Here is a 65026-nt window from a genome sequence, read left to right as displayed (position 1 = left end):
CACCTGGGTGGCTCAGTCGGTTAAGTCGGTTAAGCATCCAACTTTGGCTCAGGTCATGATCTTGCGGTTTGTGGGTTTGAGCCCCATGTTGGGCTCTGTGCTGACAGCTTGGAGCCTGGAGCCTGCTTTGGAATGTGTGACTCCCCACCCCCATCTCTGTCCCTCCCCCACTAGTGCTCTGTCTCTCAAAAAATAAACATTAATTTTTTTTTTTTAAATTAAAGGGGTGCTTGGGTGGCTCAGCTGGTTGAGCGACCGACTTCGGCTGAGGTCATGATCTCCTGGTTTGTGGGTTCAAGCCCACGTCAGGCTCTGTGCTGACAGATTAGAGCCTGGAGCCTGCTTTGGATCCTGTGTCTCCCTCTCTCTCTGCCCCTCCCCTGCTTGCGCTGTGTCTCTCTTCATCTCACAACAACAAATGAAAATGTTTAAAAAAAGTTAAAATTAGACAGAAATTAGAAAAAAAAGAAAAAGATCTTTTGTTGGGAACTATCTGAAGAGATACCTTCTTTCAGTTGGTTGTTAGGAGAGTAGCAGGGAAGCCTGGAACCGATGGAGGCTTTGGCCTGTCTGAGAGAGAGGTCAACATGGAGAAAAGCAGAGCTGAAAGACAAAAAAAAAAAATCCTGGTGACATAACTTAGGTTCCTGGATGTAACTTGTGCCTGAGGCTGGTATACGCAGGGCTTTCCAGTTAGAGTCTAACAGATTCTCCTTTTCTCCTTGGACTCGTTTGGGTTCGCTTTTTGTTATCTGCCGCTGGGAAATCTAATAGGTAATTCTAGGAACAAAGAAAATATTAACTGCTAACCACCCAGTCTAAACCTGTTCTCTAGCACCTTGTGTAGAAGCCAAGGCTGACTCATACATACAAATCCAAACATTCTATACTTAAACCACTCTAACTGACATCAATCAATTAAGAGAGTTTTGTTCTGAATCAAAGGGAAGGAAAGCATCTAAGACCCTACACTCAGATCCCATACTGATCTGGCCACTGTCAACATCAATCTACATTCATCAACTGGTTTGAAAAAAATAAGGCAGTTGGATTTCTTTCCCCGAGTACCTACCATGCTTCCAGACTGAACCTACTGGCAATCGCCTAAGCATACCCTCTCCATAGCTGGGGAACTTGAAGTTGAGAGTGGTTAAATTATGCTCCGTAACTCAGGAAATACAGGTCGTGGCAAAATTCCAAACTCTAAAATCTATGCTCTCTCTCCCAATTTCAAGCTGTGTAAGGACTTTGGCTTATTCGTTAGCAAAAGAGATCATGAAGTAAGACCATTTCAACTACAGGAAACTGTCAATCAACTGTTATTAAGAATCACCAATAGTATGGTGATTCACAGTGGCATCTGATAAAAATAAAGGTAACAATGACAGCTATTCCTTACTAAATACCTACTATGTGCTAAGCACTTTTACGCAGATGACTCCATCTGCGTAACTCTCCTAATGGTCTGCAGGGGAAGCGCTCTTCATTTAACACTGTGGAAACAGGAATCTTGGAGAAATCAGTGACTTTACTGAGGCAACAAAGTAATAAGTGGCCTTGGGGGGATTCAAATCCAGATCTGATTCTATGACTTAAGCATTAAGGCTCAAACAGTCCTTAGTATGATCTCAACACCCCAAACCTATAGGTTCAATGTTCAACAAACTAGCTTCCCCTCCACAGATACAATGATCACAAATCCTGAAGTGATGCATAGTGGGTATTTTTTCCCAATGCAGGTGATATATGATTCTATATGAGATTCATTTTTAAAGCCTTTGTAAGACTCTTTGTACACAAATTCAGAGATGAGGTTGCAAAGGCCTGACTTACTACACACCCCCATTTCCGGCTCCGGGAAGATGGTCACTAAAACTATGGATTGTAATGGACCTACTCACTGAGAACAGGGTGCCTCGTGGCTGGGCCAGGTATTTATAAAACACACACCGTGGTTTACCAAAACACTTCTTGTTTTTTTTTAAGATTTTTTTAAGTTTATTTATTTAAGCAATCTCTACACCCAGCGTGGGGCTCGAACTCATGACCCTGAGATCGAGAGTCACACGCTCCACTGACTGAGCCAGCCAGGTGCCCCTACAAAACGCTTTCAAGGCGCTGCTTTAGATCCTGAACAGCCAGCCCCTGTGAAACAGCGATACCACACAGCAACCGCAGTAACCAACCCCACTGTCCCCATCCCAAGCAAGCACAGACTTTCATGCTCCAGGTCCTTTGACCCCTCCCCTACTTCTCCTTGGGCCTCAAATTTGCTCATCTTTCAGGTGCTAATCAAATGGCAGTCAAGTTAACACTTCCGCAGCAGTACCTGCCAACAGGTTTCACACCACAGCACGTGCAGAACGTAGTATTTATGATGTTATTTGTATCCTTGTGTGAAATGACAAAGCTGCTTGCGGCCAGAAAAGAATGGCAGGGGGACCGTCACTATTGGGTGTCTAAGTGTAGACACAGGCCCCACTCATCTGCCCTGATGCCAAGGGCAATCAAAATTTCCAAAGCACAGTACACAAATCTTTGTTCTTGCACCTGTCACATACATGAGATGGTTTCATTTACTTGTTTCTCCTGCAGACCACGAGCTCTTACAAGACAGAGTAGCAGGCGTATTCATCTCTATATTCCCAACAACTAGCCCAGGGCTTGGTACCTACTAAGTCTTCGAAATACATCACGGGAGCTGAATCTTCTTAAGACAGTCTTAGAAACAGGTACCAATTCCAAAGCTGGGTTAGTCAATACCTTTTCTCCAATCCCAGAAAAAAAAATTAGTTGCTTTGACATACTCTAAGAAAGACAATCTACTCCCACTTATGGAGAAGAGATACTTCCTCTCTATAAATTAATTCACTCAGTAATCTGTCAAATACCCACTCTGTGCTAGGTTTGAGGAACATACAGCAGTGAATGAGGCAAAGAGTCCCTGCCTTGCTTTATAAAACTTACAGTCGAGAAAGGAACACAGACATTAAACAAATAGTTCCATATACTTATTTGTAGGTGAAATTTAAAAGGGACATAAAGATGGGGCGCCTGGGTGGTTCAGATGGTTAAGCAACGACTATTGATATTGGCTCGGGTCATGATCTCATGGTTCGTGGGATTGAACCCCATGTCCGGCTCTATGCTGACAGTCTAGAGCCTGCTTGGGATTCTCTCTCTCTGTCCCTCCCCCGCTTTCATGCACATGCGCACTCTCTCAAAAATAAATAAACATTAAAAATAAATAAGAGACATAGAGGACAGAGTAGATACACAGATAAATTTGAATAAACAATGACAGAGAATGTCGAAGAACTGAAAACACAAATTATCAGGCAAAAAGGACCAAGTGCCAAAGAGAATATCTACACTTAGACACCCAATAGTGAAACTTCAAAGCCTCAAGGGCAAATACATGCTAATACACTGGAGAAGAAAAGGGAGGGAGGCAAAATACACCAAGAATAACTCAGTGCTTGGCATGAGCAACTAGAAGAATGGGAAGACAGGTTAAGGTATGTGAAGGGTAAAATTTAAATTTTCAGGTCTGGACATGTGTGAGATGCCAATTTGACATTTTAAGCGATGTCATTTGAGAGCTGAATAGAAGAATCTGGAGTTCAAGGTAGAGCACTGGGTTGCAGAGAGAAATTTGAGAGCACAACAGACAGTATTTATATTTAAAGCCTTGAAATTGATAGCTCCTAGGAAGTGAACACGGAGAAGAGATCCAGGATGAGACCTGGGGGCAGTATAACCATTAAAGATAAAGAGGAACAAGAAATCAGCAGAGAAGCCGGAGAGTTGAGACTAAAGAAGAGCATATTCCACAACATCAAATGAAGAACGTGCTTCAATAAAGGGCAGTGATGAACTGCAACAAAAACTGCCACGGGAGTGAGAAGGAACTTAAAACTGAATCTGGAGACCTTGAGATCATTGACAAAGTGCTATTTCAGGGAAACGGTGGGGGGCTGGACTGGAGTGGGTTCAAGAGAGACCTGGAGATGTCAGCTAGACACTGAAGCCTTAGGCTGTAAACGGGCACAGAGGAATGAGGAGGCAACTGTAAGTCTCTGGAGGACGAAGTTATCTCCTTAAGAGGGGCGCATCCTCAGCAGCCGTCCTCCCGCGCCTGGGCTGAGCACCCGACCGCCGCCTCAGCGCCCCGCACCGCGCGCGCCAGCTTCCGGCGAGCGCACGCGCAAACCCCAAAGACCGCCGGCCCTCCCTCTTCGAGCCCCGCCTCTCCCCGCCCAGGGCGCGTGCGCACCGCCCCGCGAGAGCCGCCGCGGCAAGGCCCGGGAATGTGGACGCACAGGGGACCCTAGCCCTCCGCTCCCGCCGTTCCCCGGGAGCCCCAGACCGCGACCCATCCCCACCTGCCAAGCCACGAGCGGAATAAGCACGTCGCGCTGGAAATTACGACGGCAGGAGCGGGCGCGTCCCTCGAATGCTTTTCAAAGCCTGAGGACCATAACGCGCTTACGTTCGAAGATTCGCGGCACGTCGAGAGCCACACACGCTTTTTTCCTTTTATGAGCCAGTCGCAGCCCGAACCCCTCCACGCATGCGCCGTCCTTCCTGTGTGACGTGCCGCGCTACTCCTTGGGAAATGTAGTTTTTACTTTGTCACCCTAGTCCGGAGTCCGCAGCTGTACCTTATTTTAACAAACTAGGGTCTTTGTGTGTTTTCAGTAGCCTCTTATTTCCCAAAGCCTCTATAAGATAATAAAATTTTTTTGTGAAACCCCACGTTTCTCCAAAAGATAAATTCTATTTTTAAAAAGTTTTAATAAACATCTGTGGACGCAGAAATAGCACTTTTAAGGAGTCTTCTCAGGACCATATTAAGGACGTAAGTAAATATTTAACTATTAGTTTACATAATAGTTTACATTTACATAAAGTTTACATTAAATGTTAGTTTACATCCCAGTATCTTATAATTTCATACATCCCTACCAAGAAGTACATTTTATTTCATTTGATTATTTGATACACTTGCCAGCTCAATAAGGTTATTAGTACCATCTGATTTGTTCACCTATGTATTCCCAGTATCTAGCACATTCCTAGTACCTATGAGGGCGCATAATAGACCCTCAATATTTTTGTGTGCACTTAGAAGGATTGCAGACTTCAACACAAAGTTGAAGTCCAAAGTTATCAGTCCAAAGTTAACGCATCCTTTCTTTCCCCATCAAGCTTCTTTTTCATTTTGTGATGTCTATCTCAGTGATGATGGCATGACCATCTATCCAGCGTCAGCTCTATATCCCGCATTTTATGAAGCTTGTACTGGCAAGGATTTCTCAAATTTTGCATTTGTGGAGGTCTCAGGAGCTATTTCTCCTGAATGTCAAATATCGCCCTTAATTTCTCCTCAGGAGCGATTTGGAGCTCACAATTGTTTGTTTGAATTTATCTTTAATCTCTCATATTCCTACTGTTAAACAACAGAAATTCAACTGAGTCGCTCTTGCTTTATTGAAGGTCAAATTGGCTTTATTGAATAATTCATGAATCTGGCAGCATCCCATCCACCGAGCTGAAGAAAATGAAAGGTTTTAAAAATTTTTTTAATGTTTTATTTATTTCTGGGGGAGAGAGAGAGAGAGCGTGAGCAGGGGAGATTCAGAGAAGGAGATACAGAATCTGAAACAGGCTCCAGGCTCTGAGCTAGCTGTCAGTACAGAGCCCAATGCGGGGCTCAAACCCACGAACCGCGAGACCATGACCTGAGCCTGAAGCTGGACGCTTAACCAACTGAGACACCCAGGCGCCCCCAAAATGAAAGATTTTTAAAGTGGAGAGGGAGCAGAAAAAGGGATATTAGCAAAGAATACATCGTTTTGGGCAAGGTTATCCCTCCTACAGGGAATGGAAGAGATCAGTAAATTTTCTAGAGCTGACCAAGAAATTTCATGTAGATTGGTTAAATAATAAATAATGACACGCGGGGCCTTGGTGGTTCAGTCGGTTAAGCGTCCGACTTCGGCTCAGGGCATGATCTCATGGTTCATGGGTTCAAGCCCCATGTTGGGCTCTGTGCTGACAGCTCAGAGCCTGGCACCTGTTTTGGATTCTGTATCTCATTCTCTCTCTGCCCCTCTTCCACTTGTGCTCTGCCTGTCTCTGTTTCTCAAAAGTAAATAAGTGTAAAAAAAAATTTTTTTTTAAATAAATAATAAAAGCTCACATTTGTTGGGCACTTACTATGTACCAGGGGCTGTTAAATATGCTTTATGTTTCATTCATAGAACATACTCTATACACTTATCAACTCCACCACATCCACCCCTCACCTGAGGGGTCTCCGCTCTTGACTCACAATGGCAAGAGCTTTTTATTTGCTTATTCCCAGATGTGCTGGTTGGGTTACTCATTACTCACTTTATGACAGACCACAATCATTGGGCTGAGTACACCCTCTCTCTTTCTGTCTCTGTTTATGGCCTTTATCTCTCTTCTCTACCCCTCCTCCCTTCCCCAGTGTGTGTGTGTGTCTTTATAAAACACACGTGCTGTTTAGTGTGCATGTATATTTAAGTCACTTAAGTGGTATTGTGCTATAAACCTCATTCAGTTTCTTATTTTTTCCACTCTGCACTCTACTTTTAAGACTTGTGCTTGTTGTTGTATGTGCCTGTTATTTAGAATAACTGTGCGATCTTTCTTAACAGACACCCACATTGTAATTATTTGGATTGTGGTGATGGACATTTAAATCGCCTCCAACTACTGGCTACAAGAGATAACAGCACAGTGAACAGTCTCATGCCTGCCCTCTTGTGGCCAATGTGAGGATTTTTCTGGGAAGTATAACTAACCCAGTGAGACTGGTCATAGCCCCTTAAATTGCCTGCCCTCACACATTCTGGCCAGAGCACTCTTCCTAAAACACGAAGGTATTCGTGAACTGGCACCTGGGTCTCCTCCCCCCTCCCCCATCACCTCCTCTCCCAACCCTCTCCACCTCCCTCGCCCCTTCAGTGCCTCCACTTCTTTAGGTTTTTCATACATGCCACGTCCCTCCTCCCTCCTCCGGAGCACATTTCCCTTCCCTATTTCCCTCCAAATCTACTTATCTTCCGATCTCCCTGACTGGGTCAAATCCCTCAAGAGCACCATGTAGTAGACCTGTAATTGTGACCCTAACACAATGTCACAATTGTACAGTTGTTTGTGGCATAATTTGATTTATGTCTGTCCTACCCCTCACTCCTTAGATTATAAACTCCATGAAGTCTGGGCTCATGCCTGTTTATGTTCATCACTGCATCTTTAGCACACAGCCTTGTGCCTGGCAGATAACAAAAGTACGTGTTAGGTGAGAGAGAAAATGAAGGTGTTCTCTCTGCTTCAGGAAGGGCCATTGAGGGGGCAGCATCTTGGTGGGGAGACTGCTATAGAATTTGGTCCTCAGCTCTGCAGGACCAGAAATTCCATTTTGTGAGCAACCTCTCAGGGTAGTCTCACACTGATGCAGCTCAAAAGAGACTGATGGACAAACCAGAACTCACGAAGTCACATGTGGAGATTTAGAAATGTGGTGCTGACCAGAACACTCCTTTCGCCTGGACAGCACCGGTCCTTCCTGTGAGAAAGACACAGCGTGGCAGAGAAAACTGGGCCTTTCTGGTCTTTTAGTCTCATTGTGTCGGAGCATCACATCTGAAATCTTTTCCAAAAAGCCTTGAAAAGTCACAAGGTCTCTTTAGGACGTGCGGAAGGAGTTATGTAGCATGACTTCCTAACAATCCCTTTACAAATCCCTCTTTTCACAGAGTTCCATTGCTGAGGACAATCAGTGCTCACACCTCTCCCTCCTCTTTGCTTTCTTCCTGCTCAGAACTGACTCTGTGCATGGGGGCTTCTGGCACCTTCTATGGAAAGTAAGCTACCCATCTCTCACCTTGTCCCTAGCCATCACCCACTTGAACAGAACAAAAAAGGCTTGAATCCCACACCCATCTTCTTAGTGCAGATGGTAGTACTAACTATAGGTTATATCATCTCCAGGCATGGCTGGACTGGCCAGGGAATGACATATAGATCCAGGCCCAAGAGATAGGAGTACTTGCTTACGATTTAAAGGAACCTGTAGGAATACAGCCCAATGAGCTTATGCACATATAAATAGCCTGAGCACAGCCAGGCAGCTTACCAGCACTATCCTGAACACATAGGCACCAGGTGCATATCGTGAAATCTATGACATACAGAACAAAAATATTTTTCAGATTCCAAGTCTCTCAAAGGACGGAACAAACTTTTGACCTCTCTGGGAGCAGACAAAGCAACAGCAGAACAACCTAAGGAACATCTGTTGACATGACTTCATGGGCTTGTAATCAACAGCATCCACCTTCTCAGAAGGTCCCTGACCCAAATTTTGCCCTTAAAAACCCTCACTTGTAGGCCATTGGGGAGTTTGGGACGTTTGAGCACTAGCTCCCCGTTCTCCTGGATCGCACCACACCAGTAAATAACCTACCTTCCTTCCCCGCAAAAATTTGTTGTCAGTTTTTATTGGCTTGCTGTGCATTGAGTGGAGGCACTCTTTGGGTTTGGTTACAGACTCTTCCTTTGGATCTGACCTCCCATGGCAGGCAGGTGGGGCCAATTTTAACTCTTCACACTTAACTGCTTTTCCTCCCCAACACATACAAAGGAAGCCATAGCATGACCAGAAGGTGGCATAGTGTGTATGGAACCCAAGGTGGGGAGGGGATACAGTACATTAAGTCTTAAAAATTGCCATTATCTCCTCCCCTACCCCACCACTGATTCTTTTTTTTTTTTTTTTTTTTTTTTATTTCTAGAAGAGAGAGAGAGAGCGTGAGCAGGGAGGGTCAGAGAGAGAGGGAGATACAGACTCTGAAATAGGCTCCAGGCTCTGAGCTGGCAGTCAGCACAGAGCCCGACGCGGGGCTCGAACCCACGAACCGCGAGATCATGACCTAAGCGAAAGTCGGACGCTCAACCGACTAAGCCACCCAGGCGCCCCCCCCCCACTGATTCTAAAATAGGTATATATTGCGTGAAGTATTACTCAGCAATCAAAAAGAATGAAATCTTGCCATTTGCAACAACATGGATGGAACTAGAGGGTGTTATGCGAAGCAAAATTAGTCAGAGAAAGACAAGTATCATATGACTTCACTCATGTGTGGGATTTAAGATGAACATTAAGGAGGACACTTGTTGGGATGAGCACTGGATGTTATAGGTAGGGGATGAATGACTGGATTCTGCTCCTGAAATCATTATTGCACAAGATGCCAACTAACTTGGATGTAAATTTTAAAAAATAAATTAAATTAAAAGAATAAAGTAAAATAAATAGGTATACATTGGAGAAAGTCAAACATTGCAGAGTTCTAGAATCTGGAATGGAAAAAGTATAAATTCGCCATGATCCCAGTCTAGGGTCTGACCACTCTGAAGAGTGTGGTGACATCCTATCCCCTAGCCTCTCTGCCTTTCTTTTTTCAATAACTACAATAATTTTGCTTACAAAAATAAGATTGGCCTGGGGCTCTCTCTCTGGGGGGTGGGGGCACAGCTGCTCCTGAAGGCACAGGAACTCCTGTAACCTGGGACAGCTGAAAGCAGGGCACGGGGGGTGGGGGGTTGGGGGGAGGGGGCCCGGTTCTGCCCCCGAAGAGCACTGGGTTCCACAGACATTCCCCACCCTTCACCACCCATTCAACCTGCAAGGCAATGGCCTTTACTATTTGAATAGATTTTCCTCGGGGTGCCTGGGTGGCTTAGTCGGTTAGGCGTCCGACTTTCGCTTAGGTCATGATCTTGCAGTTCGTGGGTTCGAGCCCCGCATTGGGCTCTGTGCTGACTGCCAGCTCAGAGCCTGGAGTCTGTTTCAAAGTCTGTGACTCCCTCTCTCTCTGACCATCCCTGCTATGCTCTCTCTCTCTCTCTCTCCTAGAAATAAATAAAACATTAAAAAATTTTTTTAAAAATGTGTTTTGAATAGATTTTCCTCTGCCGGTATGGAATGATGTATCAGATTGAACAAGCCAACAAACAAATGCTGAAAGATCTCCCTGCTGGACCCCCAGTATATCCTTGACATTCCTCAGGCAGGATGCCACCTTGAAAGACCAGTACTTCTATAGGGGATCCCCAGAGCACCTTACCATCCAGGAGTGGTTACACAGAAAATCAGCTAGATCACATGATGCCTAGATTGGAATTTATACAGTCAAGGATCACTATCCCATCCAGGAAACCTTCACCAGAAATTACAAGGTGATATTGTCCGCCCAGTTTTTTGACATACAGCTGCATGTTAAAGACCTCAGTTTACCCCACCGAGAATGAGCCAGAGGACCAAGCAGAGAAGGTAAGCCTGTGAACATGGAAGTGACAGCACCGGACGTCGGACGCCACGGCCTCAGTGGGAAATGGATTTGAGACCTGAAGAGACAAGGCTCTTCACTAGAGGTAAATATCATCATTTTGCAAAAATAAACATTGTTGTGAGTTCTGTGTACGTATGTAATTTTGACTACTCAAGCTATGTTTACCAAATGAAATTGAATGGAGAATATATGGTGATATGAGATGAATAGACAGCGAATATGGATACTTGAGATAGTTTTGATATCCACTTGGTCCCGTTTTTCACGCATACATATTTGCATACTAGGTGCCCTGGCATACTAAGGGCTACATTGTTGGCTGTGACAGACATATTGTACGACTGACATTGTTGAGAAGTGATGGTGATAATAAAAAAGTAGATGATTTTGGTCAGTGTACAGACAACGACCCCTTTAGCGTCAGACTGCTGACATTGCCCCCCTCCCAAACTGACATTGCCCCCCTCCCACTGACAAAGTGACCACTTAAAATCTCTTCCAGATCTGAGGTGCCTGGGTGGCTCAGTTGGTTGAATGTCCGACTTCAGCTCAGGTCATGATCTTGTGGTTCGTGAGTTCGAGCCCCACGTCGGGCTCTGTGCTGACATCTCAGAGCCTAGAGCCTGCTTTCTGTGTCTCCCTGTCTACGGCCATACCACCCTGAATGCACCTGATCTCCTCTGATCTTGGAAGCTAAGCAGGGTCGGGAGTGGTTAGTACTTGGATGGGAGACGGATTCTGTGTCGCCCTCTCTCTCCTCCTTCCCCACTTGCACTCTGTCTCTGTCTCAAAAATAAATAAGCATTAAAAAATTAAAAAAAAAAACAATAAATACTTGGTTGCATTACAAAAAATCCCTTCCAGATTTAAGAATTCTATGACATGACCCAATTCACATAGAAATTTTGGCTTAACTAGAAGTCTGTACTATTCCTTTAAAGAGAAGATATTAGTTAGAAGTCTGTACTATTCCTCTAAAGAGATATTTTAAGCCATCGGACTTGGAAAATCTTAATGTCTACACTTGGGTAAGCAGAAGCCGGATACACTTCCTTTTTTCTACGCCAGAGTATTGATATATGTGCTGAAACATGATGTACTTGTCAATAGAACTACAGGGACAGGTAGTATTTTAAAAATTGCACTGGGGGCACCTGTCCAACTTCAGCTCAGGTCATGATTCACAGTTCGTGAGTTCAAGCCCTGCAGCGGGCTCTGTGCTGAGCACAGGACTTGCTTGGGATTCTCTCTCTCCCTCTCTCTCTGTTCCTCCCCTGCTCTCTCACTCTCTCTCCCTCTGTCAACATAAATAAAAAATAAACATAAAAAAATAGCATTGAACTAGGTATGCCTGTCTGGCTCAGTCAGAAGAGCATACAACTCTTGATCTCGGGGTCATGAGCTGGAGTCCCCATCAGGTGTAGAGATTACTTAAATAAATAAAACTTAAAAAATAAAAAATAAAAAAGAGCACTGAACTATGAAACAGCAGACCATTGTCTAATAAATCCAGGACTAGAATTCCCTTGCACTCCAACTCCTTTGGTTAACAAAATGCGCCGTGCTTTCCTTCACTTTGGCCTTCCTGGGACACTGACCTCCCGATCTCTCTGACTTCCTAGGTTAGCTCACACATGAGTTTTTCTGGGAGCTGCTCACGAGCCTGGATTAGGTGCACTGTGCAGCTTGAATGTGCTCTTGTCACACTTACTACGCTGGGTGGTAACATCCTGTTTATCGGACACTATCATCCACCAGCCTATGAGCCCCTCGCGTACGGGTAGCACGTTCCATTTACTTCTGTATCCCAGCTCCAAGCAAGTGCCTGGCGTATGATTGGTGCTCTAGACGTTTGTAGAGTGCTGAACGCTAGCCTGTCTTATCCTTCCTTCCTCCTCTGGTAAAGGGGCTGCGTTTGCTGAGCTCTAAGGAGAGTTCCAGGAATAGAATTTATCACTCTAGGCTCTTCTGTGATTGTTTTATCTGACCATCCATCTTCTGTACTTATCAGAAGAGATGTGACACTTATTTTATGCTGAAAACAATGTATTACACACAATTACCTATGTTATTTCAAAAATGTAATGTAAAGGATGCCTGGGTGGCTCAGTCGGTCGAGTGCCTGACTTTATCTCAGGTCGTGATCTTGCAGTTCAAGAATTTGAGCCCCGTGTCGGATTCTGTGCTGACAGCTTCGGAGCCTGGAGCCTGCTTCAGAGTCTCCCTCTCTCTCTGCCCCTCCCCCACTCACGCTCTGTCTTTCTCTCTTAGAAATAAGAACATTAAAAAATGTAATGTAAAAATTAGGATTATAGTACACATAATGTTCTGCAAGTTGTTTGTTTGTTTGTTTGTTTTTCATTCATGAGGACTTTCTGATCAGAGCCAGAGACACAGCTTATTGTTTTTAATGGCTCTGGAGTATTTCACAAAAAGATACTGATCAGTCACCTCCTGTTGGACGCTTAGCTTGTTTCCAGTTTTTCATAATTACAAACAGGGCTAGGAGCATTTCCCCAGGAGACTCTGTAAGTAGAACTACAATATCAGGGCATATTTAACATTCCGATCAGTGTTGCCAAACTGCCCACTGAGAGAATGCATCCATTTATCTCCAAGGTGATGATATCAAACAGCCAAGAATAATTGCGAGTCACCTGACGGGTTTGGGGGCATCTCCGGACAGCTGCTCTAAAGTCAGGCAGACACATTTCACCACATTTTGGCTTCTTGCATCTCCTTGGGACAGAGTGATGCCACCAGCCCAGATTGATTACATAACCTGCCTTCAGCCTGGGAACCCCCAGATCCTTTGAGCTAAAAACATCTGTACATCCTTCAGGCTATCCATGTTTTTATGACTTGGACAGTTTAACTCGTGGAATTGGGTATGTCTTGGTGTCTTTCTCATTCTTTTTTCTTTTTTTTTTCTTAATTTTGGCAGAGAGAATAAAAAGGAGAGGGCCAGAAAGAGAAAGGGAGAGAGAAAATCCGAAGCATGCTCCACAGTGTCAGTGCAGAACCCGATGCTGGACTCGATCCTACGAACCGTGAGATCATGACCTGCACAGAAACCAAAAGTTGGATGCTTAACTGACCTAAGCCACCCAGGCTCCTCTGTTTCTCAGCCATCTTTGTTCAGGCTTCACTGCCTCTAGGAAACCTGATGTGATCCTCTCCCAACCATGCCCCCACCCTCCTCACCCCTGATTGGGGTGGGTACCCTCCTGAGAGCTCCCCAGCACCCTGGGTTCACTCCAGGCTGATCATGCTGGGTTGTAATAGGTGTGCCTGGACATCTCCTAGAATGTCACGGAGGTACAGTCATACATAGAAAGAAAATAAACTTCCTCTTGGCTGATTACACATATTCACCTGGAGGCTAGAAGTTGGGAAAACACACTTCAACTTTTCCCACTGAGTCACCTTCTGGGCCCTACAGGTCCATGCCATGGGTTCCCAAAAGTCCCTTCTCTCTTGGCCACCCTCCCTCTGTCTGCCCGGCTCCCCTGGGATCTAGGCTTTCTTCTTCCCGCACCTGCAGGATCAAGGCCAGGGAGACCTTTCCTGGCTCCACGGAGGACGGTCACACTGTCTTCACAATCTTCCGCAGGACTAGGACTGGGGTTCTCTGGGTTCCCCTAGAGCCCAGCACCTGGAAGCTGAAAACCCCACCAATTTTAAAGAGTTTTGCGGATCCAGCTGATCATTTATTGAGCACTGACTGTGTGCCAGGGCCCGGGCACACCATAAGACAGACAAGATTCCTGCCTTGGTGAATGGTAATAGTAATCAGCTAACATTATTGACCACTTACTCTGTTCTAGGCACTGTGCTGAGCCTTGACAAGAATTGGCCTTTTAATCCTCACAACAATCCCACCAGGAAGGTATTATCATTAATCTCGTTTTACAGATGAGGAAACCGAGACACAGAGAGGCTCAATAACTTATCTAAGGGCACAAAACTAACAGGCCCAGGAACCGAGCTTTGGACCTAAGCAGAGGCTACTCCTTGAACCACAAACTAAACCAAACCAGGATTGCATTCGAGTGGGGACATAGTGTGTAGAAGGAAACAAAGAAAAAAGATACTTCCATCAGTGATCACTGAATGCTATGGAGAAAGTATAATAAAATGAGGCTCGTGGGGTACTAAGCCTGGTCCAAAGCAGGTACTAATTAATCATTTGGGGGAAGGAGGCAGGATGGGCAGGGGGGGGGGGTGGCGGAAGGAAGGAATCCCTGACAAGTGCCTCCCTACACACAGCTGCCAAAACTTTGCCAGTGTTTGCCCAGATGTGTCGACCTAGAACCAGGCTGGAACTGGGGTCAGGGAGACCTCGGGAGGAATCCTGCACCACTCACCAGCCGTGTGACCTTGAGCAAGTTGCTCTCTGAGCTTCAATTTCCCTTCTCTGAAGATCAGCGGAAATAGCAGTCCATGCTGTGCTGGCTCAGGACAAAGGCCTGTCACACCTCGTGGTCTTGTCACCACCTCCCCTTTACAGCTGAGCAGACAGAAAGTCAGAAGTGAGCCTAAGATCTCGCAGTGCGTTACAGGGGCCTGGGCAGCTCGGGAATTTTGGGGGGTGGGGGTGGGGGGTTCATAGTAGTGATCGTGACAGGGAGGCCGTGTGGGAGGGTCACCTGCAGGATTGTCTCACATCCTGCAGACGTTTGACTGTCCTGCTAGGCAGTCACGAAGCTAAAACACTCATTTACAAAGACATAACACTAGAACGCACCCCATCGCATGCAGCGATGGAGCCCTACTGCCTAGGAAGAACCGCATATTTCCTCATTGTCTCCACCTTTATTTGTCTGGGTGTGTCATCTGGGTTTCAGGTTACTTTCCTCTTTCCCTGACCATCTGCTCTGCTATGATTAGTGGAGAGGGGAAGATTCTTCTGTCCTTCCTTATCTTCCAGTTGGACTAAGAATTAAGTTGACACAAGACAGATTAATAACAGGGAAAGTGAAGTTTTATTATGTGCACGTGGAGGCCCAGTCGGGGAAATTGAGACCTAACGAAATGACCAAAGCTGGCAGTTTTTATCCTTTTAGATAAAGCGACAGTAAATCCACGAGGAATTGAAAGGAGAAAGAAATTTAACTTTGGGAGCTTTAATTATTAAGCAATTTTAAATAGATTTTGGGCTGGGCTAGTAAGTTAGTAAAAAAGTCACAGACCTCTTGGCTCTGAATTTCCTGTGTCTGGCAATCGGGGTGTCTCCTTACTTCCCAGTACAGGGAGGGTAACTTTCACCCAGGAGATTTATTTCCTGTTCTCAGGTAAACAGAGGAGGGTCTGCCCTTCTCACACAGGCTGTCTCTTAAGTAACTTTTATTTAAAATAACCAATATTCCAGGGGCACCTGGGTGGCTCAGTTGGTTCAGCATCCGACTCTTGGTTTCAGCTCAGGTCATGATCTTACCGTTTGTGGGTTCGAGCCCTGTGTCAGGCTCTGCACTGACCATGCGGTACCTTCTGGGGATTCTCTTTCCCCCTTTCTCTCTGCCTCTCTGCCTCTCTCTCGCTCTCTCTCAGAAAGAAATAAACATTTAAAAATTTAAATAAAAGAACCAGTATGCTGACGCAGCACATTGTGGGACGGCCTGCCCTTGGCCCCTGAGTGATTGTCCCAAACTCTCTTTGATTCAGGTGATCTCACTTTCATTTCCTAGATGTTCAAGAATTCGCACATCAACGAAACCTGAAAAACAAAAACTAAATTTAATTCTGGCTCAGGCTAGGGAGAAACGCGAGCAGAAGTGCCTCTTCGTGTTAAACAGAGAACAAGACTGGGTTATTACGAGGTTTGGGGGAAGGTAGAATTTCGGCAACAGTGAGAGGGAACGGTGGCTGGATGGGCTCACAGCAGAGTGGGAAAGTGAGCAGAGAATGAACACCTGGCTAAGCCAGAGAAGGTCCTATTGTGCTGGAAACCGAGAAGGTCCTATAGTGCTGAATTTAAACAAAAAACAAAAAAACCCAACAACACGGGGAAGGTTGCATCTGCCTCCTTCCCAGTCCCTGCCGTGGGATTTGGCACAAAAACCTCAGGGAAAACATGAGAGGGCAACCCAGGGTGTGGGCTCTCCGGGTCAATTCAACCCACATGGGCAGATCCCTTAAGGCAAGCATGGAAAATTTCATGTTCACGCGTTTCTTATCTGAATCCCTTCCTTGCGTTCATATTAAATAGGTACAAATGCCTGTTTGCTTCATAATGTCTTCTACCTCAGCATTTCCGTGTTTTGAAAGACATCATTTCATTATAAGTGGGTTTCCTTTCATGTCTCCTTTACATTACAGTGAGTTTTTCGGAAATCATCATTGAGTTTTTCGGAAAGGAGGCAAATTATTCTATGCTCACATAGTGCAATTTAGACAGCACGACTGTACCAGGCACTGTCGTGAGTGTCCTTCCCTGTAGTGTCTCATTTGAGTGTCTCACCAACCCTATGAAGTCAGTGCAATTATCATCATCTTCGTTTGTGCAGAGGAGAACACCGAGGCACGGAGAGGTCAAGTGACTTGCCTGGGATCACCCAGGAAGTAGCACACCAGAGGTTTGAACCCAGGGCAGCCGGCTCCAGAATGTGCACTCTTAACTATTCCGCTAGCCTCCCTGTTGGGTGAGGGAAACTACCTAGGGGCCCACTCTGCCCCCCCACCCCCACCCCCGGCTCCAGATATGAAGGGGGCTTTCCAGATTTTTCTTATCAAAAAGGGGTATTGGGTGTGTTAGGGGTGAGAACGGCTGACCTATTTCGTGGCGTGGTCTTGGCTTCATAATCTGCCACCAGGGTCCCAAGTCTGAGCCAGAATTGGGATGGGGGTCAGCCGTGTGGCAGGGGGCAGGAGACAGACAGAAAGGACTCAGCCAGGTGCGGCCCTCCATCCCCACTGGCCTTGATCCCAAGGAATGTTTATGCTCAGATTCTGCCTCTTGCCTCCTCCTCCCCAGGGGCGGGGATCTCCTCTGTGGAAAAATACCCAGCTGGGCGAGCCCCAGTGAGAGGGAGGAGGCGAGGGGAAGGGGCTGGACTCACAGCACGACTCTCTCCCCCCCCTCGTGATTGCTGTTTACTGGGTCGGGTTCTGGGAAAGGGCCAGATTGCATCAGACAGGGCCTGAGGAGGACACGTGGCCTTATAAGTTGGGGCCAGTGAACAGGGGGGTGTCCGGAAACCAGACACAAACAAAGCTTTGGGAGACGACAGAGAGACAGCAAGGGAAAGTCAAGTATGACGGCCACCTTCCCGCAAGCAGCCAGCCCTGCGCAGCAGCCCCTGGGCCCGGAGGATGAAGACTTCAGCCTGGATGAGTACGACCTCTATGGCCTGGCTCCTTCTTACCTGGGTAAGGTCTGGCCCTGTCACCTTCCTGGTCCCTTGCCTTCTACCTCCAGCCTGCAACTAGGATTCCTCCTGGGGCTTCTCCCCACACCCCCACCCTTCTCCAACCTGTTCCCTTGACCCCTCGAGTCACCCCTTCCAACCCCCCTTCCCCTGAGTGCTGTCCTGCTCAGCTCTGGGACCTCACATGCCCCTAGAATATTGGGGCAACAGCAGATCACGGGGTCCCCTCATTCCACAGATGGGGAGACGGGGGCTACAACTGCCCCAAAGCTATGTGGTGACCACTCTTCGGTCTGCCACCCATGCTCTTTCCAACCCCTACTCCCGACACCCTGCCTCTCCTTGGATGTATCAGGCCTCCAACCACCTCATCACAGCCTCTTTCCTGGTTCCCAGGAGCGGGAGGCCGGAAAGGTCGCAGCAAGAGAGAGGCTGCTGCCAACACCAACCGCCCCAGCCCCGGCGGCCACGAGAGGAAGCTGGTGACCAAGCTTCAGAACACGGAGCGGAAAAAACGAGGGGCACGGTCTTGAGGCAGAGCTGGAGGTAAAGAGTCAGGGGACCTAGAAGGCTCTCTGCCTCAGAAGGACAGGCCCGAATGTGTGTGGTCAGGTGGAGAGAAGGGTTCCGAGAACCGTTGTCGTGGGGCGCCTGGGTGGCTCAGTCAGTTGGGCGTCCGACTTCAGCTCAGGTCATGATCTCGCAGTTCTCGAGTTTGAGCCCCACATCGGGCTCTGTGCTGACAGCTCGGAGCCTGGAGCCTGCTTCGATTCTGTGTCTCCCTCTCTCTGCCCCTCCCCTGCTCACACTCTGTCTCTCTCCCTCCCTCAAAAATAAATAAACATTAAAAAAAAATTTTTTAAAGAACCATTGTCTCAACATAGAACAAAATGAGACACACATCAGACTCTGAGTTTCCTAGTGACCAGAGCAAAAAGGGAAACACAGAACCTTGCCAATTGGAGGGAAGTTTGGTTTACGAAGAGGGTAGCAGAGGCCCAGAGAGGGTAGGGTCCTTCTCTGGAGACCAAGAGCAAGTGACCAGCAGAGGAAGAGATAGAACCCCAGAATTAGAACTGTCTCTCTCTTTCCTTGCCCCAGATGAGGCCAGAGCACGGACACCACACAGCGATGGAGACAGGACTTCGGAGAATCGGCACCTGGGGGAGGGATGCAGGACTGCTTGCCCTCCCACTCCACCCCAGGACTTACCCCACCTGACTGAGGCTCTGAGGGGCCACACAGGAAGCACCCCCAGCCCCAGGAAAAGGACAAGCTAGGGGTGGGGAGCAAGAGGCAGGGAATGGAGACGCAGAGTCAAGAAAGGTAACCCCCCACCCCCCAAAGGAAAGACCTCCAAAGAAACTGGAACCTCCTAAGGGCGGAAAGGACAATAAACAAAATTCAGCAGTTGCCGCTTGTGTGTGGAATTTTGTCCCCTCTCTCTGCGTGGTTTTATTTGTGTCTTGTCTCTGCCTGCATGTGTCTGCTTCTGCATGAACCAACGAGCGCGGTTTTTGTTAATGTTTGTCCTTGGTTATGTGTCTGGGAGAGGGCGTCCCGATTTGGTAGGGACCAGTAGAGGCCAGCCAGCCTGGTTGCTTTCATTTTATTTTGGTCCCCAGAGGCTTTGGCAAATGCGCCTCTGTGGTCTCTTAGGAAAGGCATGGAAATTTCCTGTTTCCTTGTCATCCTGCCTGTAAAAGAAGTCCCCTCCGCAGCTCCTCTCCCCTTTCAGAATAAACCATCTTACATGTCTTTTTAATATAAAGCCCCCTTTTTAAAATGTATTTAAACGTTATTTTAACATTATTTATTGGTGCCGTCTGCAAAATGGAGAACGCTGAGATTTAGAGCATTAAGAGACTCAGCCCAGATTACTGGCTCAAGTTCAAGGATTCTCGCTGTCCTATAAGGTGAGTCCCTCTACCAAGGGGGCTGCCAGCAGAGGGTTCTGGGAGGTCAGCTGAGGGAGGAAGATTCTTACCTATTATAGACCCTGAGCCTTGGGACCAGAGTTTAGGAAGAACATAGGGCAAGTGAGATGATCTATTGATCAAGGTACAGGTTTGGGCTGCTGTAATGAAGACTCAAAACGGGATAGAAGGCTCTCTGTCACATAGCAGCTCCGACGGTCAGTACTCTCGGGCTTAAAGGATAACTTGACTGTCAGGGATTCCAGCTACTTTGAGTTTGTTGTTCTGCCATGTTCAAAACATGGCTTCCACCATGGGGTCCAAACTCACTGCTTCGATATCTGCCATCACACTTGCATCTCAGCCCATGGAAAGGGATGGGGGAAGGGACCAGGGAAAGCCACACCTTCATTTTGAAGACCATGATCTAAAAGTAGACTACGTTACATCTGGTCCGAATTTAAACGCACGGCCACACCTAACTACAAGAGAGGTTGGGAAATGTAATATTTAGGTGCTTAACCACGTGTTAGCTCAAACTTGGGGAGGGCAGGAGAGCGGATACTGGAAAAAACTAGCAAGAAACATTTTCCACTGGCGGACTCAACCCAAGGCGGGGAGAAAAGCCCTAAGTCTGGCCCTGGGCAAAACATTTTTCCTATTCTCCTGCCCTTCCCTATAAGCTCTAGGCTGCAAAACTTGGAGCCAATTGTTAAGGACAAAGGAATGAGGCATCTGTTGGGTACACAGCCCTCGAAGACCAGCTTGAACCTCTGGGGACTCTCTGTCCATCTCTGGGGAATCTCTGTCCTTTGGCCTCCCCTGAGTCCGACCCATCAACAGTCACAGAATTTTCTGGCTGGGAAGAGGAGTAAAGGTCATTGAGTCCAAACCCACCCCACTCCAGAGTGGGATCACCTCTGCTTGCTTGAATACCAGTAGTTTACACTAACCCAACAGGCATATTAATATTTGATCCTATGTTACAGACCAGAAAACTGACGTTAAGAGAAGTTAAGTAATTTGCCCAAAGTCACACAGCCACAGTTTGGAGGACCTGGGATTTTGAACTTAGGTCCATCTAATTTTTGAAGCCTGGGATTTTCCCCTTTTTACTATACGCCTGAGAATACACTGCACTGACAATGTGGAATCCTAGATGTTAGTTCATTTCTGGTTAATTACTACTCCTTCTCTGCCTATTTCTTTTCCTGTCAAAAGGTCTACTTGAATAGAGAAAACAAAGGCTGCGAAGTGCTGTGTCTGTGGCTGAACCGTGGCCACTCCCTGTGTTCTGGGCCCTTTGACACTTTGCCAGGAGGCCCTATATGCCACCCTCACTCCTGGCCTGTGATTGGCCTTCCCTGGCCTCGCCCTACCTTGGCACAAACTCTGCCTGGGAGACCTTTATGTGGCTGTTCCAGGAACCAGACAATTCTTGGAATTACTGAATGTTTGGATCTGAAAGGATCCTGGATGTTAGAGCCCCACTCTGCCCTTCGCAGAAGGGGAAATCAAGGTCTGGTGGGGCGGGGGCAGGAAGCAGCTACAACACCAAGACAGGGACCCAGTCAGGACAAGAACCTGTGCTTGACTCTACGCACCCAGAACATCCCTCTTCTGTTCCACCCACTTTTTACTCTCCTTTTTTTTTTTTTTTTGGTCCCCTAATTGCACGTAATGTCTGTCTCCTTAGTTTCTAGGGGTCCTCCTGAGAACAGAGGGATGACTGGCCTCTATTTCCCCTCGGGAGCTTATGGAAGTTTCCCCACCAGGTTCCCACCATTCTAAGGATTCCCAGCTTCTTGCCGAGAATCCGGAAACTCACCAAGGGGTTTGCTTCACAAACACCTAGTCCTCTTCTGCCCACGCAGCGCTCAGGGCTGTGCAGTTTTTTCAAATTTCAAAAGCACCCAGAGCTGATTTTAACTGGCACTCCTTAAAGGTAACACCAGTGATAGCAATAGTCATGGCCACCATTGTTGATGGTCAGCCTCAGGGCTTTCCCCGCCTCATCTTTCACACAGCTTCCATTGTTTACCTAGAACTTTTTAAATTGCCTCCCCACCTTTTCCACCCAAATGCACTTTAAAAGGAGACTACATAACCACCCAAAACAGAAAAGCCACAATCATTTGTCATAACTCGAAGACTATAGAAAGGAACATCTAATATAACTTTTTTAAGTCCACCTGGGCACACCTCGGATGACCTTGTGTGCTAACGGTCACGGGCGTTCACACTCGGAGAAACTCCGGCTGTTTATGAGCCCGACCAGGTGCTCTGCATCCATGGGAGAAAGCCTCCTTGGAACCACCTGGTGACAGGTGCGTTAAAGACCCGGATGTCCGGCTCCTCCTCGCAGAGATTCTGATTTCAGAGGTGGAGGCTGGGCTTTGGGAGCCGGGAGAGTGATTCTAATGTCAAGTGTGAAGGCATCAGATCCACGGGGCTTTTGTCTCAGGCTGCATTTACCAAATATGGTCACCGCAGCAAGCGCTCCCAAGCCACGTGCCCTCCTTGGCACCCTCCTATCAAGCAGACACGGACTGTGCTCCTTTTGAACGCGGCAGGGGGAACTTTGCAAGTGCCTTGACTAGTAGAGTCAGGCGGAAGTGGCGGTGCCGTAAAACACCATGACATCGTGCACTTCCGCCTTGCCTCTGGGGTTCTTGGAGCCCAGTCACCCTACTGCGAGGAAGTCCAAAATAAGACACATGGAGAGAGGAGGCGGAAAGGCCACGTGCTGATGTCATTCTGGTCCTCAGCCCCGGCGAAGTCCCGGCCGAAAGACATCCTCCAGCTCCAGACGTGTGAGCGAAGGGAACCTGCGAATGGCTTCCAGCCCCAGCCGTCAAGCCACCTCCAGCATCTGAGTCTTAACCAGAAAGGCCACGTCCAATTCCCCATCCACAGACTTAGCGCAAGATAAAACAGCCATTTCACAGCATTACATTTGGGGATGGTTTGTTACACAGCAATAGTGTCTGGAACAGCCTTGGGGTCACTGAGACCTAAGTCCAGATCCTGTCTGCAAACTTGTCCGTGACCTGGGATAAGTTATTGTTTACCCGCATCTTTTTTTTAATGTTTTTTTTAATTTCTTTTTAAAAAAATTTTTTTTTTTTATTTCTAGGAGAGAGAGAGAGAGAGACAGCGTGAGCAGGGGAGGGTCAGAGAGAGAGGGAGTCACAGACTGAAGCAGGCTCCAGGCTCTGAGCTGGCAGTCAGCACAGAGCCCGACGCGGGGCTCGAACCCATGAACCGCGAGATCATGACCCAAGCGAAAGTCGGACGCTTAACCGACTGAGCCACCCAGGCGCCCCTAAGTTTATTTTGAGAGAGATTGTGCAAGTGGGGGAGGGGCAGAAAGAGAGGGGAACAGAGGATCTGATTCCTAGGCTGCTCCCTGCTGACATCAAGAGAACCCTGCGTGGGGCTCGAACACACAAACTGTGAGATCATGACCTGAGCCAAAGTGAGGTGTTCAACCGACTGAGCCACCCAGGCACCCCAGTTTACCCTGCATCTTTTTTTTTTTTTAATGTTTTTATTTATTTTTGAGAGACAGAAACAGAGCATGAGCTGAGAGGGGCAAAGAGAGTGGGAGACACAGGATCCAAAGCAGACTCCAGGCTCTGAGCGGTCAGCCCAGGACCCGATGCGGGGCTCGAACCCGCAAACCATGATATCATGACCTGAGCCAAAGTCGGACACTCAACTGACTGAGCCACCCAGGCGCCCCTACCCTGCATCTTAATTTCCACATCTGTAAACAGGAGATGAAGTGTACACCCACCGTTCCGGGAGGAATAGTTTTGAGAAGGAAATTGAGTTTTTCAAGCACTTAGCAGGGCACCTGACCCAGAACAAGAACTTAAAGAAACAGCAGAGAAGCAGACACAATGGGCTCTGGACCCAGACTGCAGGTTCAAGTCCCAGCTCCCTTATTCTCTGCGTGACCTTGGGTCCGTTACCTGACCTTTCTAGTCTCAGTTTCCCCGTGTGAAAAATAGGAATTCCAGTAACATTAAACACTGGATTGTGCTGTGATTAAGCAAGGAAGTGTTGCCAAATGCATAGTAAGCAGCGTGTAAGTATTTGATTGAAACAATGACACAGAAACAGAGTTCAGGTGTGCAAGAGCTACAATCTATTGTTGAAATTGATTTACCCTGTCCCTTTTCTGCTGCCAGCAGGGGTCTGATTGGATCAGTTTGCGATGTTTTCTCTCCTTTCTCCAGGGTTCCCAGGAGCAGAGCTGGGAAGGGGCACAGAGTGCTGGAGGCCTCAACATCCCCTTGCTTCCCTGCCACGGTGTCCCCGCCACTGCCCTTCCTGTCCTTTCTTTGCTGTTTCATCTTAATGTGTACTTATTTATTTAGAGAGCGAGCGAGCACGAACAGGGGAGAGGCAGAGAGAGAGTCCCCAAGCAGGCTCCATGCTGTCAGCACAAAGCCCCATGTGGGGCTCAAACTCACGAACCACGAGATCATGACCTGAGCTGAAATCCAGAGTCACATGCTTAACTGACTGAGCCCCCCAGGCGCCCCCTTGTCCTTTCTGTCGGTTCTTTCCTATCAGCCCTCACAGCCCTGCTCTTTGTGTGCTCCGGGCCACCTCCCACAGCTGGGGGCAGGGGTACCTGTCCTCCATTGGAAAAGGGGGCGCGGTCCCTTCCGTCCTCAGATCTCTCCATGCTATTCAGAATGAGCACACCAGTTCTAACTTCTCCTCGTTTCCTTTCCAACTTGCTTCCCTTCTTCCCTGACTTGGGGAGTACCGTGAACTTTGCGCCACCCCGACCCCATCCACCTTGCTTCCGTGCTATGATCCTCTGTGCCTTCAGTCCCCCATGGCCGTTGAACTAAAAATGAAACCATACTGACATCCCTCTGCTGTAGCAATAAAAGCCACATGGCCCTCACTGATTTACCAGGAATCGGATGAGCCTAAAAGGAGATGTAGGGAAACTCCACCTTGGTTTGTGTATAAAAATTGCACGGTGATGGATGGTAACCAGCGATTGCTGGTGGCGATCACTCTGTAGTGCACACGAAGGTCGAATTATCACGTGACACCTGAAGCTTACATGTTATACACCAACTTGACTTCAACAATAAAGCTGAAAAATATTATTCAGCCACAGCAGTTATTATCTATACACGTATATATTTTTTAAAGATTTATTTATTTATTTTTGAGAGAGAGAGAGAGTGATGGGGGAAGGGGCAGAAAGAGAAGGAGACAGAGAATCCCAAGCAGGCTCCACACTGTCTGCACAGAGCACCATGCGGGGCTCAAACTCACAAACAGGAGAGCATGACCTGAGCCGAAACTAAGAGTCGGACACCTAGCCAACTGAGCCACCCAGGTGCCCCGCAGAGCAATTATTCTTATCACACTAAATATTTGCCAAAGTCTTGGAGGAGGACAAAGGCCTGAGTTATGGGTTCACTGGTGGTCACGGGCTGAGCTGGGAGTGGATTAGGTGTGCTGACTCCCACGCCCAAGCTTTCTAGAGAGCTCTGTGGGCTTCAGGGAGTCCCAGGCTGGAGAAAGCAAAGAAAGAAGAACCCACTCCCAGAGTCCCTGTGCAAGCACACAGAGTACCTTTCCCCAGGGACCGGATGCAGCGCCCAGGTGTCTGACAACTAGAAGCACTTCCTTTTCTGTGTAAAAGAATGTATACTTTTCTTTTTCCTTACTGTTTATTCATTTTTTGAGAGCGAGAGACATACCTACACAGAACACCAGCAGGGGAAGGGGCAGAGAGAGAGGGAGACACAGAATCCGAAGCAGGCTCCAGGCTCCAAGCTGTCAGCACAGAGCCTGACAAAGGGCTTGAACCCACGAACAGGGAGATTGTGACCTAAGCCAATGTCGAACGCTTAACCGACTGAGCCACGTAGACGCCCTTATACTTTGTTTTTCTGATCACCAAAGCAGTTAATGCTGTGGAATTAGAAGATGAGCACCATTCCCTGGGTTCAGTCCTCCTGACGGAACATACCCTCCTTCTAACTTTTGCCTTACATTTGAGTTATAAAAACTGAGGTTCATTTGTAATCATTTCATGGTCGGTTTATACCAGCTCTGTGCAGGCTTATCCTGTCCTCTCTTTTCTGGAAAACTGGTTTGGAGAAGCTTTTTTATTTTGTTTTGTTTTGTTTTGTTTTGGTGTGTGTGTGTGTGTGTTTACATATTTATTGAGCCAGGGAATATACTAGAAGCTATGGCTACAGCATAAACCAGTTCTCTTCTCATGGAGCTCACATTCCAGTGAGGACAAACAATAAAAGTGAGCAAACAAAGCAGGAATTTCAGCAGGGCTTGTGCAATTGAAAGCGCCTTGGTTAGGGAAAGCCTCACTGAGAGGGGAGGGCATTTAAATGAAGGTCAGAAGGAAGTTAGGGAGTGATTCGGCACTGAAATTCCTCTTTGGTAAAAGAGCACGTAGTACCATCGAACATACTATGCATTTTGCTTATTTATTTATTGTCTGGGGTTAGGGGAGGGGGCTGCAAGCAGCCAAGAAGCCCAAGGCAATGGGAAGGGCTTGGAGGCTCGGAGGCCAGAGGCAGAGATGGGGGTGGGGGGCTGGGCTGGGTGACCTAAGTGCCCTCTCTTCTGCTTATGCTGACCCCTCCAGCTCCTAAACCTGGTGAGGCGGGCCCCTCTGTGGAACAGGTGCGACGCCCTGGGGAGACTCCTAAAGGTGTTCTGGGGAAGCCCTCTCTGCCACCATCCTTCTTAACATGCTTCCCCACTGGCCATTTGGCACAGTCCATATTCTTGTGTGTGGGGTTTGAACTACAACCATCTGCCCCTTAGGCTAAGTTATTTTTTTTTATTTTTTTTTATTTTTTTAATGTTTTTTTTTTATTTATTTCTAGGAGAGAGAGAGATACAGCGTGAGCAGGGGAGGGTCAGAGAGAGAGGGAGTCACAGACTGAAACAGGATCCAGGCTCTGAGCTGGCAGTCAGCACAGAGCCCGACGCGGGGCTCGAACCCACGAACCGCGAGATCATGACCTAAGCGAAAGTCGGATGCTTAACCGACTAAGCCACCCAGGCGCCCCTAGGCTAAGTTATTCTTCAGAGCCGGTGTCTGGCGCCAACTAGGTGCACAGTAAACATTTGCGAATGAGTATGTCGGGACTAGTCTCGCTTCGCGGTGCCCTTTTTTCTGGGGACGTTTCTCTTCCCATCCCGACCCGTCAGACTCCTGCCAATTCTCAATAAGCAGCATTGCCTTCCAGAGCTTTCCCCCTCTGCTCATCCAACAGATCTGGCCCTCCCCACAACCTCATCGGACAAACACAGTCCTCACCCCCATTTTGCAGATGCAGAAACTGAGGCCGAAAAGGAACATAGTTCACTAGGTCTGGGTCAGAGCCTGTCTCTTGCAGGAAGCTCCCTCCATGTCTCACAAGCATCACCCTCTCCTCACCCTGAACCCCATGCCGCACCCCGCTCCATGCCCCCATCCCTCCAGGGGGATTTCCTGGTATTTACAGAAAGCTTGGAGTGCATAGTCGTACTCCTGGACGGGTGAACGGTTCTAGACTTCAGGGGAATGAGATTCCTGGTGGACTTCGGGGAGCCCTGGGGGGCTGGGAGCCTCCCTGGGTCCCACCCTCTCTAATCTGCCCCTCTCCTCTGCCCTCTCGCGGTGTCACTGTTTCCGGCGTTCTTCTGACTCCCACCGCTCATCACAGTCACCCAGGCAAGATCCTCGGTGCTAGGGGACCCGGAGAGGACCCTAGGGTGCGGGTCTGGGCCGGCTGGGATCCGGGCACTCTCAGTGAATGCAGGAGGCATCATCTCTTCATCAAGATTGAGCCCGGGGATGCCTGGGTGGTTCAGTCGATTAAACGGCCAACTTCGGCTCAGGTCACCATCTCGTGGTTTGTGTGTTCGAGCCCTGTGTCAGATTCCAGACCGACTGTGGAGCCTGCTCAGGATTCTCTCTCTCCTCTGCACTTGCTCTGCCCCTCCCCTGCTTGCGTGTGCACGCGCTCTCTCTCTCTTTCTCTCAAAACTAAATAAATAAACTTAAAAAAGATTGAACCCTGGCCCCATTTGGACAGGAGACCTCAGAAGCATTGGAAATCCACAGCGAAGGTGGCTCAAAGCAGGCAGGGGACAAAAACGTGCTGCAAGTGGCAGAAACACAGCTCCAAATAGCTTAAGCAGAAAAGAAGAGGGGCGCCTCAGTCGGTTAAGTGCCCAACTTTGGCTCAGGTTGTGATCTCAAGTTTCGTGGGTTTGAGCCCCGTGTCGGGCTCTTCACTGACAGCTCAGAGCCTGGAACCTGCTTCGGATTCTGTGTTTCCCTCTCTCTCTGCCCCTTCTTCTCTCTCTCTCAAAAATAAATAAGCATTAAAAAAAATTAAAAACAAAAAGATTCACTCAACAAAACTGCATACTTCAAACTAAGGACTTCAGGAATAGCTGGATCCAGGAGCTCAAAGTAATGATAAGATCCTTGTTTCCCTCTCCCGTTCTCAGCTCTACTTTCCCACGTGCCAGCTCCAGCCCAGGGCAGGGCCTTCCCTCACGGCCAACAGCAGGTTCAGGTTCACACCCCATCTGCTTAGTCATATCTGCAGAGAGAAAACCTTCTCCTGACAGCAAGTTCAGGGGTGATTCTCAGTGTCATCCTTGACCAGTCCACTGTCGTGAGGGGCACCGAGGGCCCTGACTGGCTGGGCCTGTCAGGTGCCCACCGTGGTGGGGGCGAAGAGGAGATCAGCCTCTGGAAGAAGATGGATAAATTTCTCAAAGGGAAATCCAGACGCTTCTTTTGAAACGAAGGATGGGTGGGCAGGCAGAAATAACAGATGTCAGCGACACCCCAAGCAACGCTCTTCCCTCCTGCCCCTCTCTCCTGCTCACCAGTTGACAGGTTTTTCTTTATCAGCTCTCAATAGTGAGAGCACTTTCCCATTCCCAAAGCACCTTTTCACTTGCTCTCTCTTTTTCTCTGAGGAAGGCACTGCTCTGCCCATTCTCCAGGTGAAGAAATGTAGGCCATGGGGCACCTGGGTGGCTTAGTCGGTTAAGCGTCTGACTTTCGCTTAGGTCATGATCTCGCAGTTCGTGGGTTCGAGCCCCGCGTCGGGCTCTGTGCTGACTGCCAGCTCAGAGCCTGGAGCCTGTTTCAGTCTGTGACTCCCTCTCTCTCTGACCCTCCCCTGCTCACACTGTCTCTCTCTCTCCTAGAAATAAATAAAAATATTAAAAAAAAAAAAAAAGAAATGTAGGCCAAAGAGTGGCTGACCAGGGTCTCGCGTTACTAACTGCCCTGCTTTGACTTGCTCTCTCTGGTCTCCTGTGTTTATTTTATCCAGTCTCGTCAGTTAGGTGGCCGCCTTTGTGGGCAGGGAGCACGGTTACCCAACCTCAGTACTCAATCCCGAATTCTGTCTTCCCCTCTCCCACCCAGGGGCAGAATCGTGGGAAGAGTGGAAATTGTTCATACCCGTATTGGCAGCAGGACTCATGTCTGGCAAGGTGGGTCTGGAGGAGGTTGGGGAAGGCCCTAGGGGCCTGGGAAGGGCCCAGGATGTGTAGAAAAATGGAAAAGCCGAGAGACTAACATCTAGATCTAGATTCCTTAGTGTAGGTGGGAATGGGATGGGACAGTCCTCAAGCCACGGAAAAAGGCATTTATGAAAAGATGAAACCTGAGGACAAGGAGCCAGGTATTTGAAGAGCTGAGGAAGGAGTGTTCTACACAGAAGGAATATAGCAGGTACAAAGGCCCTGAGGTAGGAGTGCGCCTGGTGTGTTTGTGGGACAGCCAGAAGGTGTGGGAGGGAACACAGGAGGTCGGGGCGGGGGGAAGGATTACGCAGACTTTGTAAAAGCCGTTGAGAAGATTTTGCTTTTACTCAGTGGATTGAGAAGCCACAGGGACCCGTAAGCCCAGGACCAAAACTGAAAAGCAGGCGGGCAGAAGCATATATGCTGGACATATTCTTTTGTATGAATCAGATAAGACATAAAACGAAAAGCAGGGAGTGTGCACCATTCTGGGGGACTGAGATGGGGGCTGCACACGCAGCAGGCCGAACGAGTGAGGGACACGGCGGCCACGGTGGCTGAGACCCCGTGGAGGCTGCCGGGTGAGAGCTCCGGGGGTGGCCCAGGGCCCGGTGGCGCCCCGAGCTTGGGGCTGCCGGAGGACCTGGCATCTGCTCGGGCCTGCGGGCCTCCACCCTGGCAGGCCCCATCCTGGGGCTCGGCCCAGGGTCTATCTCTGTTCTGAGTCTTCTCTATAGACAAGAAGAGGCCTCACCTGGCCTGGGAGGTGAGTCCCACTTGCTGGTTCTCAAATTTGAGGCCACCCACATGCTGGTCGAGGGCCCAGTTGGCTGACTCCCTGAGATTTCCGTTTGGGCCTGAATTCCGCCCTGATGCATGTTTCTGGGTCACTAGGCCCACTCTGCCTGCGCCCCCCACCACCCACAGCCCCAAACATCACAATTCCTAAGGTGTAATGGCAGCCTCTTCTGTTTCTTACCCTCTTCTTCCCAATCTCCTTCGGCCTTTTTTTGTCCATGGAGGGCAACCATGCCTTGTATTTATTAATGACAACAAACATTTCTTTCCTTATAACTATTGTTTTGCCATATGCCAGGCCCTGTTCCGACCTGTACATAATAGCGCATTGAATGGTCTAAACAGTCTTAGACTTTTGTATTATTTTCCTCATGTTATAGTTGACAAAGCAGGTACAGAGAGGTTAAGTAACTTGCCTAAGGTCACACAGCTACTCAGTGGCAGCCATTTATGTGCCTAATCGTCACAGCAGTCCCATCCGGCCAGAATAAGGAGCCTCCCCACTTGGTAGATGAGCCAAGAGCAGGGAGAATGCGGGCCTCAACAAAGGTTGTACTTGACCAAGGAAAGTGCAGGGGCTGTGAAAGCAGCCTAAGACTGTCTGACTCCCAAGTGGGGTCCTGACCTGTGACGTCCTATGTCCTCCCAAGTTCACCTCCAGGTCTGAGCTGTGAGGTGGGCAGGCCTGGGATCATGGGCCTCATCTTACAAATGGGGAAACTGAATCCCAGTGTTTGGACCTCTGTCTCTCCAGAGGGTACACTTGAGGGGGGGAAGGGCGAGCAGGGCCTGGACGTGAACCTGGACTTTTTATCCCCAGGCCAGTGTTTTTCCTCTGCAGCCCTGCCTCCTGGGCTTCGAACTCTTCCTTCCTGGTACTCCACAGAGCTGGGGTCCCACCTTCTCCTCACACCCTGCGTAGCTCAGGGTCCCTGCATGCCCGTGTCACATACGCAGAACACCTAGGGATCAATATCTCATCAGTGGTGCGCCCCCCCCGCCCGCACCCCTGTCTCTCAGCCCTCCTTAGGTGTCTGCCATGGCCTTGAGGCCTTTAGGAGAAAAAGAGATGGGATCAAGGGAGAGAAGCCCTTCCCCTTTGCCAGGCCCCCCTACCCAGGGTCGGGAGTCCCATTCGAGACACCCCATTTAGAGGCAGCCCCCAAGATCGGTGGGAAGGGGCGTGGTGAGTGCGCGCTGCAGAATGAACGACTGACCCTGGGTGTGGTGTGGGGGTGCACGTGCACAACAGGACAGAAGTCAGCTGATGAGGGCTGGGGCTCTGGGCTTTTCCAAGTCCACGCTACCAAAAAGGGGTGGGCGCCGGGCCTCGCACCTCGGCTCCGGGTCTCACCCCCTGTGTGTGGGAGACTCCCAGGCGTGGCCCCAGCTCCACGCTGGCCTCACCTCCCCCCAGCCTTCCTCTGCTCACCAAAGCCCATCTCGATTTAACCGAGGGGCTAGTTCTAAGCCTCCGAGTTGACATCAGAGGGCCCAGGGATTCCCCTCACCAGCCCAGGCTGGAAATAAGGGACTGGAATTCCAGGCTTCGTTCTGTCACTGATCTGCTGTGCTGACTCTGAATAAAACTTCCCCTCCCTGATTCCATCCTGATGTCACATCTGAAGCTTCTAACTTCTACTTCCTGGGCTCCGGATTCCCATGCAACCCCATGGAGTGTCCCACGGGGTCAGAGCTCTAACGGGGTACTTGGAAAATAATCAGAAATTTGGTGGATGGCTCTTTTCTCTCTTTTTTAAAAATCATCTAGGTTTTAATTTCCCTACGTAATAATAGTGGCAGCATTTGAAAACTGCTACTACTTTTCAATGAGGAACCTGAGGTCCAGCGGCTAGTGACTCACCTGAGGTCACCAGAATTGTCACCTGCTGCATACTGGAGTCTACACAGCTCGGGGTTCTTGGTTTCCTTTCCAGCAGTTCTCAGCCTTCACCACTTCCCTTCCATTTCCTGCTGGCCCCAGCCCAAGCCTCAGCTCACCAGACAAGCTCCATTTGTGGAAACTGAGGCCCAGGTAGACAGAGATTGGCCCAGGCCCATTCTCCAAGGAGGTGGACAGGGGCTAGCCCTTCCCTCATTGGCCCTCTGGTTTCTTGGCAAGGATCTGCCAAGGTCATCAGCCCAGGGCCATGGCCAGTGGCCCCAAGACAGCCTTTCCGTCCCTCAGCACCTGTCTGGAGCCTTGGCCAGAGTGCGGGAAGGCTGACAGCAAGAGCTCAGGGGTCAGCAGAACTCCCGCTCTCTTGGGGCAGCTTACAGAGCGCCAGTCGTGAGCTGAACCTGCATTAGACACTTGTGGTGGAAGACAGATTTGTTCGGTGATTTGCTAAGAAGCTGCTATTGTTAGCCTCTGGGGATATATCAGTGCACTAACAGGCAAACATTTCCGCCCCTGGCAAGCAGACAAAAAAGAGAGAGGGGTGCCTGGGTGGCTCAGTCGGTTAAGTGTCCGACTTCAGCTCAGGTCATGATCTCACAGTTTGTGAGTTCGAGCCCCGCATCGGCCTCTGTGCTGACAGCTCAGAGCCTGGAGTCTGCTTCAATTCTTGTGTCTCCCCCTCTGTCTACCCCTCTCATGCTCATACTCTGTCTCTCTCTCTCTCTCTCAAAAATAAATAAAAACAGGGGCGCCTGGGTGGCTTAGTCGGTTAAGCGTCCGACTTTCGCTTAGGTCATGATCTCGCAGTTTCTGGGTTCGAGCCCCGCGTCGGGCTCTGTGCTGACTGCCAGCTCAGAGCCTGGAGCCTATTTCAGAGACTGTGTCTCCCTCTCTCTCTGACCCTCCCCTGCTCACGCTGTCTCTCTCTCTCTCCTAGAAATAAATAAAAATATTAAAAATAAATAAATAAATAAAAACATTAAAAAATTTTAATGTGAAGTTTATTCTCTGAAATGAAGAAAAAATAAAGGTGTTCACTATCACATCTAATTAACATGGTGCTGAAGTACCCAGCTAGAAAAAAACAAAGCAACATAAATAATGTGCATTTTTTAAAGGTATAAAATCTGGAAAAGGCACCAGTTGCCCTTTATAACCAGAGACAAAATAGGACAAACTACAAATTAATGATCTTTCTTGAACTCATCAAGAAGCTAAGGTCACAGGACTAAGAACTGATTTCACATTTAAATAGGACAGATCCCTTCAGTTAGCAATAGAATATTTATTTGCTTAGGAGAGACACTGATAAATACCATGTAAACTGATGAAAATATTAATCTGAAATTTTGTTTTAATGCAACCCACTGCAAATTAAAAACATTGGTTAAAAATGAGTATGTTTTAAAAAAAAGATAAGCTATGTAAACGCTAATCTAAAAGAGCAGGACCAATTGAATTAATTTCAAAAAAAAAAAAGTAAGCTTCAGTGGGAAAAAAGGGAGGAATATTACCAGGGTTAAAGAGAGACATTACGGGGCACCTGGGTGGCTTAGTCGGTTAAGCGTCCGACTTTCGCTTAGGTCATGATCTCGCGATTTGTGGGTTCGAGCCCCGCGTCGGGCTCTGTGCTGACTGCCAGCTCAGAGCCTGGAGCCTGTTTCAGTCTGTGACTCCCTCTCTCTCTGACCCTCCCCTGCTCACGCTGTCTCTCTCTCTCTCTCTCCTAGCAATAAATGAAACATTAAAAAAAGAGAGAGAGGGAGACATTACATTCCAAGTAAGGGCCAGCTTTTCCAAAAGACATAACAATCCCAATTGTATATCTATCTAAATAATAGCACTTCGAAACAGCTGAGAGAAATGGATACATCTAAAAGGAAAAATGTAGGGACACCTGAGTGGCTCAGTTGGTTAAGCGTCCAACTTTGGCTCAGGGCATGATCTTGCGGTTTGTGAGTTTGAGCCCCGAGTCCAGCTCTGTGCTGATAGCTCGGAGCCTGGAGCTTGCTTCTGATTCTGTTTCTTCCTCTCTCTCTGCCACTCCCCTGCTCATGTTCCGTCTGTCTTTCTTGTTCAAAATATAAATAATAAGACATTTTTTAAAAAGAAAAAGAAAAATGTATAGATCCACAGTTACAGTTGGAAATTGCAACATTTATTTCTAGAACAAATAAAAGAGAAAGTGCCAGGGGCAGGGTTGCATATTATAGGGTAGTCAGTGAGGACTCCATTTGAGAAGATGACGTTTGAACAGGGATCAAAAGAAAAGAGTGGGCTTTGTAGATATCTGGAAGAAGCGTGTTCCAGGAAGAAGGGATAGCAAGTGCAAAGGCCCTGAGGCAGGAGCATGCCTGGCAATGAGGGAGCCAGTATGGCTGGAGTGGTATGAATAAGGACAGACTAAGCAAGATAAATAAAAATGAAATGTCCATTGGAGACAGGATTTATGGCAGGAAGGAATGAGCTGTTCGGGGGAGGAAGCCCGTGACAAGGGGTACATTCAGAAAAGGTTGAGGAGAGGGAACTCCCAGAAAGCAGTGAGGGCATTGGAGACAAAGAGAAGAGCGTGTGCAAAGGCAAGCCAGTACGAGGTGGTTTATCATGTTCAAGTACAAAGCTCCAGTTGCCAGAGCAGAAACAGGGCATGGGCCAGGGGTGAGGCTGTGGGAGTCCACTGTAGCCAGGTTGAGAAGGGCAGAGAAGCGACAAGAGACAGGAGGTGTTGAGGAGCCATCAGACAAAGTCAGGAGGACCAGGAGGTTGTGGTGAGAGAGGGGGAGATGGGGTTCAAGGTTTGAGAGGCACAGCAGTTCTGAGTAATGGCAAAGGGTGGAGAGGGGTTATATCAGAGGGTGAGAGGGTGGCCTGCCTCCAGGGTGACTGCAGGACTTGGGGTGTGAGGAAGACCAACCAGTACCTGCGTCTGTCCTCACAACCAGTCTCAGGACATTTGGGACCCCCCAGAGTGGGGGAGCCTTGGCTGCGTGGGATGTGGGGGAATGAGCCATCACCACTGGGGAACACGGCAAGCGAGACCCTTCTGGGCTAGACAGATGCCAGCCGCACTTCCTTTTCCTTTTCCTCCAAGCAGCTCTCTGGGATTGCTCCCCAAAATGTACTGGTACTTCCCTGGCAGTTGGTTCCAGGCGGCCCTGGTGGGCAGGGCCTGTGTCGCGCCAAGGAGGCAGGGTATAGGAAGGGAAAGCCCCCATGGTTTCTGTCTCACTGCAGGGACCCAGCAGGGAAACCCCACAGATCCCAAAAGGAAAGTGGGCCTCGGGGAAGACCAAGAAACCCCCATCAGGTCCCTGCAGATGGAAAATCCAGGGTGGGGCTAGGGGTGGACTGTGCTGGAAGGGAGACCTGTGGCTGAGGCAGCCCAGCCCCGACAGCCATCCACAGAGCAGAAACACACAGGGCAGGACTATTCTGGGACCTGGCTGAGCCCCATCCTGACCTCACACGGCCCCAACCTGCTGAGGCCTGGCCCCCATCATTGACAGAGCTCTCGTCCCAGCCCAAGCCTGAGCCCTGACCCGAGTCACAGGCTCTGTCAGAAGCTCAGCCCAATCTGGACTGAGGTCTAAGCTCAATTCTGACTGGTCCCAAGCAGAGCCTCCAGGTCACTGATAGCTCTGACCCCAAACCCAGACAGAGCTCGGATGTCGGCCTGAGACAAAGCTCTCGATCAAGTCCAGCCCTAGACCAAGTCCTGATGCAGGTTATAGGTAGGCTCTAATCCTAGATCTTACTCTGGCCAGAGACAGAGCTCTTGGCCCTGGATGGATCTGTTCTCATCTGCCCTGACCCTGGTTGTATATTGAGCCCTGACCCTGACCAGCCTGGGGCCCCAGTGCTCCACACAGAGGCCCATCCTGCCCCTCCCCCCCATGACTTCCACACTTCCTTCGCACTCCCTCCCTCAGCCATCTGGTAAACCAGAAAAGAATAGGATGACTCAAAACCCCAAGTCCTCTCTGAAGGGCAATCCCCTTACCTGGCTGTCCATCTTTTGCCAAGACAGCGAGCTGGTGATGGCATAGGCTGGTAATGACAGAGCAGAGAAACAGGAGGGTTTGAGGGTCCAGAGCCCACCTGCCACTAGAGCTGTGGCTCACCTGGGAGTGGGGACACGAGGGGAGGGCTGGTCCTGGGCGCTCAGCAGAGGGTCCGGAGCTTGGATTGCCCGAAACCCTAGCTTCCCGCCACCCCCCACTGCACCTCCCGCCCCCTCTGGGAAGGGAAATGACATTTCCCCATTTCAGCAAGGGGTGGTGGGGAGGGAAGACTGAGCGCAAAGCCGAAAGTACAAGCAGGACGGAAAGTGAAACCGGCGCAGCCCCCAGTATAAGACCCCTGCCCGGGAGATGGCTGGCCACACAGGCTGGGCCCCGTCATGGGCCAGATGGCAGGCGACCTTGGCTGGCGTGAGTTTGAGGCCAGGGCTGGGGGCAGAGGGGTGGCAACTTGGCTGAGACTGGGCAGGGTGTGGGAGGGCCTGACTGGTGTGGATGGGGGCCAGGGGCTGAGGGGCAACTGGTGGGCCAAGGCTAAGGATACAGGGTACAGTCGACCGGAGGATGGGAATGAGGCTGGCATGAATGAGGGTGATGGTTTGGTCAGGTCTGGGCAGCGGAGGGGACAGTCTGGCTGGCATGAATGGGGAGGGGGCAGGAGGGTGATGGTTTGGCCAGGGCTGGGCAGAGGATGGGAAGCCTTGACTGGCCTGAATGGGGAGAGGAGGGCAGCCAGTTTGGCCAGGACCAGGGCCAGGCAGACAAGTGAGGAGTTTGGTTGGAGCAAACGAGCGGGGACTGGACTGTCCGGTTGAGAACTGGGGCTGGTAGAGGAAGAGCAGCAGGAGGAGCCGGCTGGAGTGTGGGGCTGGGGCCAAGGCATCGGCAGCCTAACTAGGTCAAGGGTCTGTAGCCTGGAAGGAGGTCCAATCCGCAGTGGGTGACTCGACTCCGAGCCACAGGAAGAGGAACAGATGGTACGGCCATAGTGGGGACCAGGGGCTGGAGAACGGGGAAAGAGCCAGAGCCAAGGACCCGGGATTGGGTACAGAGAAGAGGGAGAAGCCAAGGGAAGGGTCTGGGGCTCCAGAGCTCAGAGAGGAAACAGAGGGTCAGTAGGAAATGGCATAGCTCAATTTTGGGTGGCAATATCCACCAAAGCCTGGGGGTACCCACTTTCCCTCAAAATGGAACTAAGAAGAACCCCACTCTGCCTTAAGTCTCTGGGATGCCAGAGTGGTCCCCAAGCCAGGGATCCTGAAGGCTGGGGGTCCCAGGAACCACCTACCACCTCTAGAAGTACACTGGCAGGTGAGGTGCCCAGAAGCTTTCCTTCATCTTTATTTGCAGGACGTTTTGAGAAGCAGAGCCCAGGGGTTAGAAATCAAGAGTGGACAAGGGAGAAGCATGGAGAGGAGGGTGAGCAGGAACAGACAGACTTACAGCCTAGTTTTGGTTTGTGTTTCGAGGAGAATTGTGTAACTCCAGTGATTGCTAGATTTCCTCTCCCTGATGCAGAAACCACCAAACACTGGCCTCTTCCCAGACCTCCCACCCTCGGGCCCCTCTCCCTTCTGTCAAGGAAACTCAGGGCAGGAAGTACTTTCAGAAATCAGCTGGTCCGACTACCCCATTTTACAGCTGGGGACCTGAGACATAGAGATAAGAGGTGACTTGCTCAAGGGAAGAACCCGGATGAGAAAACAGAGGTTATATCTCCCATTCTGGGTCCTCTCCCCCCTGCCCCTGGCACCCCCCGTTCTTCCAACACTGCAGAGTGATCCATCTGCCTTGGTGGGGGCTGGACCAATCTGTCCTTCTGACTCCCCGGGATAGAGCCTCTAGCACTGCCGGCCACCCCTGGGCCATCGGAGCCGCCTGGCTAAGCGCAAGGAATTTTTGGCAGAACAGTGTGCCCACTCAGGGGGTGGGGGTGGGGGGGAGATGTCTGCCTCTTCTGAGTCCCCAGACTCTGCATTTGGGCAGATCTGGAATCCAGTCCTGGTTCTCTCACCCTCTAGCCATGTGACCTTGGGCTAGTCAGCTTCACTGAGCTTCATTTTCCTCATCTGCAAAACTCACAGGATAATAGCACCCAGGCTGCCACGTACAGTTGGGCAGTTTGTTCACTGAAAGAGACATTTAGCCAAGGGAGTTAGTGACGGGTCGAGATCGAGCCTGAGATCTGCTTGCAAACACGGGCCTTCTGTGTGAGGTTGTATCTGCCTCGAAGAAGGGGTATCTTCCTTTTGTTCATACGGAGGTGTGATGTGGTGTCCTCAATAGCTCCCATCGTATTGGTGGCTTTGCGGGGTCAACGAGATGGCACACAGGGCTTACCAACAGCACAGGCTCAGAAAAGGCAGACTGAGTTCTTCTCGAGCTTTCCCCCTACCTGGCCCATCTCCCCCTCTCTCCAGGGTTCAGCCTTTTGCTGCTCTCCTTGCTCCTGGCTCGTGCCGGTGTTTGGGGATTCCCAAGACCACCAGGGAGGTCCCCCATGAGCCTGCAGGAGTTGCGGAGGGAGTTCAAGATCAGCCTGCACTTGGCCAGGAAGCTGTTCTCCGAGGTTCGGACCCAGGCCCACCACTTTGTGAGTCTCTCTGATGCAACTGGGTTTGGGGCTGGGCAAATCTCCAGTCCCTCTGTCTCCACTAACAGATCTTACCCTACAGGCTGAATCTCACCTCCCAGGAGTGAGCCTGGACCTCCTGCCCCTGGGGGATCAGCTCCCCAATGTCTCCCTGACCTTCCAGGCCTGGCACAGCCTCTCTGTGAGTGGGGGGCCGGTGGAGTGTGGCAGGAGAGCTGGCGGTAGGGCTGGGCCGGGTGGGTGGTGATAGAGTTGGGGGCTGAATGGAAAATGGATTTGGGGATGAATGGAGGAATTGGATCTGGATGAGGCCAAGCAGGTCACTGGATATAAAGATCCGGCTGGAATAAAGAAGTAGGGTCAGAATGAGCCTGCACATATGGAGGAGGGATGGGGTTGGGATTAGGAGTGGGATTATTGTAGGAAGGAGGGTGGAGACAGGATAAAAACACAAGTGAAGAGACGGACATGAAAGGAAGAGGGGGGTGCCTGGGTGGCTCAGTCGGTTAAGCATCCAACTCGCGATCTCGGCTCAGGTCATGATCTCACGGGTCCTGAGATTGAGCCCCCAGTCTGCTGTTAGCACAGAGCTTGCTTAGGATTCTCTCTCCCTCCCTCTCGGCCCCTCCCTCCCCCTCTCCTTCTCAAAATAAATAAACTTAAAAAAAAAAAAAGGGAGATGGACGTGAAAGGGGATGGTGGGGAAGAGGATAGGGTACGGTTGTGGATAATGAGCGATAGCACAGCGGAGTGGAGTCGGGGTTAGGTTTGATCCTCAGCCTGCAAGCCTTTCCTGAGCCTCTCTCTGCCCTCCCCCAGGATGCAGAACGACTCTGCTTCCTCTCCATGACCCTTCGCCCCTTCCATGCCCTGTTGGGAAGCCTGGAAAGCCAGGGGGGCTGGACCAGCTCAGAGAAGACGGAGCTATGGACCATGAGGTTGGATCTCCGGGATTTACAGCGGCATCTCCACTTCCAGGTACAGTGTTCAGTCCCCTCCCCGGCTCCCAGAGACCGACACACATCGGTGAGACTCATTGGCTCCCTTTTTAAAACACTCCCTGCCCACAGGCTAGGTAAGTTTGGAAGGAGAGGCTGTAGATCCTCTCTGTGTGTGTGTGTGTGTGAGTGTGGCAGCTCTGGCTCCGCCTTCCCTCGATGTCTTGGTCTGAGCAGCTCTGAAGCACCCGGAATAGCTCCTGGCCCTACAGCAAACCCTGTTCCCTTCTCCCTTAGCCTCTAACATCACCGGGTCCTCCTAAACGTTTCCAAGGGAAATAGGCATTTTATTCTCAATAAGAGGAAAACAGAAAATGTAAGCAGCGTGAAGACTGGCAATGCCACCTTGCTGCCCACTTCGGATCCCAAAATGACACTTAAGAGAAAAGCTTCGGGAATCCCAAATGCCCAGGGCACTCCTGGGGTGGTGTGCCAGCTCCACGGGCGGCATCTTACTCTGTGACTTCCATTCTCTTGAATCAAAAAAAAAAAAAATCAGGCAGGACACTTGAGATGATGACATAATGGAAGATCCGAAGCAGGGGCTGTCCCAGGAAATCATGACCTTGTGGTATCTGATGCCATTCTGTACCACGGGGCACATAAAGGAACAATGAATGGTCCGTTTGGCCATTGTCTGACCCACGGGGCCTCTCCCCGCAGGTGCTGGCGGCTGGACTCAACCTCCCCGAGGAGGAAGACGACGAGGAGAGGAAGGGGCTGCTCCCGGGGGCTCCCAGCGGTCTCTCGCAGATGCGGGTGCAGCCGCCCTGGCCTCAGCTGCTCTACACCTACCAGCTGCTGCACTCCCTGGAGCTCGTGTTGGCTCGGGCCGTGAGAGACTTGCTCTTGCTCTCCCAGGCCGGAACCCCAGCCCCAGGCTCGGGGTGCTCATCATTCAGCTCCCCAGCCCCTTCCCTTCACCCCTTCCCTTCGCCCTTCCGTTCAGGCCAACAGGACATCCTCTGAGCTCATTTGCCTTAAACAAGGCAGGACTCCACCGGCCTCCCACCCCAACCCCCACCCAATAACTTAAGGCCCCTCTAGGCCCTGCTAGATATTTATTTCTTGGATATTTATTTATTGTTTAGGAAAATGATGGTTTATTTATTGTTTCAGAGCCTGCTAGTTGTCCTCGGGCTAGGCTGCCACGCGGGCTGCCGAATAAAGCACTCTCATGCTCTCTCGGCCTCAGCTTCTTTTCACAGAAGGGGCACCGGACGCCAAGGGACCAGAGGGCCTGGCATGGAGTCTGTAGTCTCTGGCCACCCTGGACCCCTCGCTGGTCCTACATTTTGGGGGCTCCTGGCTTACCTTCCCCCAGACTGGCTTGCTGGGCTCCCGTCAACCTCTGATCGCAGAGGGAGCTCATGAGGCCTCCTGTCCCCTTTCCTCTGGGCCAGCGCCCACCCCTGAGCTTTGCGCTCCTGATTCACAGCCCTCTGGAGGCCTCAGTGGGGACTGGAGAGGTCAGGGAGGGAAGGCCGGGAGGAGAACTGTCCTGTCCTCTCAGTCCCGCAGAGATGACTCGGAGGGGTAGTCAGGACAGGCCGCGAGAGGCGCGGTCGCAGAAGGCCGGGGAGTCCATCAGCCACGCGGCAGGGTCGGTCTCCTCCCGTTCACGTACACGCGGCTCGCAGACGCCTGCCTCTGTCCGCTCCCAGAATGGCACACCAAGAAACAAAGGCCCAGAGGGCAGAAAGGGTGTGTCCAAAGTGGCAGAGGGGCCAGAGCCCAAGCGGGATTTGGTGGACCCTTCTGGGTGCATCGTTCAGGGCCCAGCTCCCAAGGGCTCGGGGCGCTCACTGGGGTCTGGGCCGGCCCAGCCGCGCCTGCAGTTCCTGCATCATGCCGGAGTGCGCAAGGCCAAACCTGCAGATGGGGACAGGCTGTGGGCGCTGCTCTCCCTGTGTCCACAGCCTCCGTCCCCGGCCCAGCCCAGCCCAGCCCAGCCCTCCTCTGCTTACCCATGTCCCAGGGGTCTTCTCCTGGCCGGCAGCGGGGTCCCTTCAGGCCTTGGGGGGCTTGCCTCTCGGGGTTCCTCTGGCTGGAGAAGTCTTGGCTCAGGAGCTAAGCACTCTTCCTCGGGTGGGGGGCTGGGAGGCTCCTCCTGCCGCTCAGGGGCGGGGGGCCGTCGGAAAGAGGGCCGGGAGCGACGCTGTGAGGAGCTTCGAGACAGGAGTACACGGCTCCGCGACACAGAGACGTCCAGGCGAGACCCGGGGAGCAGGGCCTGAAGGGACAGGGGCACAGAGTACCATGGGGCTGGCTTCCAGATTCTACTGTGTCCAGCCCTGGACCCTGGCCGGAGCCCTCACCTCACTCCAGCTGCCGCTGTGAGCATCCCCTCCGGTCAGTCCTGCGGTCTCCCCGCGTGGCCCAGGTTCGGCCTCCAGGCCTTCTGGAACAATCTCCTCAGCCTCTGCTCTCTGGTCTTCAGTCAGCTCAACATCCTCCACTTCAAAGGGCCTTTGTGCCTCTTCCTCAGGGTGGTGGTCCCCACACTGCCCCTCACTGCCTTGCCCCTGCTCCTTCCATTGCACCCCCGAAGCCTCCTTTTCCAACAGCGTCTGCCCTCCCGGGACCCCCTCGGCCTCTCCTGTGGCCATGGTCCCCTCTGCCCTCTCCACCGGGGAACCCGAGGTCAAGCCATCCATCTCACAGCCTCCCTCTGCCCCTGCAGATTCCCTAACCTCTGTGCCCTCTCTCCTGGGCTCACCCTCTCTGGCTTCAAAAGCCTCTGCTTGGCCCCCTCTGCCATTTACCTCCATGTCTGCCGAGCTCTCCGGGCCAAACTCTGGCCCCCCGGGGCTTTTTTCCCATGCAGCCTCCACCAGCTCTTCTCCTCCCCCAGGCTCCTGCCTCCCTTCTGATTCCCAAGCCTCCCCAGCCTCTCTTTTGGGCCCTCCCCCAGCCACAGCGGCCCTTCCATCCGCCTCATCCCCCACGACCTCAGCAGCTGAAAAACCGGCCCCTGTGTCTTCCTGGAGGCTCAGAGCTGCCTCCTCCAGCCCCCAGTGTCCACTGGATGTTGTGTCTGCCCTGCAGGGGACTGTGGCCTCCGCCACATCCTCATCCTCGCTTTCTCTGGCACCTGACTCTCCCAGTGACGGGCCTGTCCCCGCTTCTGCACTGAGCCTTCCACCCAGGGCCTGGCTCTGTGCTCTGGGGGCCTCTCCCTCCACTGCTCCCCACTCTGCTTCCTCGGCTTTCTTCCACTCCCCGCCTGCCTCCGGGACATCTGGGAGCACAGACTCTCGGCCTCCCTCGGCCTCGGCCTCCTTGGATGCCTGGCCTCCTACAGCCTCCTCCTCCTCCTCAGCATCTGCTTTTTCTTGCTGAGAATCCCCTCTCTCCACATCCCTCCTCTGGGCTACTATCCCAGAGGCATCCGGCTTTCCACAGGCCACGATCCTGGGGTATTCCTCCAGGCTCCTTTCTGTCTCCTCTTTGTTCAGGGCTGGAATGGCCCAGGGCTCTTCCTCGTCCCCCTGTCCTTCCTCAGGCTGCTCTGTAGGGATCTGGGAGCCTGCCATCAACCCGGGGTCCTGGCCTTCGGTGACCTCGGGCTCAAGGCCACTGCGCTCTGACGCCAGTGTTTCTCCACCTGCCTGGGCCTCCCCCTCATTCTTCTCCTCCCTCATCTTCTCAAGGCTGGACTCTGGGGTGGCCTCCAAGCCAGCATCAACTTCAGCCCCATTTGCCACTTTGCTCGTGGGCAACTCAGCCTCTGAGATCCAGCAGCCCTCTCCCTCCTCTTTGGCCTTCTCTGCCTGCACCACCTCCTCCAGGCTGCCCGAAACTGTCCTGTCCACCGACTCGTGCCTTCCCTCGGCCTCTTCCCCTCCTTGATCTGCCTGGACCTCAAACCCCTCTCCCTCCCCCTCTGGCCCCTGGCCTTCTACAGGCTCCCTCCCTGCTCTCTCGTCCTTCCCTGCTTCCTCCATGCCCTCCGTTCCCAGAGGCTGCAGCCGTTTGCGGGGAAAGCTCATCTCAGCCTTTCTATTCTCACCCGCCTCCTCCTCCTGGTCTTCCCCGGCCCCCTCCTCTAATGCCCAGGTCCTCCGAGTGCCCTCCGAGACCCTTTCTCCTGAGGCTACTGCCCCGTATTCTGTGTCCCTGGCTCCCGCGAGGTCACCTTCCTTCTCAACTGAAGGTATCTTGGCCTCTACCCTGCCTAAAGTTACCCCAGGCTCCTCTCCGCCTGAGGTCGTCTCAGCCTTCTCCTCTCTGCCTGAGGCTGCCCCAGCCTTCTCCTCTCCACCGGAGGCTGCCCTGGCCTCCTCCTCTCTGCCTGAGGCTGTCCTGCCCTCCTCCTCTCCGCCGGAGGCTGCCCGGGCCTCTTCCTCTCCACCGGAGGTCGTCTCAGCCTCCTCCTCTCTGCCTGAGGCTGTCCTGCCCTCCTCCTCTCCGCCGGAGGCTGCCCCGGCCTCCTCCTCTCTGCCTGAGCCTGCCCCGGCCTCCTCCTCTCCACCGGAGGCTGCCCCGGCCTCCTCCTCTCCGCCGGAGCCTGCCCCGGCCTCCTCCTCTCCACCAGAGGCTGCCCTGGCCTCCTCCTCTCTGCCTGAGCCTGCCCCGGCCTCCTCCTCTCCACCGGAGGCTGCCCCGGCCTCCTCCTCTCCACTGGAGGCTGCCCCGGCCTCCTCCTCTCCGCCTGAGGCTGCCCCAGCCTCCTCCTCTCCGCCTGAGGCTGTCCTGCCCTCCTCCTCTCCACTGGAGGCTGCCCTGGCCTCCTCCTCTCCGCATGAGGTTGTCCCGGCCTCCTCTCCACCTGAGGCTGTCCCAGCCTCCTCCCTGCCTGAAGTTGCCCCGGCCTCACATTCTGTCTCTGATTCCTGTGTGTTCTGTACCCTTGTGCTTGGGCAAGCCCCTAGGACCACCATCACCGCATCCTCCCTCCCAGCCTCTCTGGCCCCAGGCCCTTGGATCTCCTCTGCAACTGCCTCCTGGAACGCCTGCTCGAATGACTCCCTGCTGCCCCCTGCTACCTTGCCCTCAGGCTCCCTGTGCCAGGTCCACTCTGACTCCGCCTTTCCGGCCACCCCTGCTTTTCTTTCCCTGACCTCTTCCGTCTCCTCCTCCTGTTCCCAGGTTCTCAGTGTCCCCTCTCTGTTCACTTCCTGCTCATCGGGCCCTTGACTCTCCTCGGCTTGGCTGCTGTTGTCTCGATCAGCCTTCGACCCTGCCTCGGATGGCTTTTTGGCCTCTGAGTGGGCACCTGGCGCCTGGCACCTGGCACCCCTGGGTCCTTCCCAGGCCCCAGTGTCCTGCCTATTTGCTTGAGACCCATGGCAGCTGCCTTCTTCCCAACCCCAGGTCTGTTTTGCAGCTGAGCCTCCCTCCTGGCATCTTCCAGCCTCTCCGGGCCCTCTCCGCCCCCCACCCCCCTTGCCTCCAAGGCCCTCCAGGGCTTCCTGGGCTTCCTGCTCGTCAGTCTTCTCTGGCCTCCCTGCAGCCACCTCCCCCAGTTCCTTAGCTGGCCTCGCCTCCCTCCTCTCTGCAGTGGGGACCTCATCGCCCAGAAGGTAGGAGACAAACGTGCCGAGGGAATCCTAGAAGAGAAGGGGGAGGGGACACAAGCAGTGAGGGGAGAGCCAGCCTTCTTAGGATGTTTAGGATGGGACCCGGACCCAGAGGAACTCAGATACAGAAGAGGGGGTCTGGGATCTGGGAGGAGAAAGAGAACTGGATCTGCGGAAGGAAAAGGAAAGGGCTAGATGAAGGGGAGGGGTGTACCTGTGGAGGTGGGGGGGGGATGGAAATCCAGAAACAATCAGGCTAGGAGGCTACCTGATCCTGGGAAAGGAATCTCAAGACTTGAGAGTCTCAAAGGGAGGAGGGAAGGTGAGCCCCAGGGAACAGGGCGAAAGTCTCTGGCGTCTCCTTGCCCCTCTCACCAATGCCCCCCTCAAGGCCTGATGCAGCCCAGGGAGATGGAGCCGGAGAAAATCCATCCTGTCTGTCTCTGTGTGTCCAGAAAGATGACGAATGACCGTCCCCACCCACCGAGACAAGCCAGTCTTCCCCCGGGGCCCAAGACACTTCCTCTTCCCCTAAATCTCCCTGACGCATCCCCTCCCCAGGCCCTGCCCACCTTCTGCAAACCTTCTGGAGCTTACGGTCCAGGCTGGGAAATGGGAGTGCATCACCCCAGGGGACTCAGGTGCATATTTGGAGCTGAAGGGCAAGGGAAGGGGGGCCATAAAGAAAAACGTAGGCGCTGGAGACCTCAGCATTGGGGAGGGGGGGAAGGGGGCCTGCGGCAACTGCAGCTTAAATGACTCAGGTCTTGTATTCACACCTCAGCCATTTCCGTCTCCCCTCAAGCCACAGCCACTCTGTGAGAGGAAGCTGGGGTTTGTGGTTCCTGTTTTGCCTAGGGACCAGGAGTAGGAGTGAAGAGGGGTTGGTAAGAGCTCAGGCTTCCCATTTCAGGGTCATTAATGCTTCCCTAAGGGGAAGAAGGGGCTGGGCTGGTGGCTCCAATGCCCATTCCTTCATCTGTACTCATTCTTGCAAAACAAAACTTGGCTGAGCTTTGGATTGTGGTTATTTGTGTCTACCTCCCAACGTCTTATGAGTTCCTTGAAGGCAGAGGCCATGTTTGACATGTTGCTGAGTTTCTAGGGCACTGCAAGGGTTGTCGGCCACCATATTTCATTGGTTGAGTCACCTGGGAAGCAGACCAAAGGGGACACATTTCAAACAGCAGTCTGAGGACTTGGTGGTGAGAAAGAGCTGATAGAGGTGGGCACCAGCTGGTGGAAGCCCATAGAAGGGATTAGCAGGGGAAAGACTCCATGAAGAAAATTCAGGATGCTGCTTAACTACTTAGAGAAAGGTAAGAGAATAATCACTTATTTGGGACTGTGTGAAGTGACTTTGATCTACACCCCTTCCCCTAATTCCCTCCCTGATCCCCACTTTCTAAATTTCCAACTAAAGGAACTAGATACGATCACAGAATCAGAATCTTGGACCTTAGAACTCGTCTGGTCTAAGTATCCTTGATGCAGGCAGGAACTCAGCCGCAACCTGCTCAGCCAAACCCACTTGCCTCTGGTGGTCTATTTCCTACTGCTAAAAAGGCCTGTAGGGTCACAGTTAGGTCTCACTTTGCATCATCACCAGCAAGCGTCCTTTCTTTGTTTTCTCATCTGTAAAGCCGGCTGGTGGACTATTTCTGCGATATTCTTTGGTTCTAGGATAATTTGGGGAAAGGGATCTCTTTAATGCTTTGGATATTGCCAACAGATAGAAATCCTTTTAGATAGGTGTTATTTTTACTTTCAGTCCTTAAGCAATCTAAGGGCAACAGATAGGAAAAAGAATGACCCGAAACTGGCTGTCTTTGTTCCCAACCAGGAACAGTGAAGGGAGGAGCCAGGTGGCCATATTTATTTCTGTCAATTGAGGGCGGCGAGAGGAGCTGAAGCCGCTCGCTGCCATGCCTAGTGCTGGCAGGATACGGTCGAGACCTCGCGCGCCGCTAGTCTAACATCATGGCTCTTCTTGCTCATCCTATCCGCTCTAGTTTTAAACCAGCCGTTTCGGGGTCCTCCTGGCCTCTCTCTGTCCCACGCCCCGAGGCTGGGAAGGCCTAAAGCGAAGACCGAGAACCCGGAAGTTGTGGTGACCTCCAAGCACGTGATGAGGGACCCGCTGGTGTTGTCACGTGACCCGCCCACCTGCGGTACCTCGGGGCCGAACTTGCAGCTGCTCTTAAAGGTACAGACCGCGGAGCCCCCTGCTTTAAAGGGGGCGGGGGCAGAGTCCCACGGGTGGGACGTGGTGGGGTGTGCGTGGGCGCGAGATGGCGCCCCGGGATAACGTGGTGGGTCGCCGGGCGCGAGTGCAGCGGAGAAGCCGGAGCTGGGACCGGCAGTGGGGCGTTGATCCTTCTCATCTGTCGCAGACCCTCATCCGCCGGGGCAGAGCCAAGTCTGGACTCTCGCTGACTTTGAACTTTTCGAGGGATCTGAACCCAATGCCATGGGAGGCTGTGCGGGCTCTCGGCGGCGCCTTTTGGATTCCGAGGGTGCGTATTCCTGCCCGCCCCCCTGAGAGTGACAGCCTCTGTCCCCACCAGACTCGGGCTTCGGCCGCTGGCTCGGTTCCGGGAGGATCCCCGTGGAGCCTTCGTGCAGCTGCGAGTGGGGTCGAGGTCATGCTTTCTTCTTCTCGCCCTTCCAGGGGAGGAGACCGCCCCCGAACCTCTGTCCCCTCTGTTAGACCGTCAGGGCGCCCTTTGGAAGAACGCGATGGGTTTCTGGTGAGTGGCCTGAAGAGTTCAGCGGAAGTAAAAATGCGGCGGGAAGAGGGGAAGCAACAGGAGGAAAGAGGGAAGAAAGAATTGAGCTGTGAAAAAGGAGCTGAATTCACAAATATTTACTGAACCAGTTGGTTTGCCTGGAGGCACCCGGTAAAGTTCCAAGGCTTTACTACTCATTTACCTACCACCTTCACATTTTGGCCAGATCCTCAGCTCACCTGTAGGAACGAGTCCATGTTTTACTTCAAGCAATTCAGGGCTTAAATTTGTAAATGCATGTATTTTTAATTTTATTTTTTATTTCTTTTTAATTTCTGAGAGAGAGAGCATGAACCGGGGAGGGTCAGAGAGAGAGGGAGACACAGAATCTGAAACAGGCTCCAGGCTCTGAGCCAGCTGTCAGCACAGAGCCCGACGCGAGGCTTGAACCCATAAACTGTGAGATCATGACCTGAGCCGAAGTCGGATCTTAACCGACTGAGCCCCCAGGCGCCCCAATGCATGTACTTTTTAAAAGAAAACTAAGTCACTACTCTAAGCAGAAAACCAGTATTTTCCAGATTGCATGTTTTAATAAGCACATCCCTGCTTTTTAAAAGAGCCTTTAGCTACTTCCTGGAATCATTCAAATATTGAGCTTTGGAAATACTTGTAGCACTAACCTGACCATGGAGGGCTTGGGTGGCACATTGGGTTAGAAGTGGCTTCCCATGTGACTCTGGAAGAGTAACCGCTCTGAGCCTTGGTTTCATAGCAGTGAGATGAGAACGGTTGTACCACTTCACAGCCTAGTGAAGGAGCACGTGCAATCTCTGGCTCTTGGCCCAGTTCCTTTCCCATCACTGAGTGCAGCTCTGGGAAATGAGACTAAGCAAAAAAGATCCTTCGTGGGTCATAAAGGACTTTGGTATTATCTTGTTTTCATCCCTGCAGCCCTCTGTGAGATTCAGTGAGAAGAGAAACTTGTCTCCTCATTTGCACATGGGTAGACCAAGGCCACTCAAGTAGGAAGCAGCAGACTTGGCCACCCCCACCCCCCAACACCATCTTTCTGAGCTTCAAGCCCCGGCATCTTTCTACTGTCCCACAGCACGGCAGAGACCGTGGGTCAGTGGATGAGAAATGTCCCAGGGACTGAATCATGGTGGGAGCTTGGATGAGAGAGTCATCAAGGATGACATCCTTCTCTTCCTGGGAGAGAGAAGATGTGTAGCCAAGTCTGCCTCCCAAGACCTGTTATTTCTAGCCCTAACGTTGAATGGAGATGGGTCTAGTGATAGAGAAAAAACAAGGCAGCTGACTGAAGGCCACAGGAAGGGGAGATTTGGTGCTAGGACTGTGGGTAGATTGTAAGCCTGGAAGGAGGCTAGGATCTGCTCTTCTGTGTCAGGTATATCTCAATAAAACTGCAGAAACAAAAAGTTGATCCCTCTCACTCCAGGCTCCTTGGCCTTTGCAACAACTTTTCTTATGTGGTGATGCTCAGCGCTGCCCATGACATCCTTAGCCACCAGAGGGCGTCTGGGAACCAAAGCCATGTAAGTGACCCTCTATCACAGCCACCATATTTAGTCGTTGTGGGAAGATGAAGAACTCACCCTAGGGCAGGGGCCCCCTTTGAAAAACTCAAGGAATGGGGGTAGCCAAGGGGTTGGGCAAGGGGGCTAAAGTTCCCAGTCTCCCAGACCTCTGAGTGGGAAGGGTTTTTATGAATCAGTTGGTACCAGGGGCGCCTGGGTGGCTTAGTCGGTTAAGCGTCCGACTTTCGCTTAGGTCATGATCTCGCGGTTCGTGGGTTCGAGCCCCGCGTCGGGCTCTGTGCTGACTGCCAGCTCAGAGCCTGGAGCCTGTTTCAGAGTCTGTGACCCTCTCTCTCTGACCCTCCCCTGCTCACGCTGTCTCTCTCTCTCCTAGAAATAAATAAAAAAATATTAAAAAAAAAGAAAAGAAAAGAAAAAGAAATCTAACAACGTGAGCCAAGAATCTAACTTCATTTTACACGTAAACTCAAGATCTATCTCGCTTGCTTTTCATATACACTGAGTTTTCCAGGAATTCAACCATCATTTACATTGAAGGAAGATTGTATTTTGTTTTGTTTGGCTCTCTACCAAGAGCTGTTCACTATATTTGGAAAAATCCCCTCACTGAAGGCATCCCTTATAGTAAAAATGTATTGTTTTCTGGCGGCATTGTAGCTGCCTCATTCACTGTGATTCTAAATATATGTAAAAAGGCTGAGTATATATACACATACCTCTTTCAAATGATCAAATATAAAGAAAAAAGTTCAACATCTGTTCATATTATAATTGTCTTCTCACAAATCCAACTAGGTCATTGTAAGTAGGTGCAAATCTCTGACTACTTCCTTGTATCTTCTAGGGAAACACACTGTATCATTTACATATTTAAGTACTTCTCTGCTTTGCTTTTCAAGTTTATTTATTTATTTATTTATTTAAAAAAAATTTTTTTTAATGTTTTATTTATTTCTAGGAGAGAGAGAGAGAGAGAGACAGCGTGAGCAGGGGAGGGNGGTCAGAGAGAGAGGGAGTCACAGACTGAAACAGGCTCCAGGCTCTGGGCTGGCAGTCAGCACAGAGCCCGACGCGGGGCTCGAACCCACGAACCGCGAGATCATGACCTAAGCGAAAGTCGGATGCTTAACCGACTAAGCCACCCAGACACCCCCGGAACTCCAAATTTCTAAAAATGAAAGCTCCTGAATGTGTTGCCCAAGGAGAGCCCATTTACAGGGCCATCGTTGGCCTTCGGGTCCTTAGCTTAAGGTTTCTATGGTCACCTCACCCTGTCTGTTGTGCACATAGAAAACCCAAGGTCCCAAGAGGCCAATGCTGAGCCAAGGCCATCCTTCAAGTTAGGGCTAAGCTCGGACTGGGTGCCAGGCCCTTTTTGTCTCTCTTCTTGCCTCCCCGGGTAAAAGACTCTTTCCTTTTATCAGGTGGACCCAGACCCAGCGCCCAGCACGCACAATAGTTCATCTCGATTTGACTGCAACTCTGTCTCCACGGCTGTGAGTACCCATCTGGTCCTTCCCCGCCCCCCAACCCCACCCCCAGCATCCAGCTGTGACTGTCGTGATTATAATAATTAAGACCATTGGCTGAGCCTTTCCTGTATGTGGCATTTATTGGCTCATTTGATCCACACAGCAGTGCTCTGAGCGAGGTGCTATAACCACCCCCCATTTGCCAGATGAGGAAACTGCAGCTCAGAGAGTGTGAATCCTAGCTCAGGAGCGGCAGAGTTGGGACTTGAACCCAGAGCTCTCTGACTTCAGAGCCTGTGTTGGTAGCGGGTCCACCTGGCTGGTTTGTGTCTTTCCTTGGCCGTTGGTTGGGAGGTTTGTGCCTGGGACCATCTGGGATCTTAATCTGTTCTCCTGTTCCAGGCGGTGCTCCTGGCCGATATCCTCCCCACCCTGGTCATCAAGTTACTGGCTCCACTTGGTCTTCATCTGTTGCCCTACAGGTCCGGGCGGGGGTGGTGGGAGGAAGGGCAAGTGGGATCTGAGCGCGAGGAGGCCAGGAGGGCTAAGAAGATGGCGGGAGGGGGGTGCCTGGGTGGCTTAGTCGGTTAAGCATCCGACTTTCACTTAGGTCATGATCTCGCGGTTCGTGGGTTCGAGCCCCGTGTCGGGCTCTGTGCTGACTGCGAGCCTGGAGCCTGTTTCAGTCTGTGATTCCCTCTCTCTCTGGCCCTCCCCTGCTCGCGCTGTCTCTCTCTCTCTCTCCTAGAAATAAATAAAACATTTAAAAAAAAAAAAAAGAAGATGGTGGCAGGGCTGGGGGGTTGCGGGCGGAAGCTGACTCCCCTCTTCCCTCCCTCTCCCCCTCAGCCCCCGGGTTCTCATCAGTGGGATTTGTTGCGCCGGAAGCTTCATCCTAGTCGCCTTTTCTCATTCCGTGGGGACCAGCCTGTGTGGTGAGTGTGAGGTTTTGTGTCAGGTGGGGAACCCAGAGGAACTGAAACTGAGCATTTTGGGGTAGTCTCCCCAGCTTCCCAGAGGAAAGGGATTATTTTTGTAACCCTCAGAAGCCTGCTGGGACTGTCACAAGTAGGCGATGGGGCCAGAGGTCATTTTGGACGGGACGGGGGGTGGGGAGAGCGGAGGAAATGGATGGAATACATGGAGCTCATGATGAACAGTCACCAAGACCCCATGATGGGGGTGGCTGAGGCATCAGGGATGAGTTTGCTCCGGAGTTGATACCTGGGTGCATGGAGGTACCATTCCCTACGAGGGGATGTGCGGGGGAGTGGGTTGGTTCTACTTCAGGTCTGAAGCCCGCCTGTCCAAGGGATCTGTTTTTAGCCCCGCTGAGCTGATGCCAAGGAAGCCCTGGCCAGATGCCTCAGGGAACCGGTGATATCAGGGAGGCTGGGTGTGGCCACTGCCATGCTTGTCCCCCCCCCCCCCCCCCGCCAGGTGTGGTCTTGGCTAGCATCTCGTCAGGTCTGGGGGAGGTCACCTTCCTCTCGCTCACTGCCTTCTACCCCAGGTAAGCCGGCGGAGCAGGGAGTGGGGGAGAGGACCTCCCAGTGCTGGCTTTGGCCCTTGCTCATCTCCTGTGTTCTTCTCAGGGCTGTGATCTCCTGGTGGTCCTCAGGAACGGGGGGAGCAGGGCTGCTGGGGGCACTGTCCTACCTTGGCCTCACCCAGGCAGGCCTCTCCCCCCAGCACACCCTGCTGTCCATGCTGGGTATTCCCGCCCTGCTGCTGGCCAGGTAGGCTGCCTGGGCTGGGAGGGTGAGGGGAGAGGGGAGAGAACTAGATCCTGCTCCCAGTCTTCGGATCCCGGCCGCCTCGTAAAGAGGGGATGTGGATTCGGGACTCTGATGGGCTTGGTTTGAGTTCTGGAGCCGCCACTTGCTGGCTGTGTGGTGGGCAAGGTGCTCCACCTTGCCGGCCCTCAGTTTCCCTAGATCTTTAATGGTGGTAGTAGTTCTTCTTGCGTCCTCGTGAGGTGATGTGTGCGAAGCCTCCAGGACAGTGTGGATTCCAAGATGATTTGCGGGGGGCAGGGGGGTCCTTTACTTTATTAATTCTGGGTGTATTAGGACAAAATTTTAACTAGCCAATCACACCTGTGATTCCACAGGTTATTGTTTAGAATGAGGCCGCTTAGTAAAAGGGAATTAATTGGGGACGCCTGGGTGGCTCAGTCACCTAAGCATCTGACTTGGGCTCAGGTTGTGATCTCACAATTTGTGGGTTCGAGCCCCACGTCGGGCTCTGTGCTGACAGCTCAGAGCTTAGAGCCTGCTTCAGATTCTGTGTCTCCCTCTCTCTCTGCCCCTCCCCTGCTCACACTCTCTCTCTCTCTCAAAAATAAATTAAAACAGGGCACCTGGGTGGCTCAGTGAGTTAAGTATCTGACTTTGGCTCAGGTCATGATCTCACGGTTCGTGGGTTTGAGCCCCGCATTGGGCTCTCTGCTACCAGCACAGAGCTCGCTTCAGATCCTCTGTCTCCTTCTCTCTGCCCCGCCACCCCCTCTCAAAAATAAATAAACTTAAAAAAAAAAAAGAAAGAAAGAAAGAAAAGGGAATCAATTTAAAGGAAAATAACAAAAGCAAAAAAATACCATATACAGGAGGAGTGTAGCTCTGACAAATTAGAAGTGACTCAAATTTGAGAAGCTGAATGGACGCATAGTAAACAGTAGCTAGAGCGATCATTAGAACAACCGCCACAAGAAAACGGTTGACTTGCTTGGTGTGAGCCAGAAGTCAGAACGAGGGCCCACAAGTAGAAACAACAAGGAGGCAAATTTCAGCTCCAAAGAAGGAGGCACCTTTCTACGGTTGGAGCTCTTCGGTTGGAGCTCTCCAGCAATGATGGGGCGCTTGTAGAAATGACGGGGTGAGGCTGGGGGCTGCCCTGGGAGGGAGCTGCCTCTCCGGCCTGGCCTGACCGAGGCGCTCCGGTCTTATCTCCATCCCACCCGCTCCTAGCTATTTCTTTTTGCTCACATCTCCCGAGCCCCAGGACCCTGGAGGGGAGGAAGAGGCAGAGACATCAGCGCGGCAGCCCCTGATAGGCAGCGAGGCCCCAGAGGCGAAGCCAGGTAGGAGACTCAGAGCCATCCATCACTCTCTCTCACTGGGTTTTAGCCTTTGCTGTCTACAGTGGACCCGGGTCAGTCGGGAGGGGAGGTAGATGGGTGTGCCGGGAAGAGCCATTTGCCTTCATCTATGCAAGAAGTGCTCTCATTGAGTGCTTGCTGGGGGTCATTGACATAATGCAGATTCGTGAACAAGTAGCTGAATCAGAAGCGTGTTGTTTTCAAGCATTGGTAAGTGCTGGCCGGACATAAAGCAGTTTTGTGGCTGGGAACTGGGAGGAAACAGAAGGGTCCTACATAGAGATGGTGGTCCGGAAGGCCTTTTTGAGGCAGTGTCCTTGAGCGGAAATTTGAATGGCCGGCGTCAGCCTGATGGATGTTGGGATAAACAGATTGCAGGCAGAGGGAACAGCAGGTCCTAAAACCCTGGGGTGGGAATGAGCTTGGATGTTGAGTTCTGTTCTGAGAAACAGAAAGGAGGGGACAGCGGGGCTGGGATGGAGCTGTGTGGCCTTTAAGCTGTGCAAGGGTCATGAAGATGTCTCACCAGTTCATTTTATATATATATATATATATATATATATATATAGTGGTAAAATAGACCTAATGTGAAGTTTACCAACTTGACTATTTTTTTAATGTTTATTTTTGAGAGAGGGAGAGAGAGAGAGCGTGCGAACATGCGCACAAGTGGGAGAGGGGCAGAGAGAGAGGGAGACAGAGAATCCGAAGCAGGCTCCAGGCTCTGAGCTGGCAGCACAGAGCCCGACTCAAGGCTTGAAGTCACGAGCTGTGAGATCATGACCTGAGCTGAAGTCAGACGCTTTGCTGCCTGAGCCACGCAGGCGCCCCTCAATTTGATCACTTGGAATTGTTACAGTCCAGTGGCATTTAAGCACATTGACACTGCGAGTGTGTATGTGGTTGGTTCCTGCACCAGCACCCTCTGCTGAGTCAACGCGCCGACCTCACCTGCCCTTCTCTCCTGTTCTCCTGCAGACTCCAGCCCAAGCCTCTCCCTTCGGGAAAGGTGGACCGTGTTCAAGGTATGGACGGTGGCGGGTCCCCCGTGGCCAGTGGCCACCTGCCAGCCTTCCACTTACCGCTTCTAACCCTTCCAGAGCCTGCTGTGGTACATCGTCCCCTTGGTCCTGGTTTACTTTGCGGAGTATTTCATCAATCAGGGCCTTGTGAGTGAAGGCTGCTGGGAGGGGTGGAAGTAGCAACCGAGGCGGGGGCCCCACGTGTCTCTGACCATCTGCCCTGTCTGTTCTCGGCTGCAGTTTGAGCTCCTCTTCTTCCGGAACACGTCCCTGACGCACGCTCAGCAGTACCGCTGGTAAGAAGGGGGAGGGTGGGTGGCCGGATGGGCAGGGGCCCAGGGGCGGCACCCGAAGGGGCCTCCTCCCACTCCCTGCCTCCACCGAAGGTACCAGATGCTCTACCAGGCTGGCGTCTTTGTTTCCCGCTCTTCTCTCCGCTGCTGTCGAATCCGCTTCACGTGGGTCCTGGCCCTGCTGCAGGTACCGAGCTCGGCCCTCCCTCCATTCCCACCTCAGCTCCCAGACCCCAGGCTTCCCTCCCTCAGCAGGAAGTGTTCGTTGCCCACCGTCAGGTTCTGGGCCCAGGGAACAAAAGGCTGGCAGGGCTCCAGCTCCATGTAAAATGTGTGGCCTCAGGAGCCTGGCCGACCTTCTGTGCTCTGCAGCTGTGTGACTCAGGGCAGGTCTCTAAACCAGCCTGAGCCTAGATTTCCTCCTCTATAAATCAGGTATGGCCAACATCTGCTTCTCAGAGCAGTAGTAAGAAATAGAGATGAGAAGAAGAAGAAAAGAACAAGATTTTATGTTATGTTTTAATCCATTAGAAGCACTTACGTAATGGTTATTTGTACAAGCCTTCTGCGGAGACACAGATTCCAAATAATGTTTCTAAGGATAGGAAAAGAACGTACCGTTCTTTTATTCTGGATGGTTCATTGTAATAGAATCGGTGATGTTGTAGTCAACAGGTTATTGACCTCAAGGCTGGTGAGCAAATTTTAACTTCCCGCAGCAAAAGTTTTACAGTGTTAAGTGAACAAACTCCACTCACTCCCAACAGTCTAACCAAAGTAGCTTCACAGAACCCACCTTCGCTGTTTCAAGGTCCTGTGCCTACAGCCCCTGAAGGTAACTCTCAAAATAAGTCTTTGGTTAGTACAGAAAAGTCCTTTTTAATAAGCTGAGCTCAGTTCTCGGATAATAAGATATAGGACAAATGTAGATTGTGCACTTCCGTGTTATGATGACGCCGTGTGCGTGCCGTCCAGCTTTCTTTCCTGTCTGAGCAGTACTGCCAACCCAGGGCTATGTTACCCCCATGTGCCAAATCGCTGCGTCAACCATTCTAAGCTCAGGGTTCTCAGTAGATGCCACTGAAATGTGTAGTTTACGATTTTAGCTATCCTTTTTTTAAAATTTTTTTTAAGTTTATTTATTTATTTTGAGAGAGAGTGCATGTGTTTGCGTGCCCATGAGTAGGAGAGCAGAGAGGAAGAGTGAGAAAGAGGGAGAGAGAATTGCAAGGAGGCTCCATGCCCCACATGGAATCCAATGTGGGGCTCAAACCCATGAGCCGTGAGATCATGACCTGAGCTGAAATCAGGAGTCGGAAGCTCAACTGACTGGGCCACCCAGGCGCCCCTAGCTCTACTTTTAACAAAGGCCGCTCTGTATAATTGGTGGTTTATCACCATTTAATTCCATTACAGAAAGTATCTGGCCTGATACCACAGACACAAGCGTGTGCAGTGTTTTGCCAGTCACTTTAGTAATACTGGGCGTGCTCTTTCATTTATTAAAATAAAATTTTAATGTTTATTTTTGAGAGAGAGAGACAGAATCTCTGGGAGGGGCAGAGAGGGAGACACAGAATCCAAAGCAGGCTCCAGGCTGCGAGCTGTCAGCACAGAGCCCATTGCAGGGACTCGAACTCACGAGGTGCAAGATCATGACCTGAGCTGAAGTTGGACCCTTAACCAACTGAGCTGCCCACGAGCCCCTACTGGGTGGGTGTGTGTTAGGTTAAGTGCTCAGACTTAACAAATTAGAACCTCTGAGGGCAAGTTCTATGGGTCACCAGACCCCCAGGTCTACATAGCACATCAAGCATGTGAACCACCATGGTGGCTTACCCCCTGGGGAGGCAACCCTGTGTGCTCAGACCTGGGACACTGGGGGTCCTCTGGAGGATGGGAGCACAGAGGAGGGAACTACCCCCTTGGGTGGGGTTGGAGAGGCTTCCTAAGAGACCCGAGAACCTTATAGCTGAGTTCCTCAGCCTCGGCACTGGTGACAGTGGCGCTGGATCATCCTCTATTGTGGGCTGTTCCGTGCCCTGCAGGGGTGTTGAGCAGCGGACATGACCCCTGCCCACTCCCTCCCCACTCCTGACCGCCAGGAGCACCTTTACACGTTGCCAAATGTCCCCTGGGTTGCGCAGTCACCCGGTTGAGAACTGCCTGTTCACGCGTATAGCCTGGTAAAGTGGGGGAGGGGCGGGCCCTCGGGAGGACGGCACTGGGGTGGCGGGGGTCCTGGTCCAAGCTGAGCGGTGAACAGTGGTGACTAGGAGACCCCACGTGAGGGGAACATGGGAGAGCGTTCCAGGCGGGCAGCAGGAGCGACATGAGCCAAGGCGAGGTGGGGAATGACCTGCGAGGTGTCGGGTGCTGGGGCAGGACGGGGAGAAAGCCCACCCCACATCTCAGGGTCTGGTAGGCCAGCTGGGTGCTGGGATTTGGTCCAGGCCCGTCAGCCCTCTCAGCATCTCTCAGATCCTGGGGCCACCGGGCGGGATCGCGGCCCCCCTTCCTGCCCGCCTCAGCCCTCCCCTCTGCCTGCATCCACAGTGCTTCAACCTGGCCTTCCTGCTGGTGGACGTGTGGTTGAGCTTCCTGCCCAGCATCTACCTCGTCTTCCTGATCATTCTGTATGAGGGCCTCCTGGGCGGTGCTGCCTACGTGAATACCTTCCACAACATCGCCCTGGAGGTCAGCACCAGCTGGGTGAGGGCTGTGGGTGGCCTCTCTAGGGACGGCCAGGGCAGGGGCGTCCAGGACCGAAGCCTCACCCCTGCTCCCTGCCCTCCCCAGACAAGTGATGAGCACCGGGAATTTGCCATGGCAGCCGCCTGTATCTCCGACACCTTGGGCATCTCCCTGTCCGGGCTCCTGGCCCTACCTCTGCACGACTTCCTTTGTCACCTGTCTTGACACTCTGGCTTCTTGGGACACAGGACACACTAATCTGGGTCCGCATTGACAGGCGGGCGAGTCAGACCGCGGGCCTACAGCCCAGAGCCCATTCACAAGCTCTGCCCTGGACTTCCCTAAACTGGGGTGCAGAGAAGTGCTGAGGTTCCGTTCCCCCTTGCGTGGGGGGCAGCCGTTTTCTCCCACTCCCAGGCTGGCCTTGGGGAGTTTCTTCACAGCATTATGTGTCCTTGGAATAAATACCTGTTTTAACAATTTTGTCAGTTGATTCCTGTGCCGTTTTTTCTGGTTGAAAATTTTTTTTCTTTTAATATACAAGTAATACAAACCCACTTTGGAATATATACAGGAGAGAAATGCAAGAAACGCAAAAATCATTGCAGCAGATTTCTACTTCGTCTTTGAGGCTTTACTCATTCATTCATTCATTCACTGCATGGGGCAGTCTACAAACATTTCCCCCTAACATGTAAGCTTTCAAGCATACAGGGAGGTTGAGAGAATTCATATTGATGTAGGCACAGTTCTACAGTAAACCTTTTGCTATAATTACTTTATCCCATATGTAACACTCCATCCAAATCCAGCCTATCTTATTTTTGTGACACCATTTCAAAGTAGGAGGCTGACTTTAATACACTTCCCCTGTTTTTTTAATTTTATTTTTTAAAGTTTATTTTGAGAGAGCGAGTGGGGGAAGGGCAGAGAAAGAGGGAGAGAATCCCAAGCAGGCTCTAGCAGCACGGAGCCTGACACAGGGCTCAATCTCATGAACTGTGAGATCGTGACCTGAGCCAAAATCAAGAGTCGGACATTTAACCGACAGCTATCCAGGCGTCTCAAGATTTTATTTTAAAGTAATCTCTACAGCCAGCCTGGGGCTCGAACCCACAACTCTGAGACCAGGAGTTGCATGCTTTGCCGACTAAGCCAGACAGGCTGCCCTAATACACTCCCCTCTGAACACATCAGCACACGGGGGTGCCTAGGTGGCTCAGTCAGTTAAGCATCCAACTCTTGATTTTTGGCTCAGGTCCTAATCTCACAGTGTGTGGGATCAACCCCCATGTCAAGCTCCATGCTGACAAGTATGGAGGCTGCCTAAGGTCTCTCTCCCTCTTTCTCTGCCGCTCCTCTTCCCTCTCTCTCTCACTCAAAATAAACAAATGAACATTAAATGCTTCAGCATGCACATTAACTAGAATCCAGTATTTTTGTACAGTCCTTTTTTAAGTATAATTTTTATACAGTAAAATGCACAAATCATATATATTTTTTAATTTTTTAAATGTTTATTTTTGAGAGAGAGAGAGCACGAGTGGGGAAGGGCAGAGAGAGAGAGGGAGACACAGAATCCAAAGCAGGCTCCAGGCTCTAGGCCGTCAGCACAGAACCCTATGCAGGGCTCGAACTCGAGCCATGAGATCATGACCTGAGCCAAAATCACGAGTCAGACACTTAACCAACTGAGCCACCCAGGGTCCCTTGGGACCACACTTTTTGAGAACCACTGAATTATGCTTTTCCTTTTTAAAACATTCTCTCTTTTTTTAAATGTTTATTTTTGAGAGAGAAGGAGAGAGCAGGGGAGCGGCAGAGAAAGAGGGAGACGGAGGATCCGAAGGGGGCTTTGTGCTGATAGCAGACAGCTTGATGCGGGGCTCGAACTCACAAACCATGAGATCATGACCTGAATTGAAGTGCTTAACCCACTGAGCCATCCAGACCCCCCTTAAAAACATTCTTTATAGGTCTTCCCCCCTCCTCTTTTTCAGTTCAACAAATTTATGAGTTTGTTCTTCAGGCCAGGAACTTTTTAAATAGAAAAGCAGGTTTCGTTTTGATGGGTACATAGTATTCCATCACTGTGGCTCTTTATGGCTTATTTAATCGTTCTATTAATGCTGGCCATTTGTCTTGTCTCCATCTTTTATTATTGTTAATTTTATTAAAAATAACCCTTTGTACATTAGATTTTTCTGTATCCAAGAGTATTCCTTTGGGGTAGATTCTCAAAAGTGAAATTTGAAGGATGCGTACTTTTTGAGTGCTGATAAGTAACCACATTAGTTTCTGAAAGGTGTTTTTTTCACCAGTTTAGTGCACCAGCCATGTGTGTGTGTTTCACAGCACCCTCCTGAGCACTGGGTATAATCATTTTCAATCATTTGCTAAGTGAGTGAACACCTATTCAATCTTGATTAAATGTTTTTAACAGCTTTATTGAGATATACATCACATAACCGTGTACTATAATTGGTTTTTGGTATAATCAAAGATAAGTATGCCCATACAGTCAACTCTAGAACACCTTCATCACCCCACAAAGGAATCCTGGACCCATTAGCTATTACTCCCTACTCTTCCATCCCCACCCCACCCCCACCAGCCCTAAGAAACTTCCAGTCTACTTCCTGCCTCTATAGATTTCCCTATCCTGGGCATTTTGTGTGAATGGATTCATCTATACCATGTGGCCTTTGGTGAATGGCTTCCTTCTCTTAGCATAATATTCTTAAGGTTCACCCATGGTGTAACATGGATCAGTAATTTTGGTGCATCCTAGGCAGAATGCCTGTGTGACCTGCCCCCAGTAAGAACCCTGGTGCCGAGTCTCCAACGAGCTTCCCTAGTTGGCAACATTTCAGAGGTGTTGTCACAATTCATTGCTGGGAGAATTAAGTATATCCTGTGTGTTTCCACCAGGACAAGACTCTTGGAATCTTGCGTCTGGTTTCCCTGTACTTCATTCCATGTATCTTTCTTTTCCCTTTGCTGAGTTTTGGCTTGTTTCCTTTCGGCCATGAGTATGACTATACGCTGAGTCCTAGGAGTCTTCCTAGGGAATCACTGAACTTGAGGGTGGTCTTGGGGACCCCCAAACTGGGCCCAATTTCATCCTTTTGCATGTGGATATCCAGGTGTCCCCACACCATTTATTGAAAAGACTCCCAGGGCATATGGGTGGCTCAGTCAGTTAAGCGTCTGACTTCGGATCATGATCTCACAGTTCATGGGTTCGAGCCTCGTGTCAGGCTTTGTGCTGACACCTCAGAGCCTGGAGCCTGCTTTGGACTCTGTGTCTCCCTTTCTCTTTGCCCCTCCCCCGCTCATGCTCTCGCTCTCTCTCTCTCTCTCTGTCTCAAAAATAATTAAACTTCTAAAAAATGTTTGTGAAGAAAAGAAAAAGACTCCCTATTGATTTGTTTTTGGAAAATCAGTTGTTAAAAATCAGTTGGCTGTAAATTTGGGGATATATTTCTAGACTGTCAGTTCAATTCTATTCATATGTGCTTATTCTTATGCCATTACAGCACTGTCTTGATTACTGTGGTTTTTTAGTGAGATTTTGAAATAGGGAGGTGTGAATCCCCTAACTTTGTTCTTCTTTTTAAAAAATGTCTTATGAATTTGAGGATGAGCTTGTCACTTTCTGCATAGAAACCAGGCTGCGATTTTGATAGGGATTGCACTGAACCTGTAGATCAGTTTGGGAAGTATTGCCAACTTAACAATATTAACTCTTTTGATCCATGAACATGAGATGTCTTTCCTCTTATTTAGAATTTTATTTTCTTTCAACAACACTTTCTAATTTCAAAGTATACATTTTGCACTTCTTTTGTTAAATTTATTTCTAAGTATTTTATTCTTTCTTGATACTTTCGTAAGTGAAATTGTTTTCTTAGTTTCCTTTTGGGATTGGTCTTTAACAAATGTATAAAAATAAAATTGCTTTTTGTCTTTTGCTCTTTTATCCTCCAATCTTGCTGAACTCATTATTACTTCCAATAGATTATTGGCAAATTCCTTAGAATTTTCTATATACAAGGTATGTCCTCTGCAAACCTATTTAATCTAGCTGTCTTTTATGTAACTTTTTTTGCTTAATTGCCCTGGCTGGAACCTCTAGTACAACATTGAAGAGAAGTGGTAAGAGTAGACTTCTTGTCTTATTCCTGATTTTAGGGGAAAAGCTTTCAGTCTTTCATCATTAAGTATGATGTTAGCGGTGGATTTTTTGTAGATGTCCTATATATCATATTAAGGAAGTTCCCTTCTGTTCCTAGTTTGTAAAGTGTTTCTATCATGAAGATGTTTTGCATCTTGTCAAATGCTTTTTTTCTCACATCTATTGAGATGATCATGTGGTTTTTGTCTTTTATTGATATGGTGTCTTACATTGATTCATTTTTTTCTTTAATGTGTATTTATTTATTTTAAGAGAGAGATAGAGAGGGGCGCCTGGGTGGCTTAGTCGGTTAAGCGTCCGACTTTCGCTCAGGTCATGATCTCGCGGTTCGTGGGTTCGAGCCCCGCGTCGGGCTCAGTGCTGACTGCCAGCTCAGAGCCTGAAGCCTGTTTCAGTCTGTGACTCCCTCTCTCTCTGACCCTCCCCTGCTCACGCTGTCTCTCTCTCTCTCTCTCTCCTAGAAATAAAGAAAAAACATTTAAAAATTTATTTAAAAAAAAAGAGAGAGAGAGAGAGCATGAGTAGGGGAGAAGCAGAGAGAGCAGGATTAGTCTCCATACTGTCAGTGCAGAGCTCAATGCAGGACTTGAACCTAAGAATCGTGAGATCATGACCTGAGCTGAAATCAAGAGTCAGGTGTTTAACTGACTAAGCCACCCAGGTGCCCCTACACTAATTCATTTTCATATGTTAACCCACTCTTATATTCTTTTTTTAAAAAATACTTTTAATGTTGATTTATTTTTGAGAGAGGGAGACACAGAATCTGAGGCAGGATCCAGGCTCTGAGCTGTCAGCACAGAGCCCGACGTGGGGCTTGAACCCATGAACCTCGAGATCATGACCTGAGCCAGAGCCATCCACCCAACTGACTGAGCCACCCAGGCGCCCCCTGCTCACAACTTTGTATTCCTAATCAATCTTACTTGGTCATGGTCTGTATATTAGATTTTCTAGTATTTTGTTGAGGATTTTGTGTCTCTAATCATAAGAAGTATTAGTCTGTAGTTTTCTTATGTCATTTTTGTCTGGTTTTTGGTATCAGGGTAATGCTGACCTCATAAAATGAGCTGAAAAGTATTCTCTCTTCTTCTTTTTTTTTTTTTGGAAGAGTTTGTGAAGAACTAGTATTAATTCTTTAAGTAGTTGCAGAATTAACCAGCGAAACCATATGGACCTGGGCTTTTCTCTGTGGGTAGTTTTTGTTCCACGTGGTTTTTAAGCACTTGAAATGTAGCTAGTATAACTGAGAAACTGGACTTTTAATTTCGTTTAATATATAACAAGCCATAGATGGTTACTGTCGACCGTATTGGACAGAACAGATCTTGCTTGGACAGTGGTTCTCAATGGGGCGATACTGCCCCCTGTCGTCATTTTGTGTTTGTGGGGGTTTTGAATCTCACTGTGAATGAAGGCAGCGGCCTTACAGGGTGAGGGCCAAGCCATACTGCTATGTGTAATCTTTTTTTTTTTTTAATTTTTTTTTAATGTTTTATTTATTTCTAGAGGAGAGAGAGAGAGAGAGACAGTATAAGCAGGGGAGGGTCAGAGAGAGAGGGAGTCACAGGCTGAAACAGGCTCCAGGCTCTGAGCTGGCAGTCAGCACAGAGCCCGACGCGGGGCCCGAACCCACGAATAGCAAGATCATGACCTAAGGAAAAGTCAGACGCTTAACCGACTAAGCCACCCAGGCGCCCCCCTGCTATGTGTAATCTTGTCCTGCACGGATAGTAATTTTCCTTGTCAGTGTCCCTGCTAGACATCCAGCATTGTTGTCAGATGCTAGAAATCTAACAACGTGTGGGGCGCCTGGGTGGCTTAGTCGGTTAAGCGTCCGACTTTCGCTTAGGTCATGATCTCGCGGTTCGTGGGTTCGAGCCCCGCGTCGGGCTCTGTGCTGACTGCCAGCTCAGTGTCTGGAGCCTATTTCAGAGTCTGTGTCTCCCTCTCTCTGACCCTCCCCTGCTCACGCTGTCTCTCTCTCTCCTAGAAATAAATAAAAAAATATTAAAAAAAAAGAAAAGAAAAGAAAAAGAAATCTAACAACGTGAGCCAAGAATCTAACTTCATTTTACACGTAAACTCAAGATCTATCTCGCTTGCTTTTCATATACACTGAGTTTTCCAGGAATTCAACCATCATTTACATTGAAGGAAGATTGTATTTTGTTTTGTTTGGCTCTCTACCAAGAGCTGTTCACTATATTTGGAAAAATCCCCTCACTGAAGGCATCCCTTATAGTAAAAATGTATTGTTTTCTGGCGGCATTGTAGCTGCCTCATTCACTGTGATTCTAAATATATGTAAAAAGGCTGAGTATATATACACATACCTCTTTCAAATGATCAAATATAAAGAAAAAAGTTCAACATCTGTTCATATTATAATTGTCTTCTCACAAATCCAACTAGGTCATTGTAAGTAGGTGCAAATCTCTGACTACTTCCTTGTATCTTCTAGGGAAACACACTGTATCATTTACATATTTAAGTACTTCTCTGCTTTGCTTTTCAAGTTTATTTATTTATTTATTTATTTAAAAAAAATTTTTTTTAATGTTTTATTTATTTCTAGGAGAGAGAGAGAGAGAGAGACAGCGTGAGCAGGGGAGGGTCAGAGAGACAGGGAGTCACAGACTCTGAAACAGGCTCCAGGCTCTGAGCTGGCAGTCAGCACAGAGCCCGACGCGGGGCTCGAACCCACGAACCGCGAGATCATGACCTAAGCGAAAGTCGGACGCTTAACCGACTAAGCCACCCAGGCGCCCCTATTTATTTTTGAGTGAGTGAGAGAGAGAGAGAGAGAAGGGATGCGTGAGCGGGGGAGGGACAGAGAGAAATGGAGACAGAGAATCCCAAGCAGGCTCCGAGCTGTCAGTATAGAGCGCGATGTGAGG

General features: G+C 50.5%; 5 protein-coding genes and 1 long non-coding RNA gene across 24 annotated transcripts in view; 4 read left to right on the top strand and 2 right to left on the bottom strand.

Moving 5' to 3' along the window:
- Nucleotides 1-4498, bottom strand: part of SGF29 (SAGA complex associated factor 29) — a 30578-nt gene extending 26080 nt beyond the window's left edge. The window contains exons 1-2 of one of the 3 annotated variants that reach the window (XM_039247937.1): nucleotides 4386-4498; nucleotides 506-603 (exon numbers count right to left, since the gene is read on the bottom strand). The gene's annotated coding sequence lies outside the window, so the exon portion shown is untranslated. Of the gene's footprint in view, nucleotides 1-505; nucleotides 604-4004; nucleotides 4125-4385 lie in introns of those variants that run through there. The other 2 variants (XM_039247938.1, XM_039247939.1) reach the window with 2 other exon arrangements.
- Nucleotides 4475-8497, top strand: LOC120242280. Its single transcript, XR_005531044.1, has 4 exons — nucleotides 4475-4861; nucleotides 6690-6806; nucleotides 7794-7901; nucleotides 8250-8497. It is a non-coding gene; the product is annotated as an uncharacterized LOC120242280 (long non-coding RNA).
- Nucleotides 8498-17521: 9024 nt separating this feature from the next.
- Nucleotides 17522-19171, top strand: NUPR1 (nuclear protein 1, transcriptional regulator). The gene is made up of 3 exons (XM_039247705.1): nucleotides 17522-17759; nucleotides 18155-18304; nucleotides 18860-19171. The coding sequence occupies exons 1-2, from the start codon at nucleotides 17645-17647 to the stop codon at nucleotides 18289-18291; spliced, it is 252 nt and encodes an 83-aa protein (XP_039103636.1). The 5' UTR covers nucleotides 17522-17644; the 3' UTR covers nucleotides 18292-18304; nucleotides 18860-19171.
- Nucleotides 19172-36196: 17025 nt separating this feature from the next.
- Nucleotides 36197-40528, top strand: IL27 (interleukin 27). Its single transcript, XM_039247935.1, has 5 exons — nucleotides 36197-36354; nucleotides 38364-38536; nucleotides 38619-38717; nucleotides 39356-39514; nucleotides 40198-40528. The coding sequence occupies exons 1-5, from the start codon at nucleotides 36324-36326 to the stop codon at nucleotides 40501-40503; spliced, it is 768 nt and encodes a 255-aa protein (XP_039103866.1). The 5' UTR covers nucleotides 36197-36323; the 3' UTR covers nucleotides 40504-40528.
- A 78-nt stretch (nucleotides 40529-40606) lies between these two features.
- On the bottom strand, nucleotides 40607-45500 carry APOBR (apolipoprotein B receptor). 14 transcript variants are annotated; one of them, XM_039247925.1, is made up of 7 exons: nucleotides 45432-45500; nucleotides 44265-45086; nucleotides 44105-44144; nucleotides 43985-44074; nucleotides 41853-43864; nucleotides 41502-41767; nucleotides 40607-41406 (listed from the first exon to the last, which is right to left on the bottom strand). In XM_039247925.1, the coding sequence occupies exons 1-7, from the start codon at nucleotides 45486-45488 to the stop codon at nucleotides 41337-41339; spliced, it is 3357 nt and encodes a 1118-aa protein (XP_039103856.1). In that variant the 5' UTR covers nucleotides 45489-45500; the 3' UTR covers nucleotides 40607-41336. The 14 variants fall into 14 exon arrangements, with proteins under 14 accessions (XP_039103856.1, XP_039103850.1, XP_039103852.1 ...); XM_039247919.1 differs by adding an exon at nucleotides 43905-43964 and having other exon boundaries at nucleotides 41853-43754; nucleotides 43995-45086; XM_039247921.1 differs by adding an exon at nucleotides 43905-43964 and having other exon boundaries at nucleotides 41853-43754; nucleotides 44025-45086.
- Nucleotides 45501-45607: 107 nt separating this feature from the next.
- Nucleotides 45608-58412, top strand: CLN3 (CLN3 lysosomal/endosomal transmembrane protein, battenin). Of its 4 annotated transcripts, none has more exons than XM_039247932.1 (18): nucleotides 45608-45697; nucleotides 45841-46375; nucleotides 47069-47262; nucleotides 47450-47572; nucleotides 47728-47806; nucleotides 49248-49344; nucleotides 50772-50843; nucleotides 51222-51301; nucleotides 51669-51754; nucleotides 52260-52332; nucleotides 52415-52558; nucleotides 53789-53901; nucleotides 54898-54944; nucleotides 55020-55088; nucleotides 55182-55237; nucleotides 55328-55421; nucleotides 57791-57931; nucleotides 58034-58412. In XM_039247932.1, exons 4-18 carry the CDS (start codon nucleotides 47527-47529, stop codon nucleotides 58151-58153), a joined length of 1317 nt encoding a protein of 438 aa, XP_039103863.1. In that variant the 5' UTR covers nucleotides 45608-45697; nucleotides 45841-46375; nucleotides 47069-47262; nucleotides 47450-47526; the 3' UTR covers nucleotides 58154-58412. The 4 variants fall into 4 exon arrangements, with proteins under 4 accessions (XP_039103863.1, XP_039103865.1, XP_039103864.1 ...); XM_039247933.1 differs by lacking the exon at nucleotides 45608-45697 and having other exon boundaries at nucleotides 45838-45943; nucleotides 46162-46375; XM_039247934.1 differs by lacking the exons at nucleotides 45608-45697; nucleotides 58034-58412 and adding an exon at nucleotides 56002-56069 and having other exon boundaries at nucleotides 45833-46375; nucleotides 57791-57877.
- The last annotated feature ends 6614 nt before the right edge of the window (nucleotides 58413-65026 follow it).

This window comes from Hyaena hyaena, unplaced genomic scaffold (genome assembly GCF_003009895.1).
Source record: "Hyaena hyaena isolate Hyena2069 unplaced genomic scaffold, ASM300989v1 scaffold_306, whole genome shotgun sequence".
Lineage (NCBI taxonomy): Eukaryota > Metazoa > Chordata > Mammalia > Carnivora > Hyaenidae > Hyaena > Hyaena hyaena.
This window is presented reverse-complemented; position numbering and strand designations above follow the sequence as displayed.

Excerpts from the sequence above, each read along its gene's own strand:
- NUPR1 (XM_039247705.1), top strand. The coding sequence starts at position 17,645 with ATGACGGCCACCTTCCCGCAAGCAGCCAGCCCTGCGCAGCAGCCCCTG. Across the intron at positions 17,760-18,154 it reads CCTGGCTCCTTCTTACCTGG|GAGCGGGAGGCCGGAAAGGT; the intron begins GTAAGGTCTGGC and ends CCTGGTTCCCAG.
- IL27 (XM_039247935.1), top strand. The coding sequence starts at position 36,324 with ATGGGCCAGATGGCAGGCGACCTTGGCTGGC. Across the intron at positions 38,718-39,355 it reads AGGCCTGGCACAGCCTCTCT|GATGCAGAACGACTCTGCTT; the intron begins GTGAGTGGGGGG and ends GCCCTCCCCCAG. Across the intron at positions 39,515-40,197 it reads AGCGGCATCTCCACTTCCAG|GTGCTGGCGGCTGGACTCAA; the intron begins GTACAGTGTTCA and ends CTCTCCCCGCAG.
- APOBR (XM_039247916.1), bottom strand. The coding sequence starts at position 45,488 with ATGGATTTTCTCCGGCTCCATCTCCCTGGGCTGCATCAGGCCTTGAGG. Across the intron at positions 43,865-43,984 it reads AGAGGAGGAGGCCGGGGCAG|CCTCCGGCGGAGAGGAGGAG; the intron begins GCTCAGGCAGAG and ends AGGCCCGGGCAG. Across the intron at positions 41,407-41,501 it reads AGAAGACCCCTGGGACATGG|GTTTGGCCTTGCGCACTCCG; the intron begins GTAAGCAGAGGA and ends CCCCATCTGCAG.
- CLN3 (XM_039247932.1), top strand. The coding sequence starts at position 47,527 with ATGGGAGGCTGTGCGGGCTCTCGGCGGCGCCTTTTGGATTCCGAGG. Across the intron at positions 47,807-49,247 it reads AAGAACGCGATGGGTTTCTG|GCTCCTTGGCCTTTGCAACA; the intron begins GTGAGTGGCCTG and ends CTCTCACTCCAG. Across the intron at positions 52,559-53,788 it reads CCCGCCCTGCTGCTGGCCAG|CTATTTCTTTTTGCTCACAT; the intron begins GTAGGCTGCCTG and ends ACCCGCTCCTAG.